We start from the raw sequence: 72089 nt of genomic DNA, 5'->3' as shown, positions 1-72089 counted from the left end.
GTGGTGGTGGCAAAGTGACTGGAAGCATTATCCGCTATCCAACCAACAACCTTTTGACACTGATCTGTGTTCAATAGTGGTGTGCTGCAGTCCCCTTGTAATTGGGACAGGAAGGTCGGGGGAGAAGATATGGGTGTTTGTTGTGGCACAATTTCAGCTTGCCCACGGCCTTGGCCTCTGAATGCACCATCACCATCACGTCCAGTTCCCTGTCCCTTTCCACCCACCTTGCCCATTTTAAATGGAGACAATATCTTCCACGCTCACTGCAAATGGCTGAATTTGGAGTAAACTTATATGTTATCCGTGTGACAGACAAAACACAGTTTTAAATAGCTGGCCTGTAAGTAACTATTTTTAACAGCGACCTCGTGTCAATAAGTTCGCTGACACACTGAAACAAAATTTTAATGAAGGCCAGAAATGGCAGAATTTAGAGCGAACTTATATGTGATCTGTGTGACGAACAAACCACAGTTTTAAATAGCTGGCCTGTAGGTATCTATTTTTAACATCAAACTGGTGTCAAAAACTTCACTGACACACTGAAAACAATATTTTAATGGAGGCCAGAAATGGCAGAATTTTCAGCGAACTTATATGTGATCCATGTGACGGACAAACCACTGTTTTAAATAGCTGGCCTGTAGGTAATTATTTTTAGCATCAAACTGGTGTCAATAACTTTACTGACACAGTGAAACAAAATTTTAATGGAGGCCAGAAATGGCAGAATTTTCAGCGAACTTATATGTGATCCGTGTGACGGACAAACCACTGTTTTAAATAGCTGGCCTGTAGGTAATTATTTTTAACAGCGACCTCGTGTCAATAAGTTTGCTGACACACTGCAACAAAATTTCAATGGAGGCCAGAAATGGCAGAATTTTCAGCACAATTATATATGATATGTGTAACGGACAAACTACAGTTGTAAAATAGCTGGCCTGTAGGTAACTATTTTTAACAACAACCTCGTGTCAATAAGCTCCCTGACACACTGCAACAAAATTTCAATGGAGGCCAGAAATTGCAGAATTTTCAGCACAATTATATGTGATCCGTGTGACGGACAAACCACAGTATTAAATAGCTGAATTTTAAGCGCTGTAATATGGAATGGACCTGGCTGTATTCTGCAATGCCAACAAGCAAATGGCGCAGAAAAACGGTGTTCTCTGGATTGATTTTTAAGCAAATAATCAATAAGCAAATAATCAGGATTAAGATAAAAAAAAACAATCCTGGCCCCTGATACCTGGGGCTATTTCTACAAATATCTGTAAAAGCACCAGCAGACAGAACTGGAACTCTTTTTATTATAAAAGTGCAAAACAAACAAACACAAACATCATACAGAGAAAACAAACTGAACCCAAGCAAAAAACACAAACAGCAAAATGCCAAAAGTCCAAAGTCCAAAGTCCAACGTCTAGCAAGACCATGCATAATAAAAAACTAAACTCCCCAGCAAGGGAAGAAACCTTAACTTACAACCATATTGTATTGTATTTTTAATATGCCAAAAACCTTTTTCTAACATCCACACACATTTATGCCCACACATTCACACATAAACCCCCTGATAAAGGAAAACTAAACTCCGGCCCATTGCCCAAAAGGAAAGAATTAGGCCACCTGGCCAACCTTAACATTACACACACACATACTGTACATATATGTATATCCATATTTTTATTTTTATTTTTTTTATATATACCTAAACTAAACGCACAACCAACACCCAAAAGTCCCACGAAAGTTTGTGGCCTATCTCTCCAAGGTCCCACGAAAGTTTGTGGCCTATCACACACCAAGGTCCATAGAAAGTTTATAACCTTTCCTCTACACCAAAAAAGGTCCTCTTTGCCTTCTTGGCATCCCGCATCCGTCCATTTGATTGAAACCTCTCCTCCCCCCAAAACCTCCTCAGCCCACCTGAACTAAACCCCCCCCACATACATCACAGTACTCATATACATATACATAAAGAAAACATTATACACAACTTTACAATAAGAATCCTAATAATAATATGACTTTCCATAAACTACCAACCTAACCATGAACCAAAATCACACCCAAGTTCGGTGCTTGCAGGCCCCATACTCAGGTTTCCGATATTACAAAACAAAAAGCTATAAGTGAGGGTAAAAGCCTACCACCTGGAACTGGAGACTACAGAGGCTCTCATCCTAATCTACTGCAGATCACCCTGTCCATCTCTAACAAAGAAAACAGAAAACTGTCCCTACAGCCCTACCAATCTTTCCCTACCTGTCCCTACCTGTCCCTCACTGGCCCTCACTGCCAACCTAATACTAACTACCTGTCCCTAGAGACTATCTCTATCCATCCCTCCCTGTCCCTACACATCTATCTGACCTTACCAAATAAAGATAAAAAGACTTTGATGGCCTGAGGACAGGGAAAATGAGGAGGAGGAGGATGAGGAGTAGAGCATGGTCAGTCATCCTCTTGGTGAGGACACTGAAGTCTTGCCTGTTAGCAGTCTGGCACACATGGCTGAGTTTATGTTATGCTGCATTTCCCGTGACCCTCAGGTTCCCCAAATTTTGGGTGACAGTCATTACTGGTTGTTAACACTTCTCGGCCCACGTTACAAAGAGAACTTTTTATCTCTTATTCCTGAGGCGGACAGGTTTGCTAAAATGGGACAGTACCAGAAGGCCCTTGTGGAATTATTAAAAAAACTTCCAACTTAAAACGCTAGCAGCAGAGGTCACAGTTCGTTGGACAACCAAGGAGTGCTGGCGATAGAGACACAAAATGCAATCCAGCAGAGGCAGGGAAACATTGTCAAAGTTCTGGGACAGTTTTCTCAGACCCTCCCATCGCACAAGCCCTGATGCACGGGGTAGTCTCACAAGGAGGGAAAAGTTTGGGAAGATGCTGAAGGAGTACCTTGCCGACCGTACCAACGTCCTCCGTGATTCCTCTGTGCCTTTTAATTATTTTGTGTCCAAGCTGGACACGTGGCATGAACTGGCTCTCTACGTCTTGGAGGTCCTGGCCTGCCCTGCCGCTAGCGTTTTGTCAGAGCGGGTTTTTAGTGCCGCATGGGGAATTATAACCGATAGGCGCATCCGCCTGTCAACTGAAAATGCTGACAGGCTGACTCATAAAAATGAACAAGGACTGGATTGGGACAAAATGACAGCAGTGTAACAAACTCAAATGCAGTGTCTTTTTTTGAGAGGCCTATTCCCTTGCACCTCTTTAAACCCAGCATGGGTTTACGCTTCCTGAGTTTGTCTATTTGCTCTTGTCCTCCTCCTTCTCCTCATCCTCATCCTCCACCACCATATCATCACATCTACCATATCACCATATCTACTTCTCTTCCAAAGGGCATTGGAGTATGTCCAAATTTTAGGCAGCCTTGCATTCACTGCATACGCAATAACAGTATGGGAGACCCACTTCTTAATAATGAGAACAATTTTTTCATAAGGCACTTTTTTACAATTCTTCCAAGGGGCATTGGAGTGCGCCCAAATTTTTTGCAGCCCTTGCATTCACTGCATAGGCAATAACATTATGGGAGACCCACTTCCTAATAATGGGAACATTTTTTTCTAAGGCCTCCTATTTATTTTGCCTAATACAGTACAGACCAATAGTTTGGACACACGTTCTCATATAAAGATTTTTCTGTATTTTCATGACTATGAAAATTGTACATTCACACTGAAGGCATCAAAACTATGAATTAACACATGTGGAATTATATACTTAACAAAAAAGTGTGAAACAACTGAAAATATGTCTTCAAAGTAGTCACCTTTTGCTTTGATGACTGCTTTGCACACTCTTGGCATTCTCTTGATGAGCTTCAAGAGGTAGTCACCGGAAATGGTCTTCCAACAATCTTGAAGGAGTTCCCAGAGATGCTTAGCACTTGTTGGCCCTTTTGCCTTCACTTTGCGGTCCAGCTCACCCCAAACCATCTCGATTGGGTTCAGGTCTGGTGACTGTGGAGGCCAGGTCATTTGGCGTAGCACCCCATCACTCTCCTTCTTGGTCAAATAGCCCTTACACAGCCTGAAGGTGTGTTTGGGGTCATAGTCCTGTTGAAAAATAAATGATGGTCCAACTAAACGCAAACCGTATGGAATAGCATGCCGCTGCAAGATGCTGTGGTAGCCATGCTGGTTCAGTATGCCTTCAATTTTGAATAAATCCCCAACAGTGTCACCAGCAAAGCACCTATTAGAACCCTCCTGTTTGTTTTTTCCATCTTGTGTTTTGCGGTCAAATGACCATCTGCCGTTATATTACAGCTCCGCCCTTTTGGCTGTGCTGGACTTCGGTGTTTGACTGTTTCTTTAGCCAGGTGCTTCTGTGCCTTTCTCTGTCAGTTCGCTTGGTCCTTCTAGGACCTCTAGTACCTTTTTGTCAGTTTGTCTTTTTGTGTTCTGCAACTTCTTCTCTGTTTAGGAGGTGTTCCATTTTTTTGCCCCAGTCCTTAGTTCTTTTAGGGACCACTCCCTTTATGCTATAGGTCTTCTTTCAGACTAGCCAAGGACTAAGGCGTATCTGTTCGCTAGGAACAGGCAGCCCACTATATCGTAGGGATTCAACTTAGTCTTACTGTAGGGACAGCTTTCCCCTATCTTTCCTTAGTTCATGTTGCAAATCATAACAGTAAGTCCAGCCCAAAATACTAAAAGGAGAGAAATTCGGGGATCAGTATGGTTTCCGTCCAGGATTTGGCTCAACACCTGCAGGGATTGTCTCTGGAGGTGGCCGAGCTTCAGCAACACGTGAGTAGATGTTCTGGAGCGCATTTTGTCGAACCCAAGGTAGGACTGCCTGATGTTTTTTATGATAAACAGCAAGATTTTTTTTCCTTTAAAAATGCTTGTTTGTTATATTTTCGTTTGAGACCAATGTCCTTTAGGAATGAATCACAGCGCATTGGTTTTATTATGTCACTTTTGCGCAATGAACCAAAGGGGTGGGCCTTTTCTCTCCAACCTAATGATCCGTGTTTAAGGTCTGTTGAAGATTTTTTTTCTGCTATGGGGCTACTATATAATGATCCTGATTAAATCTCATCTGCTGAGGCAGAACTTAGGCGTTTGAATCAGGAGTCAGGTGATGTTGAAAATTATTGCACACACTTCAGGAGATGGGCCTCAGAAGTTAAATGGAATGATCCTGCGCTGAAATGTTTATTTCTTGCTGGTCTGAGTGAAAGGGTTAAGGATCTGCTAATTGCATTCCCTGCACCTGAGACTTTGCAGGATGTCATGCAATTAGCTGTTCGTGTGGACAGGAGGCTGAGGTTCAGGCTGAATGAGGTAAAGACTCCTGTATTGTTAGTTTCTATTTCACAGAAAATCTGCTCAGGTGGCGGAGAACCGATGGAGGTTGGGGCGATGTCACTCCGCTCGCAGGAAAGAGACCAGAGGTACGCCGAGGGATTCTATCTTTATTGTGGTAAAGCTGACTATTTGATTAAGTATTGTGAGCTTCGTTTAAGTAAAGAAAAAAAAAGGTCAGTTACGCCCGTATAGCTTGTTTACGCTCTGCAGGAGTATTTCTTTCTGGGAGTACTACTTTGCAGGGAGATTAGATTGAATTTCAGGTATTTGTGGATTGTGGTTCAACACTTAATGTGTTTAATAAAGGGTTTTTGGAAAACCTTAAATTGAAATCCAAACATTTGTCATCAACTATTTCTGTGATTGCAATATATAACACTCCCTTGAAATGTATTACTCACAAGGTTGCTGCATTTCCCCTCACTATCAATGCAGTTCACCAAGAAATTTTGGACTTGGTTGTTTTAGATAATTTACCCTCTCCGGTTATTCTAGGATTGCCTTGGTTAAAACTGCACAATCCTTTACTGGACTGGTCTACTAATGTGATTAAGTCTTGGAGTCCAAAGTGCTATGATAAATGTTGTAATTGTCGCATTACGGCTGTGGAAAAAGGGGAATTACCTGTACCTATTCAAGATTTTTGGAGGGTTTTTTCGGAGGAGGAGTCACAAATTTTACCTCCTCATAGGGATTATGATTGCGCCATTGTGTTTGTTCCAGGAGCTACTATTCCCAAGAGTCACTTGTTTAATCTGACTATCCCTGAAGAAAGGCCTTGGAGGACTACATACAGACTAGCCTGGCTGCTGATCACATTAGACCTTCTAAGTCGCCTGTGGCAGTTTATTTTTCTTTGTTAAAAAAAAAGGACGGCGGTTTACGTCCATGTCTGGATTTTCGTGAAATTAATAAGATTATCGTATGCAATTCCTTCCCATTGCCGTTAATTCCTGACTAGTTTAACCAGTTAGTGGGGGCCAAGTGGTTCTCTAAAATTGATCTCCGGGGGGCATACAATTTGTTACGAGTGAAGGAGGGTGATGAATGGAAAACTGCTTTTAACACACCAGTGGGTCATTTTGGGAATCTGGTGATGCCTTTTGGTGTTACCAATGCACCTGCATTTTTTCAGAACCTTATTAATGACATCCTGAGACCTTTGATTGGTAAGGATGTGGTTGTACATTTGGATGACATTTTGATTTATTCACCAGATCTGGAGTCCCAATGGTAGAGTGTACGTGAAATTTACAGTTATTGAGTGATAATTAACTCTTTGCTAAGCTGGAGAAATGTGAATTCGCTGTTCAGAAAATTAGTTTTTTGGGCTACATTGTCTCCAGCGAGGGCTTTGAGATGGACCCTGTGAAGGTTCAGGCTGTGCAGGAATGGCCTAGGCCTATTGGTTTGAAATCTATACAGAGATTTTTGGGTTTTGTCAATTATTACAGAAAATCCATTAAGAATTTTTCTGTAATTGTTAAACCTCTAACCAGGAAAGGTGCGAATACGGCCCAGTGGACTACTGAGGCCATTGAAGCGTTTGAGTATCTCAAAGAGGGGTTCAGTTCTGCCCCTATCCTTATGCAGCCTGATGAGACCAAGCCTTTTTTGGTCGAGGTCGATGCTTCATCGGTAGGGGTAGGAGCAGTTTGTCTCAGGAGAACAAGGGTAGAGTACATCCTTGTGCCTTCTTTTCGAAAAAAATTTCAGAAACCAAACTGAATTATGATGTTGGAAATCGGGAGTTGCTGGCTATTAAACTCGCGTTTGAACATTGGCGTCATTTTTTGGAAGACGCTAGATTTCCTATTCAGGTTTTCACAGATCATAAGAATTTGATCTATCTGGATGCTGCCAAGTGCTTGAATGCCTGTCAAGCTAGGTGGGCACTTTTTTTTTCTTGGTCTCATTTTTCTGTTACCTATATCCCTGGTACTAAGAATGTTAAAGCCGATGCTTTATCTCGCAGCTTCTCTCCTACAGTCGGTGCCGAGGAAGAGGAGAGCATTTTACAGAAAGGAGTTGTGGTGGCGGCATTGTACTCCTTGTTGGAGAATGGGATTCTGAAAGCTCAAGATGATGCTCCATCTAACACTCCCCATGGGACGATCTTCGTGCCTTGAGCCTTTAGGAGAGATTTGTTTGTGGAGTGTCATGAGTCTCGGTTAGCAGGTCATCCAGGAATTTCGGGGACTAGGAGACTTATCAGTCGCAGTTTTTGGTGGCCTGGATGGCAGAAAGAAGTCATCAAGTGGGTGCGTCAATGTACTGTGTGTGCTAGGTCAAAGGCTTCATATACACATGCTGCGGGGTTGTTTTGCCCTCTGGAGGTTTCTAGTGCGCCTTAGACGCATCTCACAATGGATTTTATTACTGATCTTCCTGTGTCCGAGGGTTTTACTGTCATCTGGGTGGTTGTGGACCGCTTTAGTAAGATGTGTAATTTGGTTCCATTAATTAAGTTGCCCTGCACCATGACACTCTCTAAGGTGTTTGGAAGAAGATTGTCAAGCTCCATGGCGTTCCCACGGATATTGTTTCTGATAGAGGAAATCAGTTTGCGGCTCGCTCTTGGCGTGCTTTTTGTGACAGGTTGGGAGTCCATTTGTCATTTTCGTCTGGTTATCTTCCTGAGTCTAATGGACAGACTGAAAGAAAGAACCAGGATGTTGAACAGTTTTTGCATTGTTTTTTGGCGGACAATCAAGAGGTGTCGCCTGAGAATTTGCTCTGAACAATCATACATCCTCCTCTGCTGGGTGTTCTCCTTTTTTTTGTTGTACTGGGAGACATCCATCTTTTGGTTCATTCTCCAAATTGGTGTCGGCGGTGCCAGAGAAGGATAATTTTTCCGGTGATTTGGAGAGAGTTTGGACTAATGTACATTGCAACCTTCAAGAGGCTAACAAGAAGTCCAAGAAGTATTTTGACAGGAAACGTAAGGAGGTTTTGTTTACTGTGGGTGACATGGTCTGGTTGTCCTCGAAGAACCTGTGGTTGAGGATTCACTCTAAAAAACTGGGTCCTAAGTTTGAGAGTCCATTTAAAGTGTTTCAGGTTGTTAACCCTTCTGCTGTTAGGTTGGATGTCCCTACTTCCTGGAAGATTAATCCTGTGTTTCATGTTTCCTTGTTGAAAAAGGCTGATGTATCAGATAGGGATGCCACTGTCACAGTTCCTGCTGTGGTGGAATACGGCGAATATGAAATTTTTTGCATCTTGATTTCTAGATGGCATAGAGGGAGATTACAGTATCTCATCTCCTGGAAGGGTTTCGGTCCCGAAGACAGCTCCGGGGTAAGGACGGATGATGTCTCTTCTCCTTGGCTTGTTAAAGTTTTCCACAAGAGGATTCCGGACAAGCCTGGGCCTGGAGGATCCGGTGGATCTTCACAAAAGAGGGGGTACTGTTAGAACCCTCCTGTTTGTTTTTTCCATCTTGTGTTTTGCGGTCACATGACCATCTGCCTTTATATTCAAGCTCCGCCCTTTTGGCTGTGCTGGACTTCAGTGTTTGACTGTTTCTCTAGCCAGGTGCTTCTGTGCCTTTCTCTGTCAGTTCGCTTGGTCCTTCTGGGACCTCTAGTACCTTTTTGTCAGTTTGTCTTTTTGTGTTCTGCAACTACTTCTCTGTTTAGGAGGTGTCCCATTTTTTTGTCCCAGTCCTTAGTTCTTTTAGGAACAAAGAAAATGACGGCACTTCCACTATAAGAAATAGGTGTGAACAGGTGCTTACTAAGAGGAGCTACCTCCATATACAATGAAAAAACAAAGTAGCACTCTGTAACGCCGAGTATGTGAATATGAAGAATGAAATATGAATAGCATTACTGCTGTAGAAAATAGAAATAAATGAAAAATATTTGACATTTTTTTTTAGCGCATGTAAATATGAAGTATGAAATATGAATAACATTACTGCTGTAGAATATAGAAATAAATGAGAAATCTTAGTGCATAAATTGGCCAATTCATGTGTACCTGACAGCCGCGATAAGGCGTTTCTCGATGTCAGGACCTAACAATGTGAATACCTCTCACATACTCAGCGTTACAGAGTGCTACTTTGTCTTTTCATTGTTTTTTCTTTCTTAGTTCTTTTAGGGACCCCTCCCTTAATGCTATAGGTCTTCGTTCAGACTAGCCGAGGACTAAGGTGGGTCTGTTCGCTAGGAACAGGCAGCCCTCTACATCGTAGGGATTCAGCTTAGTTTTACTGTAGGGACAGCTTTCCCCTATCTTTCCTTAGTTCATGTTGCAGATCATAGCAGCACCCCCACACCATCACAACTCCTCCTCCATGCTTCACGGTGGGAGCCAGGCATGTAAAGTCCATCCGTTCACCTTTTCTATGTCGCACAAAGACACGGTGGTTGGAACCAAAGATCTCAAATTTGGACTCATCAGACCAAAGCACAGATTTCCACTGGTCTAATGTCCATTCCTTGTGTTCTTTAGCCCAAGCAAGTCTCTTCTGCTTGTTGCCTATCCTTAGCAGTGGTTTCCTAGCAGCTATTTTACCATGAAGGCCTGCTGCACAAAGTCTCCTCTTAACAGTTATTTTAGAGATGTGTCTGCTGCTCGAACTCTGTGTGGCATTGACCTGGTCTCTAATCTGAGCTGCTGTTAACCTGCGATTTCTGAGGCTGATGACTCAGATAAACTTATCCTCAGAAGCAGAGGTGACTCTTGGTCTTCCTTTCTTGGGGCGGTCCTCATGTGAGCCAGTTTCTTTGATGGTTTTTGCAACTGCACTTGGGGACACTTTCCAAGTTTGCCCAATTTTTCAAACTGACTGACCATCATTTCTTAAAGTAATGATGGCCACTCGGTTTTCTTTACTTAGCTGCTTTTTTCTTGCCATAATACAAATTCTAACAGTCTATTCAGTAGGACTATCAGCTGTGTATCCACCTGACTTCTGCACAACACAACTGATGGTCCCAACCCCATTTATAAGGCAAGAAATCCCACTTATTAAAACTGACAGGGCACGCCTGTGAAGTGAAAACCATTTCCGGTGACTACCCCTTGAAGCTCATCAAGAGAATGCCAAGAGTGTGCCAAGCAGTCATCAAAGCAAAAGGTGGCTACTTTGAAGAACCTAGAATATAAGAAATATTTTCAGTTTCACACTTTTTTGTTAAGTATATAATTCCACATGTGTTAATTCATAGTTTTGATGACATCAGTGTGAATGTACAATTTTCAAAGTCATGAAAATACAGAAAAATCTTTAAATGAGAAGGTGTGTCCAAACTTTTGGTCTGTACTGTATATGTGATCCGTGTGACGGAGAAAACAGAGTTTTAAATACCTGGCCTGTAGGTAAGTAGTTTGAACAGCAAACTGTTGTGAATTGCTTCACTGACACAGTAAAGGAAATTTTTAATGGAGGCCAGAAATGGCAGTATTTTCTGACAACGTATATGTGATCCGTGTGACGGAGAAAACAGAGTTTTAAATACCTGGCCTGTAGGTAAGTAGTTTGAACAGCAAACTGGTGTGAATTGCTTCACTGACACACTGAAACATTTTTTTAAAGGAGGCCAGAAATGGCAGTATTTTATGACAACGTATATGTGATCCTTGTGACGGAGAAAACAGAGTTTTAAATACGGTGTGCATGATTTGCGACTTTTTGACAGCTTTGATACATGTGAGGAATCTCGATCAATGTATCAATAATATTGATTATATCATACTTTTTGTCTTTTTAAGACCATGTACCATAAATGAACACTTGAGTTCTTGAGCTTTATACCAAATCCATTTTTAAATGTACGATATTTGATTTTAGCTCCTGACTGCAGATTTGTTAACTCTAAAAACACAGTTGAAACAAAAAGTTTACATACACTATGTAAAAAGACACATATGCATGTTTTTCTCAATATCTGACATGAAATCAGAATAAACCTTTCCCGTTTTAGGTCAGTTAGGATTACAATAATTTTTAATATTTGCCAAATGTCAGAATAATGAGAGAGCGAGAATGTTTTAAGCCATTTTTATTACTTACGGCAAAGTCAAAAGTTTATATACACTAATATTACTATGCCTTTAAGCAATTCTGGACAGCCCATAAGATGATGTCATGTGTTTGGAAGCTTGTGATAGTTTTTTTGGCAACATCTGAGTTAATTACAGACACACCCGTGGATGTATTTTAATGCACACCTGAAACACACTGCGTCTTTGTGTAGCATCATGGGAAAGTTGAAAAAAATCAGCCAAGATATCAGGAAGAGAATTGTGGACTTGCACAAGTCTGGCTCATCCTTGGGTACAATTTCAATATTACTGAAGGTGCATTGTTCAACTGTACAAACAATTATACGCAAGTACAAACAAGACGGGAATGTCCAGCCATCATGCCGTGGACGGAGACGTGTTGTGTGTCCCAGAGATGAACGTGCTTGGGTACGACATGTGCATATCAACCCAAGGACAAATGCAAAATACCTTGTGAAGATGATGGTGGAAGCTGGTAAGATTGTGTCAATATCCACAGTGAAACGAGTAATGTATCAACATTGGCTGAAAGGCCACTCTGGCAGGAAGAAGCCATTACTCCAAAAGAAACATAAAAAAAGCCAGTTAATGTTTGCAAATGCACACAGGAACAAAGACCTTAATTTTTGGAGACATGTCCTGTGGTCTGATGAAACTAAAATTAAACTTTTGGGGCATAATGACCATCGCTACGTTTGGAGGAAAAAAAGAGAAGTTTGGAAGCCTAAGAACACCATCCCGACTGTAAAACACGAGGGTGGCAGCATCATGATGTGGGATTTTTTGCTGCAGGAGGGAATGGTGCACTTCACAAAATAGATGGCATCATGAGAAAAGAAGATTATGTGGCAATACTGAAGCAACATCTCAAGATATCAGCCAGGAAGTTAAAATTAATGCATGATTTTTATATTGCATTTTATTACATGAAATAAGTACTTGATCATCTACTAACCAGAAATAGTTTTGGCTCTCACAGACCTGTTAGTTTTTCTTTAAGTAGCCCTCCTACTATGCACTTATTAATTTTATTAATTGCACCTGTTTGAACTTGTTACTGTTATGATCTGCTACAGGGACTAAGGAAAGACAGGAGAACTGTCCCTGCAATAGAACTAAACTAGATCCCTACGATGTAACGGGGAACCTGATCCTGCGATCAGACCCGCTAAAGTCCTCGGCTAGTCTGAACGAAGACCTATAGATGTGAGGGAGGGATCCCTACAAGAACTAGGGACTGGGATAAGTTGGACACCTCCTAGCAGAAATAGTAGCAGTCAAAGACAAACACACAACAAAAAGCATAGAGGTCAGAAGACCTAGCAAAACTAACAGAGAACGGCAACAGAGCACCAAGCTAGCTCAAGAGTAGTAAATACAATGAAGTCCAGCAAGACCAGGAGGGCGGAGCCGGATTAAATAGGCAAAAATGGTCATGTGACCAGCAAACTAAAAAAAAAACTAACAGGAGAGTTCTAACAGTACCCCCTCTTCTAAGAGGATCCTCCGGATCCCCTAGGCCCAGGCTTACCAGGAAACCTCCTGTGAAAAGCTCTGACAAGTATTGAAGCAGAAACATCATCCGCCCTCACCCATGAGTTATCCTCAGGTCCGAAACCCTTCCAAGCGACGAGATACTGCAAACTCCCTCTATACCGTCTAGAATTTAGGATGCGGGAAATTTCATATTCCCCGTCCTCCACCACCGGAGGAACAGTGTGAACTGAGGTCTAAGATGGCAGACATACAAGAAACAGAGGCATGTTCACACTAGCAAAAAAGAAGCAAGACAAAAATATATCTCATACCCTACCATAATTATATATAAATGTAAAGCAAAATTGCATAATAAATATAGGGTACTTAGTGAACTATTTTTGATCAAAAAAAGTATACAAGCCGTCCCACCAGCGGCAAGGTGACCCTAAATTGGGACGGTACCTATACTGCCTATATTAAAAACCTTACTGTATATCAAAGTTGAAGTAATGCATATAAAAGGGTAGACAAATAGGACCGGGTCCCAACTCCAGACCACCTAGGCCCGTGGTAAGCTACATATATACCAATCAGCTCAACAAAGGGCATGCCACACCCTTAAATTGCACAGAATGCAAACAAGTCAAAAAAACAGACAATGTGAACTGAGGTCTAAGATGGCAGACATACAAGAAACAGAGGCATGTTCACACTAGCAAAAAAGAAGCAAGACAAAAATATATCTCATACCCTACCATAATTATATATAAATGTAAAGCAAAATTGCATAATAAATATAGGGTACTTAGTGAACTATTTTTGATCAAAAAAAAGTATACAAGCCGTCCCACCAGCGGCAAGTTGACCCTAAATTGGGACGGTACCTATACTGCCTATATTAAAAACCTTACTGTATATCAAAGTTGAAGTAATGCATATAAAAGGGTAGACAAATAGGACCGGGTCCCAACTCCAGACCACCTAGGCCCGTGGTAAGCTACATATATACCAATCAGCTCAACAAAGGGCATGCCACACCCTTAAATTGCACAGAATGCAAACAAGTCAAAAAAACAGACAATGTGAACTGAGGTCTAAGATGGCAGACATACAAGAAACAGAGGCATGTTCACACTAGCAAAAAAGAAGCAAGACAAAAATATATCTCATACCCTACCATAATTATATATAAATGTAAAGCAAAATTGCATAATAAATATAGGGTACTTAGTGAACTATTTTTGATCAAAAAAAGTATACAAGCCGTCCCACCAGCGGCAAGGTGACCCTAAATTGGGACGGTACCTATACTGCCTATATTAAAAACCTTACTGTATATCAAAGTTGAAGTAATGCATATAAAAGGGTAGACAAATAGGACCGGGTCCCAACTCCAGACCACCTAGGCCCGTGGTAAGCTACATATATACCAATCAGCTCAACAAAGGGCATGCCACACCCTTAAATTGCACAGAATGCAAACAAGTCAAAAAAACAGACAATGTGAACTGAGGTCTAAGATGGCAGACATACAAGAAACAGAGGCATGTTCACACTAGCAAAAAAGAAGCAAGACAAAAATATATCTCATACCCTACCATAATTATATATAAATGTAAAGCAAAATTGCATAATAAATATAGGGTACTTAGTGAACTATTTTTGATCAAAAAAAGTATACAAGCCGTCCCACCAGCGGCAAGGTGACCCTAAATTGGGACGGTACCTATACTGCCTATATTAAAAACCTTACTGTATATCAAAGTTGAAGTAATGCATATAAAAGGGTAGACAAATAGGACCGGGTCCCAACTCCAGACCACCTAGGCCCATGGTAAGCTACATATATACCAATCAGCTCAACAAAGGGCATGCCACACCCTTAAATTGCACAGAATGCAAACAAGTCAAAAAAACAGACAATGTGAACTGAGGTCTAAGATGGCAGACATACAAGAAACAGAGGCATGTTCACACTAGCAAAAAAGAAGCAAGACAAAAATATATCTCATACCCTACCATAATTATATATAAATGTAAAGCAAAATTGCATAATAAATATAGGGTACTTAGTGAACTATTTTTGATCAAAAAAAGTATACAAGCCGTCCCACCAGCGGCAAGGTGACCCTAAATTGGGACGGTACCTATACTGCCTAAATTAAAAACCTTACTGTATATCAAAGTTGAAGTAATGCATATAAAAGGGTAGACAAATAGGACCGGGTCCCAACTCCAGACCACCTAGGCCCGTGGTAAGCTACATATATACCAATCAGCTCAACAAAGGGCATGCCACACCCTTAAATTGCACAGAATGCAAACAAGTCAAAAAAAAACAGACAATGTGAACTGAGGTCTAAGATGGCAGACATACAAGAAACAGAGGCATGTTCACACTAGCAAAAAAGAAGCAAGACAAAAATATATCTCATACCCTACCATAATTATATATAAATGTAAAGCAAAATTGCATAATAAATATAGGGTACTTAGTGAACTATTTTTGATAAAAAAAAGTATACAAGCCGTCCCACCAGCTTACCACGGGCCTAGGTGGTCTGGAGTTGGGACCCGGTCCTATTTGTCTACCCTTTTATATGCATTACTTCAACTTTGATATACAGTAAGGTTTTTAATATAGGCAGTATAGGTACCGTCCCAATTTAGGGTCACCTTGCCGCTGGTGGGACGGCTTGTATACTTTTTTTGATCAAAAATAGTTCACTAAGTACCCTATATTTATTATGCAATTTTGCTTTACATTTATATATAATTATGGTAGGGTATGAGATATATTTTTGTCTTGCTTCTTTTTTGCTGGTGTGAACATGCCTCTGTTTCTTGTATGTCTGCCATCTTAGACCTCAGTTCACATTATCTGTTTTTTTGACTTGTTTGCATTCTGTGCAATTTAAGGGTGTGGCATGCCCTTTGTTGAGCTGATTGGTATATATGTAGCTTACCACGGGCCTAGGTGGTCTGGAGTTGGGACCCGGTCCTATTTGTCTACCCTTTTATATGCATTACTTCAACTTTGATATACAGTAAGGTTTTTAATATAGGCAGTATAGGTACCGTCCCAATTTAGGGTCACCTTGCCGCTGGTGGGACGGCTTGTATACTTTTTTTGATCAAAAATAGTTCACTAAGTACCCTATATTTATTATGCAATTTTGCTTTACATTTATATATAATTATGGTAGGGTATGAGATATATTTTTGTCTTGCTTCTTTTTTGCTAGTGTGAACATGCCTCTGTTTCTTGTATGTCTGCCATCTTAGACCTCAGTTCACATTGTCTGTTTTTTAGACTTGTTTGCATTCTGTGCAATTTAAGGGTGTGGCATGCCCTTTGTTGAGCTGATTGGTATATATGTAGCTTACCACGGGCCTAGGTGGTCTGGAGTTGGGACCCGGTCCTATTTGTCTACCCTTTTATATGCATTACTTCAACTTTGATATACAGTAAGGTTTTTAATATAGGCAGTATAGGTACCGTCCCAATTTAGGGTCACCTTGCCGCTGGTGGGACGGCTTGTATACTTTTTTTGATCATTCTGTGCAATTTAAGGGTGTGGCATGCCCTTTGTTGAGCTGATTAGTATATATGTAGCTTACCACGGGCCTAGGTGGTCTGGAGTTGGGACCCGGTCCTATTTGTCTACCCTCTTATATGCATTACTTCAACTTTGATATACAGTAAGGTTTTTAATATAGACAGTATAGGTACCGTCCCAATTTAGGGTCACCTTGCCGCTGGTGGGACGGCTTGTATACTTTTTTTGATCAAAAATAGTTCACTAAGTACCCTATATTTATTATGCAATTTTGCTTTACATTTATATATAATTATGGTAGGGTATGAGATATATTTTTGTCTTGCTTCTTTTTTGCTAGTGTGAACATGCCTCTGTTTCTTGTATGTCTGCCATCGGAGGAACAGTGGCAGAGGCGTCACCATCAGACACATCAGCTTTTTTCAACAGAGAAACATGAAACACCGGGTTAATCTTCCACGAGGTAGGAACCTCCAACCTAACAGCAGATTAGTTAACTATCTGAAGCACCTTAAAGGGCCCTACGAATTTGGGACCCAATTTTTTAGAAGGAATCCTCAATCACAGATTCTTAGAGGACAACCAAACCATGTCACCTACAGCAAACAAAACCTCTTGCCGTTTCCTATCAAAGTATCTCTTAGATTTTTTGTTAGCCTCCTGAAGATTACCATGCACATCCGTCCAAACTCTCTCCAAATCACCGGAAAAACTCTCCTCCTCAGGCACAGCCGAAACCAATTTGGAGAATGACCCAAAAGACGGATGTCTCCCACAACAACAAAAAAAAGGCGAACACCCAGCAGAAGAGGATGTATGGTTGTTAAGAGCAAATTCAGCAAGTGGCAGAAACTCAGACCACCCCTCTTGATTGTCTGCCACAAAACAACGCAAGAACTGCTCAACATCCTGGTTCTTCCTTTCTGTCTGGCCATTAGACTCAGGATGATATCCAGATGAAAACGACAAATGAACTCCCAACCTGTCACAAAAGGCACGCCAAAAACGAGCCACGAACTGAGGTCCCCTATCAGAAACAATGTCAGTAGGAACACCATGTAGTCTGACAATTTCCTTGACAAAGGCCTTAGCGAGTGTCTTAGTGCAAGGCAGTTTGATGAAGGGAACCAAGTGACACATCTTGCTAAAACGGTCCTCGACCACCCAGATGACCGTGAAACCTTCAGAGGTGGGAAGGTCAGTAATAAAGTCCATAGCCAGATGTGTCCAAGGTGCACTAGGAACCTCCAGAGGGCAAAGCAACCCCGCAGCAGGAGCATGCGAAGACTTGGATCTAGCACACACAGTACATTGGCGCACCCACTTAATGACTTCCTTCTGCCATCCAGGCCACCAAAAACTGCGACCCACAAGTCTCTTGGTCTCAGAAATTCCTGGATGACCTGCCAACCGAAACTCATGACACTCAACAAACAAATCTCTCCTAAAGGTCCTAGGCACAAACAACCTCCCATGGGGAGTGTTAGATGGGGCATTCTCCTGAGCTTTAAGAATCTCATCCTCCAAAACGGAGTCCAAAGCAGCAATCACAACACCTTCTTGTAAAATGCTCTCCTCTTCCTCCTCAACACCGACCATGGGAGAAAAGCTACGAGACAAAGCATCCGCTTTAACATTCTTGGTACCCGGGATGTAAGTAACGGAAAAATTAAACCGCGAGAAAAAAAGTGCCCACCTAGCCTGACGGGCATTCAAGCGCTTGGCAGCATCAAGATAGATCAGATTTTTATGATCAGTGAAAACCTGAATGGGAAATTCAGCACCTTCCAAGAGGTGACGCCAATGTTCAAATGCGAGTTTAATCGCCAGCAATTCCCGATTACCAATATCGTAATTAAGTTCAGTCTCAGAAAATTTTTTTGAAAAAAAGGCACAGGGATGTACTCCATCCTTGTTTTCCTGAGACAACACCGCACCGACCCCCACAGAAGAAGCATCAACCTCAACCAAAAACGGCTTAGTCACATCAGGCTGCATAAGGATGGGAGCAGAGGTGAACCTCTCCTTTAGAAACACAAAATCTTCAATGGCCTCAGAAGTCCACTGAACCGCATTAGCACCTTTCCTGGTGAGATCGGTCAGCGGTTTGACAATATTAGAAAACATTTTTATGAATTTTCTGTAATAATTGGCGAAACCCAAAAACCTCTGTATCGATTTCAAACCAATAGGCCTAGGCCATTCCTGCACAGCTTGAACTTTAACCGGGTCCATCTCAAAACCTTCACTGGAGATAATGTAGCCCAAAAAACTTATTCTCTGTACAGCGAACTCACATTTCTCCAGCTTAGCAAAAAGCGAATTGTCCATTAATAACTGTAATACCTCACGTACGCTCCGCCAATGTGACTCCAGATCAGGCGAATAAATCAAAATGTCATCCAAATACACAACCACATTTTTGCCGATTAAAGGTCTAAGGATGTCATTAATAAGATTCTGAAAAAATGCTGGAGCATTGGTAAGACCAAAAGGCATAACCAGATTCTCAAAATGACCCACAGGAGTGTTAAAAGCAGTCTTCCATTCATCACCCTCCTTCATGCGCAACAAATTGTATGCCCCCCGGAGATCAATTTTAGAGAACCACTTGGCCCCCACTAACTGGTTAAATAAATCAGGAATCAATGGCAGTGGGTAAGGATAGCGTACAGTAATTTTATTAATCTCACGAAAGTCCAGACAAGGATATAAACCGCCATCTTTTTTTTTTACAAAAAAAAATCCAACAGCCACAGGAGACTTGGAAGGCCTAATGTGACCGGCGGCCAAACTTGTCTGTATGTATTCCTCCAAAGCCTTTCTCTCAGGAATAGTAAGATTAAATAAACGACTTTTAGGAAGAGTCGCTCCAGGGACAAATTCAATGGTACAATCATAGTCTCTATGGGGAGGCAAAATTTATGAATCCTCCTCAGAAAAAACTCTCCAAAAATCCTGAATAGGTACAGGCAATTCCCCTTTATCCACAGCAGCAATACGTCCGTTACAACACTTGTCATAACACTTAGGGCTCCAGGACTTAATTTCATTGGTAGACCAATCCAGTACAGGATTGTGCAATTTTAACCAGGGTAACCCCAATATTACTGGAGAAGGCAAATTATCCAATACCACCAAATCCAAATTTTCTTGGTGAATACCATTAATAGTGAGGGGAAATTCACAGACCTTATGAGTAACACTCTTCAAGGGAGAGCCATCAACAGAAACCACAGCAATAGGGGATGACAAAGTTTTAGGTTCTAATCTAAGTTTTTCCAAGAATCCCCCATCAATCACATTCAGAGTAGAACCACAATCCACAAATACCCGAAATTCAATTAATTCATCCTGAGCAGCAGTAGTGGCAGATAGGAATACTCCCTTAGAATTTAAACAGGCAATACGGGCATAACTGACCATTTTTTTTTCTTTCTTCAAACGAAGCACACAGTTCTTAATAAAATGACCAGAATTTCCGCAATAGAAGCACAAGCCTTCAGAAAGCCTGCGATCTTTTTCCTGAGAGCGGGGTGTCATCACTCCAATCTCCATCGACTCTCCATTGTCAGCACAGACCCTCTCAAGACTCGGAGCTGACATAGCAGAGGATTTGCTCTCATTAACCCTTGCACGCAGTCTCCTGTCCACCCGCATAGCTAATTGCATAGCCTCCTGCAAGTTTCCAGGTGTGGGATAAGCAATCAGTAAATCCTTAACCCTTTCACCTAGCCCTGCAAGAAACAAGCTTTTCAAAGCTGAATCGTTCCACCCCACCTGGGCAGACCACCGACGGAAGTGAGAACAATATTTTTCCACATTACCTGATCCCTGCCTCAAACGTCTCAATTCAGACTCAGCAGATGAGACACGATCAGGATCATCATACAACAAACCCAAAGCAGAAAAAAAACTATCCACTGATCTAAAGCACGGATCACTAGGTTGGAGAGAGAAGGCCCATCCCTGAGGATCTTTGCGCAAAAGTGACATTATGAACCCTATGCGCTGTGATTCATCACCAGAGGATCCGGGTCTCAAACGAAAATACAATAAACAAGCATTTTTAAAAGAAAAAAAATCTTGTTGTTCGCCAAAAAAAAAAAAATTTTTTTTTTTTTCTTTTAGGGCTGGACTTACTGTTATGATCTGCTACAGGGACTAAGGAAAGACAGGAGAACTGTCCCTACAATAGAACTAAACTAGATCCCTACGATGTAACGGGGAACCTGATCCTGCGATCAGACCTGCTAAAGTCCTCGGCTAGTCTGAACGAAGACCTATAGATGTGAGGGAGGGATCCCTACAAGAACTAGGGACTGGGATAAGTTGGACACCTCCTAGCAGAAATAGTAGCAGTCAAAGACAAACACACAACAAAAAGCATAGAGGTCAGAAGACCTAGCAAAACTAACAGAGAACGGCAACAGAGCACCAAGCTAGCTCAAGAGTAGTAAATACAATGAAGTCCAGCAAGACCAGGAGGGCGGAGCCGGATTAAATAGGCAAAAATGGTCATGTGACCAGCAAACTAAAAAAAAACTAACAGGAGAGTTCTAACAGTTACCCGTATAAAAAACACTTGCTCACCCACTCAAATCAATCACACTCCAACCTCTCCACCATGGCCAAGTCCAAAGAGCAGTCTAAGGACACCAGAGACAAAATTGTAGACCTGCACAAGGCTGGGATAAGAAGGCAACATCTGTTGGCACAATTATTATAAAATGGAAGAAACACACGATGACTGTCAATCTTCCTTGGTCTGGCGCTCCATCCAAGATCTCTCCTCGTGGCGTGAGGATGATTCTGAGAAACTTAAGGAATCAGCCCAGAACTACATGGGAAGACCTGGTCAATGACCTGAAGAGAGCTGGAACCACAGTATCAAACATTACCGTTAGTAATACACTACGCAGTCATGGATTAAAATCTTGCAAGGCACACAAGGTCCCCCTGCTCGTGCCAGCACATGTTCAGGCACATTTGAATTTCACCAATGACTCTCTGGATGGTCCAGAGGAGGCGTGGAAGAAGGTCATGTGATCAGATGAGACCAAAATAGAACTTTTTGGTATCAACTCCACTCGCCATGTTTAGAGGAAGAAGAAGGATGAGAACAACCCCAAGAACACCTTCCTAACCATGAAGCATGGTGAGGGAAACCTCATACTTTGCGGGTGCTATTCTGCAAAGGGGACAGGAAGAATGCATTGTATTGAAAGGAGGATGGATGGGGTCATGTATCGTGATATTTTGGCCAACAACCTCCTTTTCTCATTAAGAGCATTGAAGAATGATAGGGTTTTCCAGCATGACAATGACCCGAAACACCCAGGCAGGGTAACTAAGGAGTGGCATTTCAAGATCCTGGAGTGGCCTAGCCAACCTCTAGCCCTGAACCCAATAGAAGATATTTGGAGGGAGCTGAAACTCAATGTTGCCCAGTGACAGCCCCGAAACCTGAAAGATCTGGAGAAGATCTGTATAGAGGAGTGGGCCAAATCCCTGCTGCAGTGTGTGCAAACTTGATCAAGAACTACAGGAAACATGTGACGTCTATAATTGCAAACAAAGATTTCCATGCCAAGTATTAAGTTCTGTTTTTCTGTTGTATCAAATACTTATTTCATGCATTAAAATGCAAATTAATTATTTAAAAATCATACAGTATGATTTTCTGGATTTTTTTTAAGATTCTGCCTCTTACAGTTGAAGTGTAGCTATGATAAAAAATACAGACCTCTCTATTTTTTGTAGGTGGGAAAACCTGCAAAATCAGTAGTATGTCTAGTATGTCAAAAACTTATTTTCCCCAATGTGTATATATATATATACATATATATATATATATATACACATATTTATGTATATATATATACATATATGTATATATATGTGTGTGTGTGTATATAGCATAAACAACTCCTGACAGAGTATTTTAATTTCTCATGCAGATACACATTGCTTAAGCAACTTCTGATGACAGAGTAATTCAAATTTTTTTTTAAAGTTGGTCATTTCATAACACTTATTACGGGAGACCTTAGACAAATCTGTACTAACCTAATTGCTTTCTTAGCAGCTTAGTAAAATATGACCTTGTGTACAGTAAATGAGATCCTCCAAAATACCATATTTATGCCTCTATCCCGCACAGCCAGTTAAAAGACCATTACTAATAAAAACAATGCAAATTTTTATTCTTAATTCACGTAATATATAAAGGGTAGTATTGAGCGAGCAAGCTCGACACTGCTCGGTATATAATTGGACTTGTTGATGTACCACTTAAGTAAAATGAGAGGGAGGGAGAGAGAGTTTAAAATTCAAATCTTCAATGGTTTCACATAAAGTAGTGATGAGTGATCTCTAAAATGCTTGGGTACTTGTTGCTCGGGTCAAGCAAATTGGAATGCTTGAGTGCTCAATCCGAGTAACGAGCCCAATGTACAGTAAGTCTATGAGAAACACGAGCATTTTTCCGGAGGCTCCCCCCCGGCGGTCTGCAGAGTGCCTAAAAATTGCCCAAATCGATGGAAACAGTGTTCCAATGACATGGGAACAGCATGGGGAAGACCCCTGGAAGCATTTTTGACTCCCAGGTCACTGCTGTCAACAATGTTGTCAGAGGTATTATGCCACTTTTACGGACTCACAATAAAACATGCAAAAGCATAACCAAAATGGATTTTCCTGGGAAATATGTTAAAGAACATCCTTTCCAGGGTAATGACTTTTATATAAGGCAAAATAAATAACCAAAAATGCTCCTCCACACCATGGGCTATGTTCACAAGTAGTGTTTTTGATGCGTTTTTTCACTTTTGCATTGCTTTAAACCGTGACAAATGCATTCACCAGGAAATGTAATTTTAACATTTTACAACCTTATCTGGCCATGTGGTGTGTGAGATATCATCAAACACATCGTTTTTCATTTATGAAGGAGGGACCCTGAAAGTCACAATGCCTATTTTTATAGGGCCATCAGGTGGCCCTTACTATTCTTAAAGGGCCAGTAGTCGGCCCTCGCTATTATTAGAGAGCCATCAACCGGCTATGCTTTGCTGTTCCCATTATTAACGAGTGGGTTTCCTATACTGTTATTGCGTATGCAGCGACTGCAAGGGCAGCCAAAAATTTGGAGGAACTCCAATGCCCCTTGCAAGAGACGTAGAGGTCAGAGAGCCTTCTAGAAACAATGTTCCCATTATTAGGAAGTGGGTCTCTCATAGTGTTTGCCTATGTAGTGAAGCAACTGCTGCCAAAAATTTGGAGGAACTCCAATGCCCTTTGCAAGAGTCGTAGATATGTTGATATGGTACATATGGTGGTGATATGGTGGTGGAGGATGAGGATGTGGAGAAGGAGGAGGACAAGAGCAAATAGACAAAATCAGGAAGCGTATACCCATGTCTGGGTGTGAAGACAGAGGTTCATGGGAATAGAGTTAGACCTCCCCAAAAAAAGACACTGTATTTGAGCTTATGTTACGCTGCTATCATTTTTTGTTGAGAAGTCTGGCCCAATCCAGCCCTTGTTCATTTTTATAAGAGTCAGCCTGTCAGCATTTTCAGTTGACAGGCGAAGTCGTCTATCGGATATAATTCCACCGGCGGCACTAAAAACCCACTCTGACAAACGCTAAAGGCAGGGCAGGCCAGGACCTTCAAAGCATAGAGAGCCAGTTCATGCCACGTGTCCAGCTTGGATATGTTGGTACGGTCGGCAAGGTACTCCCTCACCATCTTCCGAAACTTTGAACTCCTTGTGAGAGTACCCCCCCTCCTCAGGAGCTGTGCGATGGGAGGGTCTGAGAAAACTGTCCCAGTACTTTGACAGTGTTCCCCTGCCGCTGCTGGATTGCACTGTGACCTCTGCCGCCAGCATTTTCAGATTGGAATTTTTTATCTAATTCCGTAACAAGGGCCTTCTCGTGCTGCCCTATTTTATTAGGCCTGTCCTGCAAACGAACAAGAGACATAAAGTTCTCCCTGCAGCATGGGTCTAGAAGTTTCACCAACCAGTCATGACTGTCAGACAAAATTTGGACAACGTGATGGTCACGGGAAAGGCAGTGTAACAAACTCAGCCATGTGTGCCAGACTGCAAAGAGGCAAGACATCCGGGTCGTCACCAAGAGGATGACTAACCATGCTCTTCTCCTCATCCTACTCCTCTTCCTCCTCCTCCCTGTCCTCAGGCCATCCATGCTGAACCGACGGTATAGAGGTTGTGCAGGTAGTACCGTCTATAGCGCAGAAAACTTGCTCCTGTTCTTCCTCCTCCTCTTCCTCGCTGTCACCCAATCCACATTGGGATGAGATGAGGCTGGGCTGTGTGTAATCACCCTGTATGGTTCCTTGCTCCATCTCATCGTGCTCTGCCTGCAATGCATCCTCTTTAATTGAGAGCAGAGAGCATTTCAGAAGACAGAGAAGCGGAATAGTGATGCTAATTATGGCGTCATCGCCGCTTACCATCTTGTTGGAGTTATCAAAGTTTTGGAGGATGGTACATAAGTCTGACGACCATATCCACTCTTGAGGTTTTATGTGTGGTGTCTGACCTGAATATCGACGGCCTTGTTGATGCTGGTAGTCAACAACTGCCCTTTTCTGCTCACAAATCCTTCCCAACATCTGCAATGTAGAGTTCCAACGTGTGGAGACATCACACATCAGTCAGTGAGCCGGAAGCTTCAAACGCTGCTGAAGCATGGCAGGAGTGGCGGAAGCTATACCTGACTTTCTAAAATGGGCACACAGGTGGCGTACTTTGACAAGCAGATCCGACAGATCCGGGTAGGTTTTGAGAAACCGCTGAACCACGAGGTTAAGCACATGGGCCAGGCATGGTACATGTGTGAGCTCGCCTCAGATCCGCCACCAGGTTCCAGCAATTGTCATACACAACCATGCCTGATTGTAGGTGTTCAGCGGTGTCAGCCACAGATCTGCCTGCTCTTTCAGAGCAGGAACTGTAGAATGTGGCAGCAACCCTGATTGACCCAGGGCCCGCAATCCTCGGCATCAGGAGGAAGTGTTCCATCCCAAGGTTCGACTGGGTCCTGGATTCCATCATGTTAACCCAGTGTGACGTCAGCGAGATGTACCGTCTCTGCCCACAAGCACTTTTCCATGAGTCCATGGTTAGGTGGACTTTCCCAGTAACTGCATTGTTGAGGGCATGGCTAATGTTGTGGGACATGTGCTTGTGTAATGCGGGGATGGCACACCGGTAGAAATCGTGGTGGTTGGGAACCGAGTACCGAGAGATGGCCGCCGCCATCAGGTTGCGGAAAGCTTCCGTCTCCACAAGCCTAAAAGGCAACATTTTGAGTGTAAGCATTCACGAAATGTGTGAATTTAGTAGTGTGGCCTGTGGGGCGTTAGCTGCGTATTTGTACTTGCATTCTAAGGACTGGGGTAGGGACAACTGAATGCTGCGTTGGGACAAGTACTTGGACGTGCTTGCTGATGGTGCTAGTTGAGAGTGTTCAATGACAGGTGCAGGGCAGGAGGCATCTTGGCATGCGCCATGGACAGGTGATTGGCATGCAGGCACAACAGCGGAACAAGCAGTGGTGTCACCCGCAGACACTGTTGCTGGACCCTGGGGTTTGGCCCATTTAGCGGGGTGCTTTGCTGCCATGTGCCTGATCATGCTGGTGGTGGTCAGGCTGCTAGTTTTGCTACCCCTGCTGATGCTAGCCTGGCAGGTGGTGCAAATGGCCTTTTTGGGGTTATCGGCAGAGTCTTTACAAAACAACCAGACTTGGGAAGACCTAACAGTTGTACTGGCAACTTCCGGTGTGTTGATGTTACGGTTAACGGTTGCCCACCTTCCGTCTGCTGCCACCACACTGCTTGCTCTTGCCTTTTGTGGTGCTACGTCTCCCTCCTCCTATGTGCTGCTGTCCTCGCTCTGCATGTCACCTTGCCATGTTAGCGACTTCATCGTTCACCACCTCATCTTCCACTTCCTCACCCTAGTCCTCCTCCTGACTTTCTGGCAATTGTGTGTCATCATCATACACCTTTTGTGACAGTTTCCCACCGTCGCCTTCGTGTGACCGTGGCTGCTCAAATACTTGGGCATCATTACATGCAATCTCCTTTTGCTCCGCTTCAAGTGGACCAGGCGAGAGGCCTGAATCTATAAATGGAAAAGTGAACAGCTCTTCAGAGTGCCCAAGTGTGGGATCAGTTGTCTCCGGGCACTCGGCATGGTGGGAGGAAAGAGGATCAGGGTGAGGAATATGCGGTCCAGACTCATGGCTACTGAGACTTGACCGTGTGGAAGACAGGGTGGTAGTGGTGGTGGCAAAGTGACTGGAAGCATTATCCGCTATCCAACCAACAACCTTTTGACACTGATCTGTGTTCTATAGTGGTGTGCTGCAGTCCCCTAGTAATTGGGACAGGAAGGTCGGGGGAGAAGATGTGGGTGTTTGTTGTGGCACAATTTCAGCTTGCCCACGGCCTTGGCCTCTGAATGCACCATCACCATCACGTCCAGTTCCCTATCCCTTTCCACCCACCTTGCCCATTTTAAATGGAGACAATATCTTCCACGCTCACTGCAAATGGCTGAATTTGGAGTGAACTTATATGTTATCCGTGTGACAGACAAAACACAGTTTTAAATAGCTGGCCTGTAAGTAACTATTTTTAACAGCGACCTCGTGTCAATAAGTTCGCTGACACACTGAAACAAAATTTTAATGAAGGCCAGAAATGGCAGAATTTAGAGCGAACTTATATGTGATCCGTGTGACGGACAAACCACAGTTTTAAATAGCTGGCCTGTAGGTATCTATTTTTAACATCAAACTGGTGTCAAAAACTTCACTGACACACTGAAAACAATATTTTAATGGAGGCCAGAAATGGCAGGATTTTCAGCGAACTTATATGTGATCCATATGACGGACAAACCACTGTTTTAAATAGCTGGCCTGTAGGTAAATATTTTTAACATCAAACTGGTGTCAATAACTTTACTGACACAGTGAAACAAAATTTTAATGGAGGCCAGAAATGGCAGAATTTTCAGCGAACTTATATGTGATCCGTGTGATGGACAAACCACTGTTTTAAATAGCTGGCCTGTAGGTAATTATTTTTAACAGCGACCTCGTGTCAATAAGTTTGCTGACACACTGCAACAAAATTTCAATGGAGGCAAGAAATGGCAGAATATTCTGCACAATTATATATGATATGTGTGACGGACAAACTACAGTTGTAAAATAGCTGGCCTGTAGGTAACTATTTTTAACAACAACCTCGTGTCAATAAGTTCGCTGACACATGGCAACAAAATTTCAATGGAGGCCAGAAATGGCAGAATTTTCAGCACAATTATATGTGATCCGTGTGACGGACAAACCACAGTATTAAATAGCTGGATTTTTAGCGCTGTAATATGGAATGGACCTGGCTGTATTCTGCAATGTGAACAAGCAAATGGCGCAGAAAAACGGTGTTCTCTGGATTGATTTTTAAGCAAATAATCAATAAGCAAATAATCAGGATTAAGAAAAAAAAAACATTCCTGGCCCCTGATACCTGGGGCTATTTCTACAAATATCTGTAAAAGCATCAGCAGACAGAACTGGAACTCTTTTTATTATAAAAGTGGAAAACAAACAAACACAAACATCATACAGAGAAAACAAACTGAACCCAAGCAAAAAACACAAACAACCAAACCACAAAAGTCAAAGTCCAAAGTTCAACGTCTAGCAAGACTATGCATAAAAAAAGAATAAACCCCCCAGCAAGGGAAGAAACCTTAACTTACAACCATATTGTATTGTATTTTTAATATGCCAAAAACCTTTTTCTAACATCCACACACATTCATGCCCACACATTCACACATAAACCCCCTGATAATGGAAAACTAAACTCCGGCCCATTGCCCAAAAGGAAAGAATTAGGCCACCTGGCCAACCTTAACATTACACACACACATACTGTACATATATATATATCCATATTTTTATTTTTATTTTTTTTATATATATACCTAAACTAAATGCACAACCAACACCCAAAGGTCTCACGAAAGTTTGTGGCCTATCACTCCAAGGTCCCACGAAAGCTTGTGGCCTATCACACACCAAGGTCCATAGAAAGTTTATAACCTTTCCTCCACACCAAAAAAGGTCCTCTTTGCCTTCTTGGCATCCCTCAGGACGTCCATTTGATTGAAACCTCTCCTCCCCCCAAAACCTCCTCAGCCCACCTGAACTAAACCCCCCCACATACATCACAGTACTCATATACATATACATAAAGAAAACAATATACACAACTTTACAATAAGAATCCTAATAATAATATGACTTTCCATAAACTACCAACCTAACCATGAACCAAAATCACACCCAATTTCGGTGCTTGCAGGCCCCATACTCAGGTTTCCGATATTGCAAAACAAAAAGCTATAAGTGAGGGTAACAGCCTACCACCAGGAACTGGAGACTACAGAGGCTCTCATCCTAATCTACTGCAGATCACCCTGTCCATCTCTAACAAAGAAAACAGAAAACTGTCCCTACAGCCCTACCAATCTTTCCCTACCTGTCCCTACCTGTCCCTCACTGGCCCTCACTGCCAACCTAATACTAACTACCTGTCCCTAGAGACTATCTCTATCCATCCCTCCCTGTCCCTACACATCTATCTGACCTTACCAAATAAAGATAAAAAGACTTTGATGGCCTGAGGACAGGGAAAATGAGGAGGAGGAGGATGAGGAGGAGAGCATGGTCAGTCATCCTCTTGGTGAGGACATTGAAGTCTTGCCTGTTAGCAGTCTGGCACACATGGCTGAGTTTATGTTATGCTGCCTTTCCCGTGACCCTCAGGTTCCCCAAATTTTGGGTGACAGTCATTACTGGTTGTTAACACTTCTCGGCCCACTTTACAAGGAGAACTTTTTATCTCTTATTCCTGAGGCGGACAGGTCTGCTAAAATGGGACAGTACCAGAAGGCCCTTGTGGAATTATTAAAAAAACTTCCAACTGAAAACGCTAGCGGCAGAGGTCACAGTTCGTTGGACAACCAAGGAGTGCTGGCGATAGAGACACAAAATGCAATCCAGCAGAGGCAGGGAAACATTGTCAAAGTTCTGGGACAGTTTTCTCAGACCCTCCCATCGCACAAGCCCTGATGCACGGGGTAGTCTCACAAGGAGGGAAAAGTTTGGGAAGATGCTGAAGGAGTACCTTGCCGACCGTACCAACGTCCTCCGTGATTCCTCTGTGCCTTTTAATTATTTTGTGTCCAAGCTGGACACGTGGCATGAACTGGCTCTCTACGTCTTGGAGGTCCTGGCCTGCCCTGCCGCTAGCGTTTTGTCAGAGCGGGTTTTTAGTGCCGCATGGGGAATTATAACCGATAGGCGCATCCGCCTGTCAACTGAAAATGCTGACAGGCTGACTCATAAAAATGAACAAGGACTGTATTGGGACCAAATGATAGCAGTGTAACAAACTCAAATGCAGTGTCTTTTTTTTGAGAGGCCTATTCCCTTGCACCTCTTTAAACCCAGCATGGGTTTACGCTTCCTGAGTTTGTCTATTTGCTCTTGTCCTTCTCCTTCTCCTCATCCTCATCCTCCACCACCATATCATCACATCTACCATATCACCATATCTACTTATCTTCCAAAGGGCATTGGAGTGTGTCCAAATTTTAGGCAGCCCTTGCATTCACTGCATATGCAATAACAGTATGGGAGACCCACTTCTTAATAATGAGAACAATTTTTTCATAAGGCACTTTTTTACAATTCTTCCAAGGGGCATTGGAGTGCGCCCAAATTTTTTGCAGCCCTTGCATTCACTGCATAGGCATTAACATTATGGGAGACCCACTTCCTAATAATGGGAACATTTTTTTCTAAGGCCTCCTATTTATTTTGCCTAATACAGTACAGACGAAAAGTTTGGACACATGTTCTCATATAAAGATTTTTCTGTATGTTCATGACTATGAAAATTGTAGATTCACACTGAAGGCATCAAAACTATGAATTAACACATGTGGAATTATATACTTAACAAAAAAGTGTGAAACAACTGAAAATATGTCTTATATTCTAGGTTCTTCAAAGTAGCCACCTTTTGCTTTGATGACTTCTTTGCACACTCTTGGAATTCTCTTGATGAGCTTCAAGAGGTAGTCACCGGAAATGGTCTTCCAACAATCTTGAAGGAGTTCCCAGAGATGCTTAGCACTTGTTGGCCCTTTTGCCTTCACTTTGCGGTCCAGCTCACCCCAAACCATCTCGATTGGGTTCAGGTCTGGTGACTGTGGAGGCCAGGTCATCTGGCGTAGCACCCCATCACTCTCCTTCTTGGTCAAATAGCCCTTACACAGCCTGAAGGTGTGTTTGGGGTCATAGTCCTGTTGAAAAATAAATGATGGTCCAACTAAAAGCAAACCGGATGGAATAGCATGCCGCTGCAAGATACTGTGGTAGCCATGCTGGTTCAGTATGCCTTCAATTTTGAATAAATCCCCAACAGTGTCACCAGCAAAGCACCTGTTAGAACCCTCCTGTTTGTTTTTTCCATCTTGTGTTTTGCGGTCACATGACTATCTGCCTTTTTATTGCAGCTCCGCCCTTTTGGCTGTGCTGGACTTCGGTGTTTGACTGTTTCTTTAGCCAGGTGCTTCTGTGCCTTTCTCTGTCAGTTCACTTGGTCCTTCTAGGACCTCTAGTACCTTTTTGTCAGTTTGTCTTTTTGTGTTCTGCACCTTCTTCTCTGTTTAGGAGGTGTCCCATTTTTTTGCCCCAGTCCTTAGTTCTTTTAGGGACCACTCCCTTTTTTCTATAGGTCTTCTTTCAGACTAGCCAAGGACTAAGGCGTATCTGTTCGCTAGGAACAGGCAGCCCACTGTATCGTAGGGATTCAACTTAGTCTTACTGTAGGGACAGCTTTCCCCTATCTTTCCTTAGTTCATGTTGCAAATCATAACAGTAAGTCCAGCCCAAAAAACTAAAAGGAAAGAAATTCGGGGATCAGTATGGTTTCCGTCCAGGATTTGGCTCAACACCTGCAGGGATTGTCTCTGGAGGTGGCCGAGCTTCAACAACACGTGAGTAGATGTTCTGGAGCGCATTTTGTCGAACCCAAGGTAGGACTGTCTGATGTTTTTTATGATAAACAGCAAGATTTTTTTTCCTTTAAAAATGCTTGTTTGTTATTTTTCGTTTGAGACCAATGTCCTTTAGGAATGAATCACAGCGCATTGGTTTTATTATGTCACTTTTGCGCAATGAATCACAGGGGTGGGCCTTTTCTCTCCAACCTAATGATCCGTGTTTAAGGTCTGTTGAAGATTTTTTTTCTGCTATGGGGCTACTATATGACGATCCTGATCAAATCTCATCTGCTGAGGCAGAACTTAGGCGTTTGAATCAGGAGTCAGGTGATGTTGAAAATTATTGCACACACTTCAGGAGATGGGCCTCAGAAGTTAAATGGAATGATCCTGCGCTGAAATGTTTATTTCTTGCTGGTCTGAGTGAAAGGGTTAAGGATCTGCTAATTGCATTCACTGCACCTGAGACTTTGCAGGATGTCATGCAATTAGCTGTTCGTGTGGACAGGAGGCTGAGGTTCAGGCTGAATGAGGTAAAGACTCCTGTAATGTTAGTTTCTATTTCACAGAAAATCTGCTCAGGTGGCGGAGAACCAATGGAGGTTGGGGCGATGTCACTCCGCTCGCAGGAAAGAAACCGGAGGTACGCCGAGGGATTGTGTCTTTATTGTGGTAAAGCTGACCATTTGATTAAGTATTGTGAGCTTCGTTTAAGTAAAGAAAAAAAAAGGTCAGTTATGCCCGTATAGCTTGTTTACGCTCTGCAGGAGTATTTCTTTCTGGGAGTACTACTTTGCAGGGAGATTTGATTGAATTTCAGGTATTTGTGGATTGTGGTTCAACACTTAATGTGTTTGATAAAGGGTTTTTGGAAAACCTTAAATTGAATTCCAAGCCTTTGTCATCACCTATTTCTGTGATTGCAATATATAACACTCCCTTGAAATGTATTACTCACAGGTTGCTGCATTTCCCCTCACTATCAATGCAGTTAACCAAGAAATTTTGGACTTGGTTGTTTTTGATAATTTACCCTCTCCGGTTATTCTAGGATTGCCTTGGTTAAAACTGCACAATCCTTTACTGGACTGGTCTACTAATGTGATTAAGTCTTGGAGTCCAAAGTGCTATGATAAATGTTGTTATGGTTGCATTACAGCTGTGGAAAAAGGGGAATTACCTGTACCTATTCAAGATTTTTGGAGGTTTTTTTCGGAGAAGGAGTCACAAATTTTACCTCCTCATAGGGATTATGATTGCGCCATTGTGTTTGTTCCGGGAGCTACTATTCCCAAGAGTCACTTGTTTAATCTGACTATCCCTGAAGAAAGGCCTTGGAGGACTACATACAGACTAGCCTGGCTGCTGATCACATTAGACCTTCTAAGTCGCCTGTGGCAGTTGGATTTTTCTTTGTTAAAAAAAAGGACGGCGGTTAACGTCCATGTCTGGATTTTCGTGAAATTAATAAGATTATCGTATGCAATTCCTACCCATTGCCGTTAATTCCTGACTAGTTTAACCAGTTAGTGGGGGCCAAGTGGTTCTCTAAAATTGATCTCCGGGGGGCATACAATTTGCTACGAGAGAAGGAGGGTGATGAATGGAAAACTGCTTTTAACACACCGGTGGGTCATTTTGGGAATCTGGTGATGCCTTTTGGTGTTACCAATGCACCTGCATTTTTTCAGAACCTTATTAATGACATCCTGAGACCTTTGATTGGTAAGGATGTGGTTGTGCATTTGGATGACATTTTGATTTATTCACCAGATCTGGAGTCCCAATGGTAGAGTGTACGTGAAGTTTTACAGTTATTGAGTGATAATTCACTCTTTGCTAAGCTGGAGAAATGTGAATTCGCTGTTCAGAAAATTAGTTTTTTGGGCTACATTGTCTCCAGCGAGGGCTTTGAGATGGACCCTGTGAAGGTTCAGGCTGTGCAGGAATGGCCTAGGCCTATTGGTTTGAAATCTATACAGAGATTTTTGGGTTTTGCCAATTATTACAGAAAATTCATTAAGAATTTTTCTGTAATTGTTAAACCTCTAACCAGGAAAGGTGCGAATACGGCCCAGTGGACTACTGAGGCCATTGAAGCGTTTGAGTATCTCAAAGAGGGGTTCAGTTCTGCCCCTATCCTTATGCAGCCTGATGAGATCAAGCCTTTTCTGGTTGAGGTCGATGCTTCATCGGTGGGGGTCGGAGCAGTTTTGTCTCAGGAGAACAAGGGTGGAGTACATCCTTGTGCCTTCTTTTCGAAAAAAATTTCGGAAAACAAACTGAATTATGATGTTGGAAATCGGGAGTTGCTGGCTATTAAACTCGCGTTTGAACATTGGCGTCATTTTTTGGAAGGCGCTAGATTTCCTATTCAGGTTTTCACAGATCATAAGAATTTGATCTATCTGGATGCTGCCAAGTGCTTGAATGCCTGTCAAGCTAGGTGGGCACTTTTTTTTTCTTGGTCTCATTTTTCTGTTACCTATATCCCTGGTACTAAGAATGTTAAAGCCGATGCTTTATCTCGCAGCTTCTCTCCTACAGTCGGTGCCGAGGAAGAGGAGAGCATTTTACAGAAAGGAGTTGTGGTGGCAGCATTGTACTCCTTGTTGGAGAATGGGATTCTGAAAGCTCAAGATGATGCTCCATCTAACACTTCCCATGGGAGGTTGTTCGTGCCTTGAGCCTTTAGGAGAGATTCGTTTGTGGAGTGTCATGAGTCTCGGTTAGCAGGTAATCCAGGAATTTCGGTGACTAAGAGACTTATCAGTCGCAGTTTTTGGTGGCCTGGATGGCAGAAAGAAGTCATCAAGTGGGTGCGTCAATGTACTGTGTGTGCTAGGTCAAAGGCTTCACATACACATGCTGCGGGGTTGTTTTGCCCTCTGGAGGTTTCTAGTCCGCCTTAGACGCATCTCACAATGGATTTTATTACTGATCTTCCTGTGTCCGAGGGTTTTACTGTCATCTGGGTGGTCGTGGACCGCTTTAGTAAGATGTGTAATTTGGTTCCATTAATTAAGTTGCCCTGCACCAAGACACTCTCTAAGGTGTTTGGAAGGAGATTGTCAAGCTCCATGGCGTTCCCACGGATATTGTTTCTGATAGAGGACCTCAGTTTGTGGCTCGCTTTTGGCGTGCTTTTTGTGACAGGTTGGGAGTCCATTTGTCATTTTCGTCTGGTTATCATCCTGAGTGTAATGGACAGACTGAAAGAAAGAACCAGGATGTTGAATAGTTTTTGCATTGTTTTGTGGCGGACAATCAAGAGGTGTGGCCTTAGAATTTGCTCTGAACAATCATACATCCTCCTCTGCTGTGTGTTCTCCTTTTTTTTGTTGTACTGGGAGACATCCGTCTTTTGATTCATTCTCCAAATTGGGGTCGGCGGTGCCAGTGAAGGATAATTTTTCCGGTGATTTGGAGAGAGTTTGGACTAATGTACATTGCAACCTTCAAGAGGCTAACAAGAAGTCCAAGAAGTATTTCGACAGGAAACGTAAGGAGGTTTTGTTTACTGTGGGTGACATGGTCTGGTTGTCCTCGAAGAACCTGTGGTTGAGGATTCACTCTAAAAAACTGGGTCCTAAGTTTGAGAGTCCATTGAAAGTGTTTCAGGTTGTTAACCCTTCTGCTGTTAGGTTGGATGTCCCTACTTCCTGGAAGATTAATCCTGTGTTTCATGTTTCCTTGTTGAAAAAGGCTGATGTATCAGATAGGGATGCCACTGTCACAGTTCCTGCTGTGGTGGAATACGGCGAATATGAAATTTCTCGCATCTTGATTTCTAGATGGCATAGAGGGAGATTACAGTATCTCATCTCCTGGAAGGGTTTCGGTCCCAAAGACAGCTCCTGGGTAAGGACGGATGATGTCTCTGCTCCTAGGCTTGTTAAAGTTTTACACAAGAGGATTCCGGACAAGCCTGGGCCTGGAGGATCCGGTGGATCTTCACAAAAGAGGGGGTACTGTTAGAACCCTCCTGTTTGTTTTTTCCATCTTGTGTTTTGCGGTCACATGACCATCTGCCTTTATATTCAAGCTCCGCCCTTTTTTCTGTGCTGGACTTCAGTGTTTGACTGTTTCTCTAGCCAGGTGCTTCTGTGCCTTTTTTTGTCAGTTCGCTTGGTCCTTCTGGGACCTCTAGTACCTTTTTGTCAGTTTGTCTTTTTGTGTTCTGCAACTACTTCTCTGTTTAGGAGGTGTCCCATTTTTTTGTCCCAGTCCTTAGTTCTTTTAGGAACAAAGAAAATGACGGCACTTCCACTATAAGAAATAGGTGTGAACAGGTGCTTACTAAGAGGAGCTACCTCCATATACAATGAAAAAACAAAGTAGCACTCTGTAACGCCGAGTATGTGAATATGAAGAATGAAATATGAATAGCATTACTGCTGTAGAAAATAGAAATAAATGAAAAATATTTGACATTTTTTTTTAGCGCATGTAAATATGAAGTATGAAATATGAATAACATTACTGCTGTAGAATATAGAAATAAATGAGAAATCTTAGTGCATAAATTGGCCAATTCATGTGTACCTGACAGCCGCGATAAGGCGTTTCGCGATGTCAGGACCTAACAATGTGAATACCTCTCACATACTCAGCGTTACAGAGTGCTACTTTGTCTTTTCATTGTTTTTTCTTTCATAGTTCTTTTAGGGACCCCTCCCTTAATGCTATAGGTCTTCGTTCAGACTAGCCGAGGACTAAGGTGGGTCTGTTCGCTAGGAACAGGCAGCCCTCTACATCGTAGGGATTCAGCTTAGTTTTACTGTAGGGACAGCTTTCCCCTATCTTTCCTTAGTTCATGTTGCAGATCATAACAGCACCCCCACACCATCACAACTCCTCCTCCATGCTTCACAGTGGGAGCCAGGGATGTAAAGTCCATCCGTTCACCTTTTCTATGTCGCACAAAGACACGGTGGTTGGAACCAAAGATCTCAAATTTGGACTAATCAGACCAAAGCACAGATTTCCACTGGTCTAATGTCCATTCCTTGTGTTCTTTAGCCCAAGCAAGTCTCTTCTGCTTGTTGTCTATCCTTAGCAGTGGTTTCCTAGCAGCTATTTTACCATGAAGGCCTGCTGCACAAAGTCTCCTCTTAACAGTTATTTTAGAGATGTGTCTGCTGCTCGAACTCTGTGTGGCATTGACCTGGTCTCTAATCTGAGCTGCTGTTAACCTGCGATTTCTGAGGCTGATGACTCAGATAAACTTATCCTCAGAAGCAGAGGTGACTCTTGGTCTTCCTTTCTTGGGGCGGTCCTCATGTGAGCCAGTTTTTTTGATGGTTTTTGCAACTGCACTTGGGGACACTTTCCAAGTTTGCCCAATTTTTCAAACTGACTGACCATCATTTCTTAAAGTAATGATGGCCACTCGGTTTTCTTTACTTAGCTGCTTTTTTCTTGCCATAATACAAATTCTAACAGTCTATTCAGTAGGACTATCAGCTGTGTATCCACCAGACTTCTGCACAACACAACTGATGGTCACAACCCCATTTATAAGGCAAGAAATCCCACTTATTAAACCTGACAGGGCACGCCTGTGAAGTGAAAACCATTTCCGGTGACTACCCCTTGAAGCTCATCCAGAGAATGCCAAGAGTGTGCCAAGCAGTCATCAAAGCAAAAGGTGGCTACTTTGAAGAAACTAGAATATAACAAACATTTTCAGTTTCACAATTTTTTGTTAAGTATATAATTCCACATGTGTTAATTCATAGTTTTGATGCCATCAGTGTGAATGTACAATTTTCAAAGTCATGAAAATACAGAAATATCTTTAAATGAGAAGGTGTGTCCAAACTTTTGGTCTGTACTGTATATGTGATCCGTGTGACGGAGAAAACAGAGTTTTAAATACCTGGCCTGTAGGTAAGTAGTTTGAACAGCAAACTGTTGTGAATTGCTTCACTGACACAGTAAAGGAAATTTTTAATGGAGGCCAGAAATGGCAGTATTTTCTGACAACGTATATGTGATCCGTGTGACGAAGAAAACAGAGTTTTAAATACCTGGCCTGTAGGTAAGTAGTTTGAACAGCAAACTGGTGTGAATTGCTTCACTGACACACTGAAACATTTTTTTAAAGGAGGCCAGAAATGGCAGTATTTTATGACAACGTATATGTGATCCTTGTGACGGAGAAAACAGAGTTTTAAATACGGTGTGCATGATTTGCGACTTTTTGACAGCTTTGATACATGTGAGGAATCTCGAGCAATGTATCAATAATATTGATTATATCATACTTTTTGTCTTTTTAAGACCATGTACCATAAATGAACACTTGAGTTCTTGAGCTTTATACCAAATCCATTTTTAAATGTACGATATTTGATTTTAGCTCCTGACTGCAGATTTGTTAACTCTAAAAACACAGTTGAAACGAAAAGTTTACATACACTATGTAAAAAGACACATATGCATGTTTTTCTCAATATCTGACATGAAATCAGAATAAACCTTTCCCGTTTTAGGTCAGTTAGGATTACAATAATTTTTAATATTTGCCAAATGTCAGAATAATGAGAGAGCGAGAATGTTTTAAGCCATTTTTATTACGGCAAAGTCAAAAGTTTATATACACTAATATTACTATGCCTTTAAAGAATTCTGGACTGCCCATAAGATGATGTCATGTGTTTGGAAGCCTGTGATAGTTTTTTTGGCAACATCTGAGTTAATTACAGACACACCCGTGGATGTATTTTAATGCACACCTGAAACACACTGCGTCTTTGTGTTGCATCATGGGAAAGTTGAAAAAAATGAGCCAAGATATCAGGAAGAGAATTGTGGACTTGCACAAGTCTGGCTCATCCTTGGGTACAATTTCAATATTACTGAAGGTGAATTGTTCATTTGTACAAACAATTATACGCAAGTACAAACAAGATGGGAATGTCCAGCCATCATGCCGTGGACGGAGACGTGTTGTGTGTCCCAGAGATGAACGTGCTTGGGTACGACATGTGCATATCAACCCAAGGACAAATGCAAAATACCTTGTGAAGATGATGGTGGAAGCTGGTAAGATTGTGTCAATATCCACAGTGAAACGAGTAATGTATCAACATTGGCTGAAATGCCACTCTGCCAGGAAGAAGCCATTACTCCAAAAGAAACATAAAAAAAGCCAGTTAATGTTTGCAAATGCACACAGGAACAAAGACCTTAATTTTTGGAGACATGTCCTGTGGTCTGATGAAACTAAAATTAAACTTTTTGGGCATAATGACCATCGCTACGTTTGGAGGAAAAAAAGAGAAGTTTGGAAGCCTAAGAACACCATCCCAACTGTAAAACACGAGGGTGGCAGCATCATGAAGTGGGATTTTTTGCTGCAGGAGTGAATGGTGCTCTTCACAAAAAAGATGGCATCATAAGAAAAGAAGATTATGTGGCAATACTGAAGCAACATCTCAAGACATCAGCCAGGAAGTTAAAGTTAATGCATGATTTTTATATTGCATTTTATTACATGAAATAAGTACTTGATCATCTACCAACCAGATATAGTTTTGGCTCTCACAGACCTGTTAGTTTTTCTTTAAGTAGCCCTCCTACTATGCACTTATTAATTTTATTAATTGCACCTGTTTGAACTTGTTACCTGTATAAAAAACACTTGTTCACCCACTCAAATCAATCACACTCCAACCTCTCCACCATGGCCAAGTCCAAAGAGCTGTCTAAGGACACCAGAGACAAAATTGTAGACCTGCACAAGGCTGGGATAAGAAGGCAACATCTGTTGGCACAATTAGTATAAAATGGAAGAAACACACGATGACTGTCAATCTTCCTCGGTCTGGCGCTCCATCCAAGATCTCTCCTCGTGGGGTGAGGATGATTCTGAGAAACTTAAGGAATCAGCCCAGAACTACATGGGAAGACCTGGTCAATGACCTGAAGAGAGCTGGAACCACAGTATCAAACATTACCGTTAGTAATACACTACGCAGTCATGGATTAAAATCTTGCAAGGCACACAAGGTCCCCCTGCTCGTGCCAGCACATGTTCAGGCACATTTGAATTTCGCCAATGACTCTCTGGATGGTCCAGAGGAGGCGTGGAAGAAGGTCATGTGATCAGATGAGACCAAAATAGAACTTTTTGGTATCAACTCCACTGATGGCATCAACTGATGGATAGCAAATAATACTTCCAGTTACCTGGGCACCACCACCTCCGGTCTGTCTTCCACATGGTCAAGTTTTAGTAGCCGTGAGTCTCGACCACATACTCCTCCTCACCCTGATGCTCCTTCCTCCCACCATGCCGAGTGTCGTCAGACAGCAACTGATTCCACACTTGGACACTCTGAAGAGCTTTTCACTGGTCCATTTCCATATTTGTGCCCCTCGCCTCCTCCGCTTGAAGTGGTGGAAGAGCAGATTCCATGTAGCGATGCCCAAATATTTGAACAGCCACGGCCACAGGAAGTCGATGCTGGCAATTTGTCACAAGAGGTGGACGATGACAAGACAATTGCCAAGAAGTGAGGAGGAGGATCGTGGGGCGCAAGTGGAAGAGGAGGAGGTGGTGGATGATCTAGTAACTGACCCAACGTGGCAGGAGGACACACAGAGCAAGGCCAGCAGCACACAGGGGGAGGGAGGAAGAGTACCCAACAGGCAGGAAGAAGCAGTGTGGTGGCCGCACACAGAAGGCGGGCAACAGTTCCCCGTAACACCAACACGAAGGACGTTGCCAGTACAGCCGGTAGGTCTTCCAGAGTCTGGAATTTTTTTAAAAACTCTGCTGATAATCAAAAAAAGGCCATTAGTACCACCTGCCATGCCAGCATCTTCAGGGGTGACAAAACTACCAGCCTGACCACCACCAGCATGATCATACACATGTCAGCAAAGCACCCGACTTTGTGGGGTGAACTTCATGGTCCACGACCAGTGTCAGTGGGTGTCGCCACTGCTTCTTCTACTGCGTGTAATATAACCCCCTGTTTTGCATGCAAGGCAATCCCCTGTCCATACTTCATGCAAAAATGTCCCCTCCTCTCAGTCTTCAATTGTTATGGCCGTTTCTCAAGAAACAGCATCAACGTCCACGTCCACGTCCCACCGCAGCATTCAATTGTCCATATCCCAGAGCTTTGAACGAAAGTGCAAATTCGCAGCCAACGCACCACGGGCCACAGTCCTAAATTCACCCATTTCACAACTGCTTGCGTTAGAAATGCGGCCTTTTAGGCTGGTGGAGACGTAATCCATCCGCAACCTTATGGCGGTGGCTGTCCCTCGGTACTCGGTCCCCAGCTGACACTATTTTGCCCGGTGTGCCATCCCCGCACTACACAAGCACGTGTCCCAAAACATCTGCCGTTCCCTCAACAACGCAGTTACTGGGAGAATCCACCTAACAACGGACACGTGGACAAGTGCTTGTGGCCAGGTACGGTACATGTCCCTGACGGCACACTGGGTAAACATAGTGGAAGCTGGGACCCAGTCAGACCTTGGGGCGGAACACATCCTCCCCACACCGAGGATTGCGGGCCCTGTCAGTCAGAGTTGTCCCCACAGTGTACAGCTCCTGCACATAATCCTCCTTCTCCTCCTCATGTTCAGCCTCCATCTCAGATATCAACTCATCAGTTACAAGCTGGAAGCACTGCAGTACTGCCTCAGCCAAGCGGCAACAGGCTGTGCTGAAACTCATAAGCTTAGGTGATAAACCTCACACTGCTTGTGAGTTGTGGACAGCTGTGAAAGAGCAGGCTGATCTGTGTCTGAGACCGCTGAACCTACATAAAGGCATGGTCGTGTGGGACAATGGCCGTAACCTGGTGGCGGCTCTGAGGCGAGGCGAGATCACACACGTACCATGCCTGGCTCATGTGCTTAACCTCGTGGTTCAGCGGTTTCTTAAATCGTACCCTGAGTTACCAGATCTGCTCGTCAAAGTATGCTGCCTGTCAGCTCATTTACGGAAGTCGGCTACAGCTTCTGCCGCCCTTGCTGTGTTGCAGCAACATTTGCAGCTTCCGTCACACGAACTGGTGTGTGATGTCCCCACACGTTGGAACTCTACCCTCCACATGTTGCAAAGGATTTGTGAGCAGAAGAGAGCAGTTGTGGAATACCAGCTGCAACAAGGCAGTCGATATTCAGGTCAGACTCCACACATAAGACCTCTGGAGTGGACCTGGATGTCTGACATATGTACCATCCTGACAAACTTTGAGGAGTCCACCAAGATGGTGAGTGGCGATGACGCCATCATTAGCATCGGCATCCCACTTGTCTGACTTTTGCAACGCTCTCTGCAGAGAATTAAAGAGGAGGCATTGCAGCTAGAGTATGATGAGATGGATCAAGAAGCCGTAATGGGCGATTACACACAGCCAAGCCTCATCTCATCCCAACGTGCATTTGGGGACAATGAGGGAGAAGAAAAGGAGGAGGAGGAAGAACAGAAGCTGGTATCATGCGCTGTAGACGGTAGTACCTGTGCAACTGTCATACAGTCGGTTCAGCGTGGGTGACCTGAGGACAGGGGGGAGGAGGAGGAGGAGGAGAGCATGGTCAGTCGTCATCTTGGTGAGGACACGGAAGTCTTGCCCGTTACCAGTCAGGCATGCATGGCTGACTTTATGTTACGCTGCCTTAACCGTGACCCTGGTGTTGTCAAAATGTTGGGTGACAGTCATTACTGGTTGGTGACACTTTTAAACCCCCGCTACAAGGAGAACTTTCACTCTCTTATTCCTGAGGTGGAGAGGTCTGCAAAAATGTGGCAGTACCAGAAGGCCCTTGCTGCAGAACTATTAAAAAAATTCCCATCTGAACACGCTAGCGGCAGAGGTCACAGTTCGTTGACCAACCAAGGCGTACAGGTGAGAGAGATGCAACTCCAATCCAGCAGAGGCAGGGGAACACTGTCAACATTCTGGGACAGTTTTCTGAGACCCACCAAGCTTACAGGCCCTGAGGTGTGGGGTACTCTCACAAGGAGTGGAAAGTTTCAAAAGATGGTGAGGGAGTACCTTGCCGGCCGTACCAGCGTCCTCCGTGACTCCTCTGTGCCTTTTAATTATTGGGCATCCAAGTTGGACACTTGGAATGCACTCGCTCTGTACGACTTGGAGGTCCTGGCCTGCCCTGCCGCTAGCGTGTTATCGGAGCGTGTTTTTAGTGCCGCTGGGGGAATTATAACTGATAAGCGCACTCGCCTGTCAACTGACAATGCTGACAAGCTGACCCTTATCAAAATGAACAAGGGCTGGATTGGACCAGACTTCTCATCACCACCAAATGGCAGCAGAGTAACATAAAGTCAAATCCACTGTGTTATTTCGGGAGGTGTATTCCCATGCACCGCTTCACGACAACACATGGGTATACGCATCCTCATTTCGGCAGTTTTTTGCTCTTCTCCTTATCCTCAGCCTCCACCACCACAATAACACCAGGGTGACTATTGTCCATGTTGCCAGCACTGCAAGTTCCTCCGTCCTAATTTTTGGCAGCTTTTGCTTGGAAGGCGTAGGCAAAGACTATGGGAGACCCACTCCCCAATAATGGGAATAACGTATTTAGTTACATAGTTACATAGTTACATAGATTATAAGGCCGAAAAAAGACAAGCGTCCATCCAGTTCAGTCTATTTCTTGTGCACTGCAGCTATTCCGCAGCGTTGATTCAGGGGAAGGCAACAAAAAACCATGCGGTATAGGCCAATTTACATCATTGAGGAAAAATTCAGTTCCCGACACCAATCTGGCAGTCAGATTAAATCCCTGGATTAATTAACTATCACTAAGCATAAGATGTAATTTTATTGTTCTCAAGAAAGGCGTCCAGGCCTCTCTTGAACTCATTAAGTGAGTTGGACATCACCACTTCCTCTCCCAGAGAGTTCCAGAGTCTCACGGCTCTGACCGTAAAGAATACCCTTCTATGCTGGTGCAGGAACCTCCTTTCCTCCAGACGCATAGTGTGCCCCCTCGTCTTTGTCACCATCCTTGGTATAAACAGGTCATGGGAGAGATCTCTGTACTGCCCCCTGATGTATTTCTACATGTTTATGAGGTCTCCCCTAAGCCTTCTCTTTTCCAACGTAAATAGGCCTAATTTTGACAACCTCTCTGGGTATTCTAGTCCCTCCATTCCCTTTATTACCTTAGTCGCCCTCCTTTGTACCCTCTCTAGCTCCAATATGTCTTTCCTGAGCACCGGAGCCCAGAACTGTGCACAATATTCTAAGTGCAGCCTTACCAGCGCTTTATACAGAGGAAGAACAATGTTCTCATCATATGCCCCTATTCCTCTTCTGATGCATGCCATGACTCTATCTGCCTTCGCAGCTGCTGCCTGACACTGGGCACTCCAATTTAATTTGCTATTAACCAAGACGCCCAGGTCCTTCTCCATGTCAGATTTCCCCAACGGTTTCCCATTTAATATGTATGGGTGACTGCTGTTTTTCTTTCCCATGTGCATGACCTTACATTTATTGGCATTGAACCCCATTTGCCATTTTTTGGCCCAACTCCCCAATTTATCTAAATCCTCCTGTAGCTGTGCCCTATTCTCATCTGTATTAACTACTTTACAAAGTTTAGTATCATCTGCAAATATTGCTATTTTACTATGCAACCCTTCCACTTGATCATTAATAAATATATTAAATAATATAGGGCCCAAGACAGACCCTTGAGGCACCCGCTAGTAACCCTGACACACCCTGAGCTTACTCCATTGATAACCACCCTCTGCTTTCTATCACTCAGCCAGATATTTACCCACTTGCACACATTGTCCCCCAGACCAAGCATTCTCATTTTATAGACCAACCTTTTGTGTGGCACGGTATCAAACGCTTTGGAGAAGTCAAGGTATACAACATCCACTGACTCTCCCCGGTCCAGCTGTGAGCTCACCTCCTCGTAGAAGGCGATCAGTTTTTTTTGGCAGGAGCGATCCCTCATGAATCCATGTTGATATGGAGTTAGACAGTTATTATCATTAAGATATTCTACAATAGCATCTCTAAGAAATCCTTCAAACAATTTACCCACAACAGACATTAAGCTGACTGGTCTATAGTTCCCAGGGTCACTTTTAGACCCCTTTTTGAATATTGGTACCACATTTGCTTGGCGCCAGTCTAGTGGGACAGTCCCTGTCCATAAAGAGTGCTTGAATATAAGATACAGCGGCCTGTCTATCACATTACTTAATTCTTTTAGTACCCGGGGGTGTATGTCATCTGGGCCTGGTGACTAGTCTATTTTGATATTATTTAGGCGTTTCTGAACTTCCTCCTGGGTTAGGTGGGTGATATTTAGCGGAGGGTTTACTTTATCACTCTGCATTTCCTCCGATAAATTGTTTTCTTTTGTGAAAACAGTGGAGAAGAAGCTATTGAGTAGGTTTGCTTTACTCTCATCGCCCTCTATGATTTTACCCAGGTTATTTTTCAATGGGCCAACTCCATCAGTTTTAATCCTTTTACTGTTTATATAGTTAAAGAACAGTTTGGGATTCGTTTTACTTTCCTTGGCAATTAGTCTCTCTGTCTCCTCTTTTGCTATTCTTTATTGTTTCTTACAGATTTTGTTTTTTACCCTATAAGATATTAGCGCTTCCTCGCTGCCTTCTTGTTTAAGTTTACCGAAAGCCCTTTTTATGTTTTTCATTGCCCTCTTGACTTCCTTATTTAGCCACATTGGCTTCCTCCTATTCCTAGCCCTTTTATTCCCATAAGGTATGTACCTTCTACAGTGACTATGTAGGACTGTTTTGAAAATTTCCCATTTTCTATCCGTGCTCCTATTACTAAAGATACTATCCCAGTCTATAAGGTGAAGGGCATCTCTTAGCTGATCAAACTTTGCCCTCCTGAAGTTCAGTGTTTTTGTGACTCCCTTGCTGGGCACCCTACTGAAGCACATGTGGAATTGTATAATGTTGTGGTCACTATTTCCCAGGTGCCCCCCGACCTGCACCTCAGTTATTCTGTCTGGCTTGTTAGTTAATATTAAGTCTAAAAGGGCCGTCCCTCTAGTTGGTTCCTGCACAAGTTGTGACAAATAATTGTCTTTGATAATTGACAGAAACCTGTTTCCTTTCTGAGATCTACAGCTTTCGGTTTCCCAGTCTATATCGGGGTAGTTGAAGTCCCCCATAATAATCACCTCGTTATTTTTTGCTACTTCGTCTATTTGTCTCATTAATAGACTTTCCGTGGCTTCTGCTATATTTGGTGGTTTATAACAGACTCCTATGATAATTTTATTATTGTTTTTTGCCCCATGTATCTCCACCCATAAGGACTCGACCTCCTCATTTCCCTCCCATACATCCTCCCGTATTGTAGGCTTTAGACACGTCTTTACATATAGACAGACTCCACCCCCTTTCCGACTTCTTCGATCCCTTCTAAACAGACTGTAACCCTGTAAGTTAACTGCCCAGTCATAGCTTTCATCTAACCATGTCTCGGTTATTCCCAATATGTCATAGTTACCTGTAGATATTTCTGCTTCCAGTTCATCCATCTTGTTTGTCAGGCTCCTGGCATTTGCTAGCACGCAGTTTACACGATTTTGTTTTGTTCCAATCTTCTCCCTGTGGATTGTATTAGAAATTTTCTTACCTCCCTTCCAAGTATCTTGTCTTGGACCTTCTTTGTCGCACTTCATATCTTTCATTAGTATGTTCTCTGTTTGCATGTTCGTGTCCGGCGTTTTTCTTCCCATCCCCTCTTCTTCTAGTTTAACGCCCTCCTGATGAGTGTTGCGAGTCTCCTGGCGAATGTGTGTTTCCCGGATTTGTTGAGGTGTAGTCCGTCTCTGGCAAGGAGTCCGTCATAGAGGTAATTCACACCGTGGTCCAGGAATCTAAATCCTTGTTGTCTGCACCATCGTCTCAGCCAGTTGTTCACATCAAGGATCCTGTTCCATCTCCTGATGCCATGCCAGTCTACTGGAAGGATAGAAGAAAAAACTACCAGCGCATTCAGTTCTTTTACTTTCTTCCCCAATGCTTTAAAGTCCTTGCAGATTGTCGGTAGGTCCTTCTTTGCCATGTCATTGGTGCCAACATGTATCAGAAGAAATGGGTGGACATCCTTGGAACTGATGAGCTTCGGTATCCTATCGGTAACATCCTTGATCTTCGCCCCTGGGAGGCAGCATACTCTTAGCCCCTGGGAGGCAGCATACTTCTCTTGCGGTTATGTCCGGTCTGCAGATAGCTGCTTCTGTTCCTCTCAGTAGTGAGTCTCCCACCACCACCACTCTTCTTCCCTTCTTTGCTGTCCTTTTTCTTGTCGCTTCTGGGTGTTTCTGGGTGCTCTTTTCTTTTTTGCTTGCTGGTAGTTCCTCATCCTTAGGTGTGCCATCTTTGTCCTCCACAAGTCCTTGGAATCTGTTTCTCAGTTGTGTGGTTGGTGGTGTCTCCATGGTCTTCTTGCTTCTTTTGGTCACTTGCCTCCACTTGTCTGCCTCTGGAGGTTCTCTGACGCTTCCTTCACTTTCCGTGACCAGTAGTGACGCTTCTGTTCTGTCCAGGAAGTCTTCATTTTCCTTGATGAGTTTTAATATCGCAATTCTTTCTTCCAGTCCACGCACCTTTTCTTCTAAAAGAGCCAGTAGTCTACACTTCTGGCAGGTGAAGTTGGTTTCAGCTTCTGGTCGATCTGTGAACATGTAGCACATGTTGCAGCTCACCATGTAGATTGTCACATCTGCCATGCTGCTCCTTGTTCCTGCTGACTTAATGTCTGTCATCTTTCTTGTGATACCCTAGGATGAACAAATTAAACAAATTCGCGCGCTATCAGGCGTGCGGTTTGGCGATGCTTTCCAATCAGCTGGTCCCGGCTGTACCCAACGATCTTCTAGCTGAAGGAGACTCTTCGCTTTTCCCAGAAGGCACCTGGAATATGCAAATTGTCCTCTTCAAGCTTCAATCCCTGGTTTGGCGATGCATTCCAAGCAGCTGGTCCCGGCTGTACCCAACGATCTTCTAGCTGAAGGAGACTCTTCGCTTTTCCCAGAAGGCACCTGGAATATGCAAATTGTCCTCTTCAAGCTTCAATCCCTGGTTTATAATATGCTGTACTGCATGGCTCTTGTAAGGGGCATTAAAACCATCTTGTTAAGCTACTGTGACCTCCACTACTCTTCCAAGGGGCATTAAAACCGTCTTGTTAAGCTACTGCGACCTCCAACACTCTTCCAAGGGGCATTGATATTGTCTTTTTATTCCACTGCGACCTCCACCATTCTTCCAAGGGGCATTAAAACCATCTTGATAAGCTACTGCGACATCCAACACTTCTCCAAGGGGCATTAAAACCATCTTGTTAAGATACTGCGACCTCCACGTCTCTTCCAAGGGGCATTAAAACCGTCTTGTTAAGCTACTGTGACCTCCACGTCTCTTCCAAGGGGCATTAATACCATCTTGTTAATCTACTGCGACCTCCAACACTTTTCCAAGGGACATTAAAACCGTTTTGTTAAACCACTCTGACCTCCACGTCTCTTCCAAGGGGCATTAAAACCGTTTTGTTAAGCTACTGCGACCTCCAACACTTTTCCAAGGGACATTAAAACCGTTTTGTTAAACCACTCTGACCTCCACGTCCCTTCCAAGGGGCAATAAAACCGTCTTGTTAAGCTACTGCGACCTCCACCACTTTTCCAAGGGGCATTAAAACTGTCTTGTCAAACCACTCTGAACTCCACGTCTCTTCCAAGGGGCATTAAAACCATCTTGTTAAGCAACTGCGACCTCCACCACTCTTCCAAGGGGCATTGATATTTTCTTTTTATTCCACTGCGACTTCCACCATTCTTCCAAGGGCATTAAAACTGTCTAGTTAAGCTACTGCGACCTCCACCAGTTTTCCAAGGGACATTAAAACCGTCTTGTTAAGCTGCTGCGACCTCCACTTCTCTTCCAAGGGGCATTAAAACCGTCTTGTTAATCTGCTGCGACCTCCACGTCTCTTCCAAGGGGCATTAAAACCATCTTGTTAAGCTGCTGTGACCTCCACGTCTCTTCCATGGGGCATTAAAACCGTCTTGTTAAGCTACTGCGACCTCAACGTCTCTTCCAAGGGGCATTAAAACCGTCTTGTTAAGCTACTGTGACCTCCATGTCTCGTGCAAGGGGCATTAAAACCATCTTGTTAAGCTACTGCGACCTCCACCACTCTTCCAAGGGGCATTGATATTGTCTTTTTATTCCACTGCGAACTCCACCGTTCTTCCAAGGGGCATTAAAACCATCTTTTTAAGCTACTGCGACCTCCAACACTTCTCCAAGGGGCATTAAAACTGTCTTGTTAAGCTGCTGCGACCTGCACCACTTTTCCAAGGGGCAATAAAACCGTCTTGTTAAGCTACTGCGACCTCCACCACTTTTCCAAGGGGCAATAAAACCATCTTGTTAAGCTACTGCAACCTCCACGTCTCTTTCAAGGGGCATTAAAACCGTCTGGTTAAGCTACTGTGACCTCCACTTCTCTTCCATGGGGCATTAAAAGCGTCTTGTTAAGCTACTGCAACCTCAACGTCTCTTCCAAGGGGCATTAAAACCGTCTTGTTAAGCTACTGTGACCTCCACGTCTCTTGCAAGGGGCATTAAAAACATCTTGTTAAGCTACTGCGACCTCCACCACCCTTCCAAGGGGCATTGATATTGTCTTTTGAATCCATTGCGACCTCCCCCGTTCTTCCAAGGGGCATTAAAGCCATCTTTTTAAGCTACTGCGACCTCCAACACTTCTCCAAGGGGCAATAAAACTGTCTTGTTAAGCTACTGGGACCTCCACGTCTCTTCCAAGGGGCATTAAAACCGTCTTGTTAAGCTACTGCGACCTCCAACACTTTTCCAAGGGGCATTAAAACCGTCTTGTTAAGCTACTGCGACCTCCACCACTTTTCCAAGGGGTAATAAAACCGTCTTGTTAAGCTACTGCGACCTCTACGTCTCTTTCAAGTGGCATTAAAACCGTCTGGTTAAGCTACTGTGACCTCCACGTCTCTTCCATGGGGCATTAAAAGCGTCTTGTTAAGCTACTGCAACCTCAACGTCTCTTCCAAGGGGCATTAAAACCGTCTTGTTAAGCTACTGTGACCTCCACGTCTCTTGCAAGGGGCATTAAAAACATCTTGTTAAGCTACTGCGACCTCCACCACTCTTCCAAGGGGCATTGATATTGTCTTTTTATTCCACTGCCACCTCCACCGTTCTTCCAAGGGGCATTAAAGCCATCTTTTTAAGCTACTGCGACCTCCAACACTTCTCCATGGGGCAATAAAACTGTCTTGTTAAGCTACTGGGACCTCCACTTCTCTTCCAAGGGGCATTAAAACCGTCTTGTTAAGCTACTGCGACCTCAACGTCTCTTCCAAGGGGCATTAAAACCGTCTTGTTAAGCTACTGCGACCTTCACCACTTTTACAATGGGAGTTAAAACCGTCTTGTTAAGCTACTGCGACCTTCATGTCTCTTCCAGGGGGCATTAAAACCGTCTTGTAAAGCTACTGCGACCTCCACGTCTCTCTTCCAGGGGGCATTAAAGCCATCTTGTAAAGCTACTGCGACCTCCACGTCTCTTCCAAGGGGCTTTAAAACCGTCTTGTTAAGCTACTGCGACCTCCACCACTTTTCCAAAGAGCATTAAAACCGTCTTGTTAAATCATTCTGAACCCCACAACTCTTCCAAGGGGCATTGAAATGTTGATTTTAGTTGCCTCTAACTTCCACGACTCTTCCAACGAGTATTTCATTTCCTCCTAATTTTAGTCAGCTTTTGCTTTTCAATGCATAGGCGAACACTAAGGGAGACCCACTCCCCAATAATGGGTAGAAGGCTTTTAGTATGCTGTAATCCACGTCTGTTTAAAGGGGCATTGCAGTCCCTCATAATTTTTGGAAAGCCTTCCATTCACTGCTTAGGCCAACAGTGTACAGGAGTCCCAGTTGCTATAAATGGAAAAATGGTTTAGTTAAGGCCCTCTGACCTCCATGTCACTTCCAAGGGGCATTTGAGTGCCTCGAAATTTTTGGTAGGCATTGCACTCTCTGTATGCCTTATAACTGTGTAGCCGAACCGCTCCTTTTGGTACAGAAACATATCCTACAAGACATGTGTGGTTGACTGGCCTGATATTGATGTGAATGGTCCCTGTTCCTCCTGCTCTTTCTCCTTTGCCACTACCTCATCCATCATTCATCACCTGAAGCTTTGTTTTAATGGGAGTCATAGAACTGGGATAGTAGCAGGAAAACATCCAGCAATTCTCGGAGGAGGTAGGATATGCGCCCAAACTCTGACCACCTCAGGCCTAGCCGCTACTACATACATGCGCTTGCATTCCAAGGAACAGAAAGCTAAGGAGATTCATGGCCTCATGATCATGAATAATTTACTCGTTCTGTAGGAGGCCGACCACTGCTGCTGTCTACCTTCTGAACTTTGTGTTGAAGCCTGATTGACACAGGATCCGCAATATTCTATGTCTGGAGGACGTGTTGCATCCCAGTGTCCAACTGTGTCCCGGCTTCCACAATATTAACCCAGTGTGAAGGCGTCAGTCAGATGGACCATCCCTGGCCACATTCACTTGTCCACGTGTTTGTGGTTAGGCTGTCCTTCAAATAGGGGTGGCTGGGGACTGTTTATGGATACCCGGCCGCCCCCAGGCTGGGGTCCGAGCGTGTGCACCCGGCCGCGGTGTGGCTGGGGACCGAGTGTGAACACCCGGTCGCCGGGCGGCTGGGAACCGAGTATGGATACCAGGCCGCCGACGCAGCCATGACGTGGTGGCCAGATTCCACCTCCACATGCCTAAAAGGCCCAATTCCAAGTGCAAGCAAGCAAGCAGTATGGTATTGCAGCCTGGGGGTGGGTGGGTGGCAGGCTGCATACTTGTGCTTGCATTGCAACGAATGGGGGAGGTACAATTGAACACTGCCCTGAGACAAGGACTTGATCCTTGATCCTTAGGGTGATCAATGAGTGGAACAGGCTGCAACTAGAGGTGATGAATTCCCCTTCAATGGACATCTTCAAACAGAGGCTGGACAGACATCTGTCTGAGATGATTTAGTGAATCCTGCTTTGAGCAGGAGGTTGGACCAGATGACCCAGGAGGTCCCCTCCAACTTTACCATTTTATGATTCTATGATTCTATGAATGGGGATAGTTGCAAAGTCTTCATCTTCTGATGCGGCAAGGATCACTTCTGATGGGCACACTTTTAGGCAGTGACCTGGGTGTGAGAGATGCTTCCAGGGGTCTTCCCCATGCTGTTCCCATGTCTTTTAAGCACTGTATGCATGTGTCACACAGCACATGGCCAGATTAGGTTGTAAAATGTTAAAATGACATTTCCCGGTGAATGCATTTGTCACGGTTGAAAGCAATACAAAAGTGCAAAAACGCATAAAATATGCTACTTGTGAACATAGGCCAAGGTGTGGAGGAGTATTTTTGTTTTTGGTTATTTATTTTACCTTATACACAAGTCTTTAGCCTGGAAAGGATGTTACTTAACATATCTCACAGGAAAACAGTTTCAGTTTCGTTTTTGTATGTTTTATTGTGAACCCCTAAAAGTGGCTTAATGTCTCTGACCACGTTGTTGACAGCAGTGACCTGGGGGTCAGAAATGCTTCCTGGGGCGATCCCCATGCTGTTCCCATGTCATTTGAGCACTGTCACTACCGTTTTGGGCACTTTTTAGGCTTTCTACAGACTGCCGGGGGTGCCGCCGCAAAAATGCTCGGGTCTCCCATAGACTAACGTTGGGCTCGTTGCTTGGGTCGAGCACCCGAGTATCACGGTGAGCTCGGCCCGAGCTTCGAGCACCTGAGCATTTTAGTGCTCGCTCAACACTAATAAAGGGTTTTGCACCTTCCAATCCTGTTTAGTTTTTTTAATATCTCTTGCAGCAATTTGTTACTTATTAGTTCCTGCAAAATTAATTACTAGCAATATGGCTTCCATTACAGACACATGGCTTGTCTCACAGCAAGAGAGGATTCCTGATTTCAAATGTCTATTTATATAGACTAAAAGATTAATTTATCTTTACCTACTTTTTAGGGAATACCAATGCATATTAAAATTAATGTTTTACAAAGCTTAGATTTTTTAGTTCATATTTATTGTGTTTAGTCATCATATACTGTAGATGAGTTATACATTAGTGAACCCATTGACACAATGCAGTAGTTACGATGGGCCAACCCAGTCCCTATATACCTTTGTTTTTGCTGATGTTTCTTGCAATTCCCTCCACTACAGGCCAGTGGGACTAGTAATATTTATTACATCTGTATGCTGTAATAGCCATTAAGACATCGGCACGCAACATTCTGAAACAATAGTCTCGTATTGAAAAACTAAATCTGTTCTAAATATCTTTGACTTTTAAATTGATTTTCTTGAGTACAAATAAATCTTTTTTTACTAACCAAGTTTATCATTGTCATATGTAAAAGCTGCAGCAACTATAATGATGTGAAACGCCTATACAGTGCTGGCCAAAAGTATTGGCACCCCTGCAATTCTGTCAGATAATACTCAGTTTCTTCCTGAAAATGATTGCAATCACAAATTCTTTGGTATTATTCTCTTCATTTAATTTGTCTTCAATGAAAAAAACACAAAAAGAATTGTCCTAAAGCCAAATTGGATATAATTCCACACCAAACCTAAAAAAAGGGGGTGGACAAAAGTATTGGCACCCTTTGAAAAATCATGTGATGCTTCTCTAATTCGTGTAATTGACAGCACCTGTAACTTACCTGTGGCACCTAACAGGTGTTGGCAATAACTAAATCACACTTGCAGCCAGTTAACATTGATTAAAGTTGACTCAACCTCTGTCCTGTGTCCTTGTGTGTACCACATTGAGCATGGAGAAAAGAAAGATGACCAAAGAACTGTCTGAGAACTTGAGAAACCAAATTGTGAGGAAGCATGAGCAATCTCAAGGCTACAAGTCCATCTCCAAAGACCTGAATGTTCCGGTGTCTTCCGTGCACAGTGTCATCAAGAAGTTTAAAGCCCATGGCACTGTGGCTAACCTCCCTAGATGTGGACGGAAAAGAAAAATTGACGAGAGATTTCAACGCAAGATTGTGCGGATGGTGGATAAAGAACCTCGACAAACATCCAAACAAGTTCAAGCTGCCCTGCAGTCCGAGGGTACAACAGTGTCAACCCGTACTATCCGTTGACGTCTGAATGAAAAGGGACTGTATGGTAGGATACCGAGGAAGACCCCACTTCTTACCCCGAGACATAAAAAGGCCAGGCTGGAGTTTGCCAAAACTTACCTGAGAATGCCTAAAACGTTTTGGAAGAATGTTCTCTGGCCAGATGAGACAAAAGTAGAGCTTTTTGGGAAAAAGCATCAACACAGAGTGTACAGGAAAAAAAAAGAAGCATTCAAAGAAAAGAACACGGCCCCTACAGTCAAACATGGCGGAGGTTCCCTGATGTTTTGGCGTTGCTTTGCTGCCTCTGGCACTGGACTGCTTGACCGTGTACATGGCATTATGAAGTCTGAAGACTACCAACAAATTTTGCAGCATAATGTGAGAAAGCTGGGTCTCCCTCAGAGGTCATGGGTCTTCCAGCAGGACAATGACCCAAAACACACTTCCAAAAGCACTATAAAATGGTTTTAGAGAAAGCACTGGAGACTTCTAAGGTGGCCAGCAATGAGTCCAGACCTAAATCCCATAGAACACCTGTGGAGAGATCTCAAAATGGCAGTTTGGAGAAGGCACCCTTCAAATATCAGGGACCTGGAGCAGTTTGCTAAAGAAGAATGGTCTACAATTCCAGCACAGAGCATTGTAAGAAACTCATTGATGGTTACCGGAAGCGGTTGTTCGTAGTTATTTTGGCTAAAAGTTGTGCAACCAAGTATTAGGCTGAGGGTGCCAATACTTTTGTCTGACCCTTTTTTGGAGTTTTGTGTGAAATGATCAATGATTTGATTTTTGCTTCATTCTCTTTTGTGTTTTTTCCTTGCAAGCAAATTAAATGAAGATAATAATACCAAAGAATTTGTGATTGCAATCATTTCCAGGAAGAAACTGAGTATTATCTGACAGAATTGCAGGGGTGCCAATACTTTTGGCCAGCACTGTATGTTTTTTCCCCTATGCTATAGACCAGTTATGTTTTATAAAATAGCCATTTCTTATGTGAATAACTGTAAAAAAAAATCAAATTATAATTTAACACTAGAACTACTGATGGAGTCATTTTGACTCCTTTCGTTTTTTATTTCTCTTCTGTGACTACATTTTTCAGAATTCCGGCTTGAAACTCGGTGACTTTTCCTCAAATATGATGTGAAAAAAGATTTTGTGAGAATAAATAATTTTGGTGAAAAATTTGCGCGTTTTTTTCAAAATTTACCAAGAACTACTGAAGGGAGTCATTTTGACTCCCTACTATATTTTGAGGTCCTTTTGTCACTAAATGTTGCTATAAAGTTTTGTGCATAATTTTTTCACTCTGTCTTATTTACCCTGATGTTCATATAGATGTAGTTCAATTTACATGTCAACTTTTCACATTTTCCTTGTGTTTTACCTGCTTGTATTACTGTGTAATGCTGAACAAACTCTATCTGATGAGGAGCTAGATGCATTCATTGCGATATTCTATGCTCGTGGAATATCTGGCACGAACCGTCACTCGATTAGCAGTATTTGGTGTAATGACTGGGGAATACCGTTTTGCAAAGCGACAATGTCTAGGGACCGCTTTGTTGAAATTATGAGATTTCTCAGATTTGATGAGAAATCTACTCGATCGGAGAGACTGCAAACGGACAAGTTTGCTCTATTTTCTACTGTGTGGGACAGGTTTATTGAAAATTGTATTGCATGTTACAAACCTGGCCCATACATAATGGTGGATGAGCAACTTTTCCCAAGCAAAACTAGGTGTCCATTCACGCAGTACATGCCTTCCAAACCAGATAAATATGGCCACAAATATTGGCTAGCTGTTGATAAGAGGAGCAAATATCTGGCAAATGGCTTCCCTTATCTAGGCAAAGATGACACACGCCGTGCTGAGGACCGTTTAGCTGACCATGTGGTAATGAAGTTATTGGACCCGTTTTGGAAAAAAGGTCGCAATGTTACAACCGATAATTATTTTACTTCAGTAAAATTAGCTAAACAGCTAAAAAGCAAAGGAACAACCATCGTGGGAACACTGAACAAGATAAGGCGAGAAGTGCCTAAAGAAATAAAATCCATGAAAGAGGAATTGTACAACACTAAAGTGTTTAGAAATGAAGACAATTTTACACTTACAGTATATCAAGGAAAGCCCAACAAAAATGTTGTCATTTTGAGTTCCGTCCATCCAGATGTTGTTGTTGCGTCTGATTCCGCTAAAAAAACTCCAGAAACGGTAAAGTTTTACAATGAAACAAAATATGGAGTAGATGTAGTGGATCAGATGGCACGAAAATATACCACACGAACATGCACAAGGAGATGGCCTGTTCATGCATTTGAAAATGCCTTAGACTTTGCGGGTATAAATGCATGGATAATATTCAAGGAGATTACCCACCAAAAAATGTCACGCAAGGCATTTTTGCAAACGCTTGTGAGAGAGTTGAGTGGTCCTTATGTCACAGATAGGGAAAAGGGTTCCACGTCCCAAGTTTCTACATGCTCAGAAGTGATGGTTCAAACAAAATTTTGCCAGATCAAAGAAAAGTGCAAGAAAAATAGATCTGTCGGAAATTGTAAGACTTGTGGTAAGTCTTTGTGTGGGCAATGTACTGCCATAAATCAAAGGCAATGCCTAAAATGCGAAACACCAAATGTTTAGAAGGTGAATTCTGCGCCATATTTTCATTTTTATGCTCCTCCACCTACATTTTCTCTGCTTTTTGTTCTTCAGTTGTTGTTTATATGTGTGCACTTGAATAAAAAAAAATGTTTGAAAAACGTCTATTATAATTATTGTTATTTTCTGTAGAAAAATAAGAAAAGCAGAAAAAAAACAATCAAAAGCATTACTGTTGGATCTCACAATAATAATACATTACAAAAAATATAATTATTAATAAATAACCACAAATGAAACTCTAAAAATAAACGAAAACAAGCAAGGAGTCAAAATGACTCCTTTCAGTAGTTCTAGGCGGGGTCACGAGTCCAGTAGTCCTAGTGTTAAGAGCTACTTTCCATGACGTTTTTATGATCAACAATAAGGGACCAGAGTAAAGGATATAACTATGCATAAATTAATTATTATTAGGCTAGGTACTTGAAAGCATACATGAGGGAATTAAAGTAAATTAATTGAATACAGTTTAGTCACTCTTACTAGTAAAACAACTCTTAATTCATTAAGTATCAAGTTGATGTTGATGCTATCATTAATTAATTAATTAATTAATTAATTAATAAAAAAAACATGTTATGATTAGTGATGAGTGAACGTGCTCGCCACTGCTCGGTACTCGCCCAAGTATCACGGTGCTCGACTAGCTCGGCGAGTATTTCCTGGTTGCTCGGGCGGGAACTCGGTTCCCCTCACTGCATGTTTGGCATTCTTTAGAGAGCCAATGAACATGCAGGAATTGCCTGCTAATCACTGCAATGCCGGAGCCATGTTGGTTGTGGCATTACAGTGATTGGCTGGCGGCACAGCTTCATCAGGTCTATGTAAGACCTGGCGCCGCTATGCTCTTTACAGTTTACCCCGGAAACAGGCAGAGTAGGGAGAGGTGCTGCTGAGTCAGGGAGAGATTTGCTTGTTTATAGTTAGTATTGGTATTCCACAACATATATATATATATATATATATATATATATATATATATATATATATATATATATATATACAGTACAGACCAAAAGTTTGGACACACCTTCTCATTTAAAGATTTTTCTGTATTTTCATGACTATGACTACCTCTTGAAGCTCATCAAGAGAATGCCAAGAGTGTGCAAAGCAGTCATCAAAGGAAAAGGTGGCTACTTTGAAGAACCTAGAATATAAGACATATTTTCAGTTGTTTCACACTTTTTTGCTAAGTATATAATTCCACATGTGTTAATTCATAGTTTTGATGCCTTCAGTGTGAATGTACAATTTTCAAAGTCATGAAAATACAGACAAATCATTAAATGAGAAAGTGTGTCCAAACTTTTGGTCTGTACTGTATATCCAACTGAACTAACAGTCCTTCTGAGGACCAATCCAGCTGCAAATATTCAGTGGTATTAGCAGGAGTTAGGCAGGGAGGCAGGGTATGTGGCAGACTGCAGTGCATATAGTGCAAGAGGGTCCATTGAACGTCCTGTTAGTATAGGTATTCCACAACATATATATATATATATATATATATATAAATATATATATATATATATATATATGAACTAACAGTCCTTCTGAGGAATAATCCAGTTGCATATAATCAGTGCTAGGCAGGAGTTAGGCAGGCAGGCAGTGTATGTGGCAGACTACAGTGCATATAGCGCAAGAGGGCCCATTGAAGGTCCTGTATGCTGCTGCTGTAATAATTACAGATATTTGTAGACATAGCCCTAGATATCAGGGGTCAGGGCAACATTTTTTTTTTATCTTAATCCTGGTTATTTGCTTAAAAAGCAATCCAGAGTACACAATTTTTCTTCTCCATTTGCTTGTTAACGCTGCAGAATACAGCCAGATCTGTTCCATATTTCAACAATAAAAATCCAGAAATTTGAACTGAACGTGGAAAATATTGGCCTCCTTTTCCATTCTGTTGCAGTGTGTCGGTCAAGCTATTCACACTAGGTCTCTGTGTAGAATAGTATTAGTAAATTACAGGCCTGCTATTTAAAACTGTGGTTCTCTGTCAGACATATCACCTATAACAGTGTTCCAAAATCAGCCATATCTTCCATTTTCATTTCGTTGTAGTGTGTCGGTAAAGCTATTCACACTAGGTCTCTGTGTTTAATAATATTAGTAAATTACAGGCCTGCTATTCAAAACGTGGTTCTGTGTCAGACATATCACATATAACAGTGTTCCAAAATCAGTCATTTCTGCCTTCCATTTCGTTGCAGTGTGTCGGTCAAGCTATTCACACTAGGTCTCTGTGAAGAATAATATTAGTAAATTACAGGCCTGCTATTTAAAACAGTGGTTCTCTGTCAGACATATCACATATGACAGTGTTCCAAAATCAGCCATTTCTGTCTTTCATTTCGTTGCAGTGTGTCGGTCAAGCTATTCACACTAGGTCTAACCACTGAGCCACTGTGCTGCTCTCTCTTTTCTCCCTCTGATATCTAAACATGCTGGAGACACTTGTACCTACTGCCACTCAGTATCTTCAGCTCCTTTTTGAGAAACTAATGTATTTGGGCAGAAGAAAAGGAAATTGTGGATGGCTTCACTACTGGTACTGGGGGCACTGCTAATACAATGGCGTTGTGCCATAGTTCACTGGAAATATTCCAGGCTGGTTGGAGTCAAGCTGATTCCCATAGAAAAGTACCAGCAGCAAGCTAAGGAGATGGTGGCCTCAATCATCATCACAACCTCACCTCGGCACTATGAACTCTCCTGAAGGAGAAGCCAGGGCCCACTGAAGGAGTCTCCAGTTCACTGGTGGGCCCATTCAACCCTCCTGAGAAGCAGCCCTAGCTAAGAAAAGTCTGTGGGAAGGTTCCTGGACACTATGGCTGCTTTTTTACTGTGGACTGGCTCCAGCAAACTATAAGATTGCAATCTATGATACCTTCACTGGCTCCCCATTGGCAAGAGATTTTAGTTCAAAACCTTAACCATGACATGCAAAGCCATCCACAACCTGTCTCCTCTATATATCTGTGACCTAGTCTCCCGGTACATCCTCTCAAGATCTCCTTCTCTACTCCCATCTTCTCTCCTTTTCCCACAATGGCATACAAGATTTTTCCCGTGCATCCCTTCTTCTCTTGAACTGTGTACGCCAATATATCAGACTCTCGCCTACTGTAGAATCCTTTAAAAGAAATCTGGAGACCCACAACTTCCGACAAGCCAACAGCCTGCAGTAACCCTCGCTCCACCATACCACTGTACGACGAGCTGTACTCTCACCTACTGTATCCTTACCCATCCTTTATAGACTGTTTTTGTGATCTCACGGGCAGGGTCCTCTCTGCTCTTGTACCAGTCAGTGACTTCTTTTCACATGTAAAGCGCAATGGAATAAATTGCGCTATAATAATAAATAATAATAAGTATACTACTTATACTCTTGGTCAATTGATGGAACTTTTCTGGTGACTGCCCCTAAATTGATGTGTTTTGGCAGCTTTTGGTCCTGTTTGAAGGTGTTATGTATACATTTGGTTTTAGCACACATTGAATCCAATGGTGTTTGGCAATGTTCGGCGAATATTCGACAATTACATTGGCGAATATTGCAAAAACGGCGATTGTAATCCGAAACGAATATTGAAATATTTGCTCGTCTCTAATCAGAAACACCCTTAAAAGAATTATGTGGGTGTTGCATCATGGTCTCCATGGTGATATGGTGGTGGAGGAGAAGGAGGACGGCGACATAAAATAGAAAATTCCTCAAGGATATACCCATGTCTGGGTGTGAAGGGGTGCATGGGAATAGACCCCACAAAAAATAACCACTGGATTTGAGTTTATGTTTGATGCCATCTGGTGGTGTTGAGAAGTCTGGCCCAATACAGCCCTTGTTCATTTTTATAGGAGTCAGCCTGTCAGCATTTTCAGTTTACAGGCAGAAGCGCCTATCAGTTTTATCAGTTATAATTCCCCCGGCGACACTAAAACCTATCTCTGACAAAACGCTAGTGGCCAGGACCACCAAGGCATAGAAAGGCAGTTCATGCCTAGTGTCCAGCTTGCATCTTCCAAAGCTTTTCCCTCCTTGTCAGACTACCCCATGTATCAGGGCCTGGGCACTGGGAGGGTCTGAGAAAACTGTCCGAGACCATTGACAGCGTTCTCCTGCCTCGGTCGCATCTGGTTTGTGTCTTCCTTGCTTGTACTCCTTGGTTGTCCAATGAACTGTCTGACTGTGACCTATGCTGCCAGCATTGTCAGATGGGAATTTTTTTTGTTATAATTCTTCAAAAAGAGCCTGAACTTAATAATAGAGATGAGCGTTGTTCTACTCGAACTGTTCGCCAATCTCAAATTCGAGCTGTTTTGGGCGGTGTTCGAGCCGTTCGGCGAACATGAACAATTTGATAAAAATTCGGCTGTTCGAGGTTATGTTCGATAACTGTTCGTGCACCAAAATCATAACTGGATTTTTTCTCAGTAATGATGAAAATTAATGTTAATACGCAGTTTGAGTGTACAGCGGGGTGGGGGGAGGGGCAGGGGATGGATCTCTGCAGGAACAATGAAGATCTCCATTTTTTTTTCTCTTTCCCGCATTTGCAGTGGGGAGGTGCAATCTGTCAGCCTATCAGCAGCGCACACACGGAGCGAAGTGCTTTTTTTCACACAAGCAAGGGCATGGTCATTTCCTACGACTTTTATCAGGGAGGTCTGTGCTCTTAAATAGATAGGTTGTGGGAGTAAAGACTAATTGTAATTGGAGTCCTTTTCAGGACTAGGTTACATCAGTTTCTATCAGTTTTTGCCAGGCAGGTCTGTGCCAGTGCTGTGCAAGTTTTTTTCACAGCATTTGGCTGAATCTAGCAAAGCTAATCCTTTTTGGCCTATTGCAGAGTGTGTTAGTCAGTGGATTAGCCTATCTGTGTTGCAAGATATACCACCTGTGTATAGAATACCAATTTTTTTACTGCACCTAGTGAAGTAAAATCTTTTGGGCATAGCATCATTCTATTAGTCCATCTATACTGAACTCCATCAGGTTGCAAATTAAAACTAATTTTTATCTGCATCTACAGTACCTCTGAAAAAATATTTGGGCTTCTAGCTGTGTGTGGGACTTGTTGTATTAGTCCATCTATACTGACCTCCATCAGGTTGCAAACTGAATAAATTTTTTTCTGCATCTACCTCTGAAAAAATATTGGGCTTCTAGCTGTGTGTGGGTCTTGTTCTATTAATCCATCTATACTGACCTCCATCAGGTTGCAAACTGAATATAATTTTTTTCTGCATCTAGCTCTGAAAAAATATTTGGCCTTCTAGCAGTGTGTCGGACTTTCTCTATTAGTCCATCTATACTGACCTCCATCAGGTTGCAAATTAAAACTAATTTTTATCTGCATCTACAGTACCTCTGAAAAAATATTTGGGCTTCTAGCTGTGTGTGGGACTTGTTGTATTAGTCCATCTATACTGACCTCCATCAGGTTGCAAATTAAAACTAATTTTTATCTGCATCTACAGTACCTCTGAAAAAATATTTGGGCTTCTAGCTGTGTGTGGGACTTGTTGTATTAGTCCATCTATACTGACCTCCATCAGGTTGCAAACTGAATATATTTTTTTCTGCATCTACCTCTGAAAAAATATTGGGCTTCTAGCTGTGTGTGGGTCTTGTTCTATTAATCCATCTATACTGACCTCCATCAGGTTGCAAACTGAATATAATTTTTTTCTGCATCTAGCTCTGAAAAAATATTTGGCCTTCTAGCAGTGTGTCGGACTTTCTCTATTAGTCCATCTATACTGACCTCCATCAGGTTGCAAATTAAAACTAATTTTTATCTGCATCTACAGTACCTCTGAAAAAATATTTGAGCTTTTAGCTGTGTGTGGGACTTGTTGTATTAGTCCATCTATACTGACCTCCATCAGGTTGCAAACTGAATATATTTTTTTCTGCATCTACCTCTGAAAAAATATTTGGGCTTCTAGCTGTGTGTGGGACTTGTTGTATTAGTCCATCTATACTGACCTCCATCAGGTTGCAAACTGAATATATTTTTTTCCGCATCTACCTCTGAAAAAATATTGGGCTTCTAGATGTGTGTGGGACTTGTTGTATTAGTCCATCTATACTGACCTCCATCAGGTTGCAAACTGAATATATTTTTTTCTGCATCTACCTCTGAAAAAATATTGGGCTTCTAGCTGTGTGTGGGACTTGTTGTATTAGTCCATCTATACTGACCTCCATCAGGCTGCAAACTGAATATATTTTTTTCTGCATCTACCTCTGAAAAAATATTGGGCTTCTAGCTGTGTGTGGGTCTTGTTCTATTAATCCATCTATACTGACCTCCATCAGGTTGCAAACTGAATATAATTTTTTTCTGCATCTAGCTCTGAAAAAATATTTGGCCTTCTAGCAGTGTGTCGGACTTTCTCTATTAGTCCATCTATACTGACCTCCATCAGGTTGCAAATTAAAACTAATTTTTATCTGCATCTACAGTACCTCTGAAAAAATATTTGGGCTTCTAGCTGTGTGTGGGACTTGTTGTAATAGTCCATCTATACTGACCTCCATCAGGTTGCAAATTAAAAATAATTATTATCTGCATCTACAGTACCTCTGAAAAAATATTTGGGCTTCTAGCTGTGTGTGGGACTTGTTGTATTAGTCCATCTATACTGACCTCCATCAGGTTGCAAACTGAATATATTTTTTTCTGCATCTACCTCTGAAAAAATATTTGGGCTTCTAGCTGTGTGTGGGACTTGTTGTATTAGTCCATCTATACTGACCTCCATCAGGTTGCAAACTGAATATATTTTTTTCTGCATCTAACCCAGCCAATAGTTTTGGCCTAATACCACAGTTTGGCCACTCAGCTCTGCTCGGTTACCATCCATTGTTTTTTTGTGCAAACAACTCCAGAGTTGTGAATTAGTTAACCACCAAAATGAGTGGAAAAAGGCCTGCTGCTGGTGGAAAGGGGAATAGGCGTGTTGGGAAGGGGAAAAAAGGTTGTGTCCGTGGGGAAGGTGTTAAAGCAACAGTAACATCTGCAGAAGAAAGACCATCTTCCAGCCAAACTAAAATGTCTACTTCTTTTAGCGGACAATGTGATAAGATCCCTTTCTTACGGCCACGCCAATGGCTACAAATTCCAGATGAGGCACAAAAACAGCAGGTGCTTCAACGGATATCAAGTGCTCCTTTAAGTGGGCTCTCCTCCACATCAACTTCAACATCACAAATACTCCAGTCCTCAAAGGTGTCACCCAAATCGCACTTGCTTCCTCACAGCTCCCAAATCTCCAGCTGCCCGTCTGAGTATGAGGTAGAACAGATGGTTGAGTCTGCAGAGCTGTTTACTCATACTATAGCCTGGGAATCAGAGGTCGACTCCAGCGCTTCTGTGAATCCAGACGAGGAAATGATCTGCACTGATGCCCAGAATCTTTATGAGTCGGATCCAGGACCAGACGCAGAAGGTTCTGACCATAATGTAGACCCTCATTCCCAAACTGTAACTCCTGTTGGTGGAGACAATGAGGAAGACGATGATAAGACTCAAATACCTGATTGGAGCGACAACTTTAGTTTTTTGTCAGGGCAGGAACAGGTTGGCTCTGAGGACGACGGGTGTGATAACACACAGGGTGATGATGATGAGGTTGGAGATCCCACTTACTGTCAACCCACAGTCAGCCAAGAGATGAGGTCAGCAGAGGAGGTGGAGGAAGATGCTAGTGACGACGAGGTCAGGTTGCGCCTTCCTGGACAGAGACGTAGTACTGGAAGCACGTCAACAACTGCATCCTCAAACACAACTCTGCCTCTCACCACAAGTCGTGGTGGCTCTTCAGGTCGCATGGGTGCTAAGCCTTGCATAGCCTGGGCATTTTTTCAGATCGATAAAGATGACCCAACTCGTGTTATCTGTAACATTTGTCAGCAAAAGCTAAGTAGAGGCCAAAAAATACATAGTTTGAGTACTTCATGCATGAACCGGCACATGGACATGAAGCATAAGTTGCAGTGGGAAGCTCAGTGTGCTACAATGCGGCCTAGCCGGCCGGGCCAACCACCGTCTGCCATATCTTGTGCATCCGCGGCATCTTCATCCTCTGTGACTGGGGGGACAGCAGTCACACCTGTTTTGGGGCGCAGACCTGCCACCACTTTACCCGCAACAGCCAGCGTGATTGGCAGGTCATCATTTTCTTTGGAGGTGGTAACACCAGCTGGTGTTGAGCGCTATCCGACATCGATAGCACCACCTTTGGATCAAGGCAACCTAACATGTCCGCCTGCATCTTCCTCACAGACCGGCAGTTTGCCGGGGACACCCTTATCAACCGCGTCTAAGCACAATAGCCAGCCCTCGGTCCCTCAGATGTGGACAAGTAAAAGACCATTTCCTCCTAGCCATGAGAAAGCTAAGAGGTTGAATTTCACCATCTGCAAGCTCTTGGCTACAGAAATGCTGCCTTTCCGCCTGGTGGACACAGAGGATTTTCGAGACCTTATGTCCGTCACAGTGCCCCAGTACCAGATGCCCAGTCGGCACTACTTCTCAAAGAAAGGTGTGCCTGCGCTCCACCAGCATGTCGCACACAACATCACCGCTTCTTTGAGAAACTCTGTGTGTGACAGGGTGCATTTCACCACAGACACTTGGACGAGTAGGCATGGACAGGGGCGTTACATGTCGCTGACTGGGAACTGGGTAACTATGGTGACAGCAGGACAAGGGGCTGCTGTCCAAGTCTTGCCATCCCCACGAGTTGTGCGTCAATCCTCTTTATGTCAAAGTTCCTCCACTGTTTCTGCCTCCTCAACCTCCTCTCGGTCTTCCACCTGCACCCAAAGCCTGTCTGGTCATGCCACAAGCTTTCTAACTGCGCAGAAGGGATCCTGCACACCTCCTTACTATGCTGGCAGTAGGGCTCAACGTCATCAGGCGGTTTTTACTTTGAAATGTCTGGGAAATGTGAGTCACACAGCTGAGGAGTTGTGGTCAGCTCTGGAGAACCAATTTCATGAATGGTTGTCTCCACTGGACCTGAAACCAGGGAAGGCCGTGTGCGACAATGCTGCAAACCTGGGTGCGGCCCTTCGCCGGGGCAATGTCACACACGTGCCTTGTATGGCTCACGTGTTGAACCTGGTTGTCCAGCAATTTTTAGCCCACTATCCCAGACTAGATGGCCTTCTGCAGAGGGCACGGTCGCTGTGTGCTCACTTCCGCCGTTCGCATCCCGCAGCTCAGCGACTTACATCTCTACAGAAGTCGTTGGGCCTGCCACTTCACCGGCTAAAATGCGATGTGCCTACCCGGTGGAATTCAACTCTGCACATGTTGCAGCGACTGTGGCAGCACCGACAAGCCCTGGTGCAATACGTTCTGACGTATAGCCTGGGCCAACAAGATTCAGAGGTGGGGCAAATCACGCTGGAGGAGTGGTCTCAGATCAGGGACCTATGCACCCTTCTGCACAGTTTTGAAATGGCGACGAAGATGTTTAGTGCTGACGATGCCATTATCAGCATGACTATTCCGGTGATTTACATGCTGGAGCACATGTTAAACAGAATTCGGAGTCAGGTGGTGGCACAAGAGGAGGTGGAGGAAGTAGAGGAGGAGTAGTTGTATGCGGAAGGGCTAACATCTGCAAGGTCCAGACGGTCGGCAGCACCAAGGCGGCAGGCATGTGAGGGTGGGGGAGATGGTTTTACCAGGGGCATTGGTAGCAGCCAAACTAGTGAGGAAGGTGCAGGAGCCCAGGAAGAAGTGGAGGACGACCTGATGGAAGACTCATCAGATGAGGGAGACCTTAATCACATTTCTGTTGTGCGAGGTTGGAGGGAGAGGACAGAGGAAGGAAGCATGATTGTTACCTCGCCACCAACACAACAGGGACTTGGTGCTCCTGGATGCGCAACACACATGAGTGCCTTCTTGCTGCACTACCTGCAACATGACCCTCGAATTGTGAGAATTAGAAATAATCCTGACTACTGGGTTGCCACACTGTTAGATCCCCGGTACAAAAGTAAATTTGCAGAAATTATTCCTGCCATAGAAAGGGATGCACGCATGCAGGAGTATCAGCAGAGACTGTTGCAGAATCTTACATGTGCTTTTCCACAAAATACCAGTGGTGCACGTAGTGAATCTCACAGTTCCAACTTGCCAACCGTGGGACCGTCAAGTGTTCAGCACTCAAACCGTAACAGAACCACAGTATCTGCTGGTAACATCAATTTTGCGGAATCATTTCACCACTTTTTTAGCCCATCCTTTGCAAGGCCACAGGAGACAAGAAGTCTGACACATAGCCAACGCCTAGAGACGATGGTACAGGAGTATCTCCAAGTAAACATTGAAGCCACGACTGTGTCACTGGACCCTTGCTCTTTTTGGGCTTCCAATCTGGATAAATGGCCGGAGCTAGCCACTTACGCCTTGGAGATCTTGTCATGCCCCGCAGCCAGCGTTCTGTCTGAACGTGTGTTCAGCGCTGCTGGTGGTGTGCTGACAGATAAGCGCACGCGGCTCTCCACTGATAATGTAGACAGACTCACGTTCATAAAGATGAACAAATCATGGATCCGAAACGACTTTTCTACCCCTGTGTCATCCTGGGGAGAGTAAAAGCTTGATGATTGGTTAAAATCACCCTACCAACCATTTTAAGCTTTCAAATTACTAATCATGTTTATCTGTATCTTGACTGGAAAATAATTTGGGCTTTGTAGCAGTGTGCAGCACTGATCCTATTAGGCCATCTATACTAAAGCTTCACCAGATTTAAAATTAAAAATAATTTTTAGCTGCATCTAGCCCGGAAAATAATTTTGGGGCTCCGAGATGCGCAAGACACATAAGTGCCTTCTTGCTGCACTACCTGCAGCATGACCCTCATATTGTCAGAATTCGAAGTAATCATGACTACTGGGTTGCCACACTCTTAGATCCCCCAAACTTTTCGATCAACCTTTTCATTCTAATAAAGACCAAAAAAATGGTCATTTTTGAAATTATAAGCATTAGCAGGTTGTTAGAAACTGAAATCAAACAGTTTTCAACTTAAAACTTTATTCTAGGTGATGTTACATTTTCACTTAGGACCCCTTGTTCGAAAGGAGCTTCTGAACTCTCTCGTCCATTGAATTTGTCAGGTTTTGGATGGTTTCTGCTTCAATTGTTTTGCATGAGGACAGAATACCCTCCCAGAGCTGTTGCTTAGATGTGAACTGCCTCCCGCCATCATAGACACTCCTTTTAATGATGCTCCAAAGGTTCTGAATGGGGTAGAGGTCAGGGGAGCATGGGGGTCACACCATAAGTTTGTCCCCTTTTATGCCCATATCAGCCAGAGATGCAGATGTTTTATGTGCAGCATGAGATGGTGCATTATCATGCAGAAAAATGATCTTGCTGTGAAATACACGGTTCTTCTTCTTGAACCATGGCAGGAAGTGCTGTTTGAGAAAATCCACATACATTATGGAGTTCATCTTTAGCGCCTTCAGGGATCCTAAAGGGGCCGACAATCTCTCTCCCCATGATTCCAGCCCAAAACATTACTCCACCTCCTCCTTGTTGGCGCTGTAGCCGTGTTTGCGTGGGGTGTCCATCAACCTGCCATCCTCCACTCCATCCATCTGGACCATCGAGCGCTGCACGGCACTCATCCGTGAACAAAACAGTTTTGAAATCAGTCTTCATGTAATGTTTGGCCCACTGGAGCCGTTTCTGCTTGTGTGAAGTGGATAGAGGAGGTCGACAGGATGGCGTATGCACAGCTGCAACCCTCTGAAGGACCCTGCATCTTGTTGTTCGGGGGACGTTGGAGGCACAAGCAGCTTCAAAAACTTGTCTGCTGCTATGACAAGGCTTTTTTGCCGCTGCTCTTTCAACCTGACGTAATTGCCTGTAGGAAAGAGTCCTCAATTTGCCCTTATCAGCACGCACACGTGTGTACTGTGAATCAGCTACATACTTCTTGATTGCCAAGACACTTCATCCTGATCATCGCACAATGTTGATTGTAGTCATGCCTTGACCTAAACACTCCACAATTTGTTGCTTCTCAGCAGCCGACACATCCTTTTTCTTTCCCATTTTGGCAGAAGATGTAGGCTGCTGAATAATGTGAGAGAGCCTTCTTAAGTAGTCTTGCCTTTCATTGGACACACCTGCCAAACTAATTAGCACTGGTGTCTGCAATTGCTTACAGTGATATAAAGAGCCCTGACACACATCACCATCAATGAGTTTAACTGACAAACAAACAAATTCTTCCCTTATCACTCCTAAACACTTTTTGCATAATAATTTGGAACACAGTGTACATGTGCTTTTCCACAAAACACCAGTGGTTCACGTAGTGAATCTTACAGTTCTAACTTGCCAACCGTGGTCGGTATGGAGTTGTTCAATAAAGGGCCCAAAATTAAGATAACATAGATGGGAGAGGTCTCTATGAATAGGAATTCCTAAGTATTTGATACCCTGTGAGGGCCAGGCAAAGGGAAAGTTGGACTGGATGGAATCCTATATGGATTTGGGGAGGGAGACATCGAGGGCCTCAGACTTCGCTGCATTGATTTTAAAATTTGACCATGTAACAAAGTGATCTATTTCAACCATAACAGCATGGATGGATATATGTGATTGAGTGATATATACTAGGACATCATCAGCAAATAGAGAGCACTTCTACTCGGTGCCTCCCACCTCAATCCACCTAATATTGGGGTTATGGCGAATTGATGAGAGCAGGTGCTCCGTCACTAGGATGTATAAGAGAGGGGACAGAGAACATCCCTGCCTTGTCCCATTGGTGATTGTGAAAGGTGATGAAAATGTTCTGACGCGCCCCCTGGGCCTTGGGACACCCGGAGCCGGACCCTTTTTGGTGGATGCTGGTGGTTGTAGTCTCCGTGGCGGCAACCCGGTTCCGTGGCTCAGGGCGGTCAAACCAGTGGCGGAACTATTTATGTGATTTTGATGTTTAAATGTCCGACTACGCCACCCGTGGATTGCGGTCAGAGTGAACCGTCGCTCCAGGGCAGACCGCTGAGGCTGGTGTTGTGGGTGCAGCAGAGCGTAGCATAACTCCCTACGGGAGGAGTATAGCCTCAGGGCAGTGTATGCGGAGGATGGGTGTGATGGTGCAGGGCAGCAGCAGTAATGACACAGAGTCAGTGATGCAGTCCAGGGCCTTTACTCACAGTTCTTATTATCCAGACCACGTCTGCAGGTAACGGCTGCCCACGTCGTACTGTGCTCACCAGGTGAGGGGCTCAGACAACTCCCAGATAACTTTGGAGTGCTTCACAGGACCCCCTTTGTGTGTCCTTTGTCTGGCCTTTCTTACCAACCCTTCTGTCCGGCTGCCTCGGGCCTCCTCTTGGCAAACTTGGCGCCAGTTTCCCTGACCCTATGTGGTGCCTTCCTAGCGGGTGTAGCGAGGGGCTGCGCCACATAAAATGTCACAGCCTCCTGTTTCTAGCTGAGGGTCGTTTCCTGCCTCCACTAGTTTCGGGGACCGGTCTCCCCCTTTGGCCTGACCCCTCCACGCAGGTGGATTCTGGCGTGCGGTGGCGACTCGCCCGTCCGCACCCCAGAGATCCCGTCATTCCTGGAGCCTTCTCCGCTCCTCTTCCTTCCTTCTCCCTCTTCCAGGCCTGGGCTTCTGTTACTAGGCCCGCCTCCGGAGCAGAGCTCATGCAGAGCCCCTGCTCCCTGCCGCTTCTGCTCAGACTTCTCTGCACTGAACTAAGATGGTGCCCACCTTTTATACTCCCTTCTCAATGCACCCAGGAACTGCTTCCTCCCTGCTCCTGCACTACAGGGTTCCCCTTCCTCAGTGTTGCCTCCCCCGACTCCAGCCAGGGACAGGGACTGTCGTGCCCATCTCAGGGGCATATTGGTCGCCCTGCCCCACGGCAATGTGGTGTAATGCATGCAGGTGTCGGGTCCTGATCCACACTACATCCTTACCTGAGAGTGAGATATCACACCTCTGGGTGAGGTGCAATACCTCTGTAGCAACCGAGCCCTCAGGGTGCTACAGTTCCATTTATCTTCAGCCTAGGTAACGTATTGCGATACAGGGCCGTGATTTTGGCTATAAAAGGGTCCCCTAGACCCCTACCCCAAGCTTTTTAAGAGAATCATATATGGCGTGCCAGGAGACTCTATGGAATGCTTTCTCAGCATCCAACGAGAGTATCTAATTACAAATTTTTAACTGCATCTAGCCCAGGAAATACTTTGTGCCTAGTAGCAGGGTCTGCTAGTCAGCGGATTATCCCGGCTGTTAAGCAAGCTACACCACCTGTAGTTTGGACACTTCATTTTTTCAAAGGAAATGCTTCGGGACCACGGGATACTCAGTGAAGAGCATCAGGAGGCACCCCAAGGCATAGGGGCTGGGACTGGCAGTAGGATGCCTTGCGGTGGACAGCCGAGCTCGATCCTTATAAAAGCTTTTTAACTGCAGCAGCTTTAGTGGACGCTACTGGAGCTGGAATTACGCGGCTGCTGGCATGAGACTTGCCCTCCAATAGATCCTTGTAAATGGATTTAAAATGTATTCATTCAAATTAGAGAGACAATTTAAATTAAAAAGCTTAGAGCTGCCTCCACCACAGGGGGGCTCGCTCGACCCACCAGCGGACAGGCACCAGTATTGGGAGAGGGGGGCTGGCCATCAGGGTTCACCGCGGCTCTGGCACAAACCCGGCGACACGGAGGTGGCACGGGCAGGAGCGGACTGGCCGTGTCGGCTTCTCACTTTTTGGATTTTAGAAGGGCATGACATGCCTATATCTGTGTCTCCCCCTCCTTTTACTCCTCCACCTCTTTTATTTTCGCATGACTATATGTACTTGTCACTTTTCCATGTGTTAGTTATGTCTTCTGAGCAGTTTGTCAGCTTTTGGACACCTTTGAAGGTGTTTTCTATGTGTTTCTATGTGTTTTTGTTTGCCTGCCATTGGTTTTAACGGTGTTCGAAGGTGTTCGACGAACAGTTCGACGAACAGTTCGGCGAACACACGGGTGTTCGACGAACCGAACCGAACTCGAACACTACGGGGGTGGCTCAACACTACTTAATAACTCCAAAAATGAACTCCTTCGGTTTCCTCCCTCTACTAACCTACCTATACCTGACTTTGCAATTTCCTTTATGTGCTGCCACCATAACTTCCACTAGGCACGCCTGCTATCTTGGAGTCATATTTGACAAACAACTTTCCTTTATTCAATGTGAAAAATCACTCACTCGCTCATATCACGTGCATCTTAAAACTTCTCCAGAAGTCGACCTTTTCTCACCTTTGATACTGCAAAAACTCTTACTGTCGCTCTTATTCACTAGTGCAACTCTCTTCTAATGGGTCTCCCTCTAAACAAACTGTCTCCTCTCCAGTCCCCTTCTGAATGCAGCAGCCACAGTCATATTTCTATCAAGCCACTTCACCGACGCCTCTACCTTGTGCCAGTTATTGCACAGGTTAGGTTAAACAACCACTACAGAATACTATACAAACTCATCTCTCTCACCCACCGAGCTGTCCACAGTTCTGCACCGGCCTATATCTCTTCCCTCATTTCTGTGTGTCATCTCTCCTGTGCCC

The sequence above is a fragment of the Phyllobates terribilis genome, unplaced genomic scaffold, assembly GCF_046119375.1.
Source record: "Phyllobates terribilis strain yellow unplaced genomic scaffold, ASM4611937v1 Scaffold_3__8_contigs__length_932513732, whole genome shotgun sequence".
NCBI lineage: Eukaryota > Metazoa > Chordata > Amphibia > Anura > Dendrobatidae > Phyllobates > Phyllobates terribilis.
The sequence above is the reverse complement of the archived record's forward strand: the minus strand, read 5'-3'. Positions refer to the sequence as shown.